Source organism: Telopea speciosissima, chromosome 9 (genome assembly GCF_018873765.1).
Source record: "Telopea speciosissima isolate NSW1024214 ecotype Mountain lineage chromosome 9, Tspe_v1, whole genome shotgun sequence".
In the NCBI taxonomy this organism is placed as follows: Eukaryota; Viridiplantae; Streptophyta; class Magnoliopsida; order Proteales; family Proteaceae; genus Telopea; species Telopea speciosissima.
This window is the reverse complement of record NC_057924.1, coordinates 26,913,081-26,985,169: the sequence shown is the minus strand read 5'-3', so window position 1 is coordinate 26,985,169 and position 72,089 is coordinate 26,913,081. Positions and strand designations below refer to the sequence as shown.

The following is a 72,089-nucleotide window of genomic DNA, read 5'->3' as shown; positions in this document are numbered from 1 at the left end:
AAAAAGCTAAAGGCAAGTACTTCTATTGCAAGAAGGAGGGTCACTGGAAAAGGAACTGTCGTGCATTCCTGGTTACTGTGAAAGACAAAAGCCAGATGATACTGAGGCTGTTAAAGAAGGTACATGTGATGTTTACATTCTTTATGAGTCTAATTTATCTTTTGAACCGACCAATTCTTGGTTGGTGGATAGCGGTTCCACTATTCATATTTGCAATGATTTGCAGGGGTTCAAGGAAATAAGAAATCTAGAAAGAAATGAGGTGCATCTTTGGATGGGCACTGGAGCTGAAACCATCGCAATGGCTTTGGGAACTTATATTTTAAATTTTAGTTCAGTTAATTTGGTTTTAAAGGATTGTTACTTTGTACCCTCTTTAGGAGGAAGATTATTTCAGTTTCAAAACTCGTTTTGGATGGGTATAGTTTTTCCTTTAATTCTAAAGTAATTATTGATTTTAATAATTCTTTTGTGGCATCTGGATATATGCAAAGTAGATTGTACTTCCTAGATTGTACTATTAGAATAAATGTTGTTTCGAATGTTGATTTGAAACGAAAAGCAGCTCTAGTGAACTCAACATATCTATGGCATCTAAGATTAGGTCACATTAATTTGGACCGAATCAGTAGATTGGTAAGGGATGGGCCCTTAGAGTGTCTGAGGGTGGAACCATTCCCTACCTGTGAGTCATGCTTTTAGGGCAAAATAACCAAGAAACCCTTTAGCAATAAAGGTACTAGAGCCACAGATCTGTTAGAGTTAATACATACTGATGTGTGTGGGCCCATAAATATACAAGCAAGGTATGGGTATGAGTATTTCATAACTTTCACCGATGATTACTCTAGATATGGTTACATATACTTGATGCGTAGAAAATCAGAAGCCTTTGATAAATTCAAAGAGTTCCAAGCCGAGGTTGAAAGATAGCTCGATAAACGTGTCAAGTCTTTACGATCAGATCGTGGAGGGAAGTATCTATCGGATGAATTTAAAGAATATCTTATATCGCAAGGGATAATTAGTCAACTAACTAATCCAGGAACACCACAAAAAAATGGTGTATCTGACGACGCAATCGGACTCTATTGGATATGGTCCGGATGATGCTCACTTATAGTGAGCTACCTCTCTCTTTCTGGGGGTACGCTTTAGAAACAGATATTTATATCTTGAATAGGGTTCCATCCAAGTTTGTAGCTAAGACACCCTATGAGTTATGGAAAGTACGTAAGCCCAGCATTCAACACCTTAGGGTATGGGGTTGCATAGCACATGTGCGAAAGCAATAACAGACAATTTGAAATCCAGGATTTCAATATGCTTTTTCTTAGGCTATCCCAAAGGCACGATAGGTTACTACTTTTATGACCCAGTTGACCAAAAGGTCATTGTAAGTAAACACGTCACATTTCTGGAGGAAGAAATGTTGACTAAGAGGTCCAAACCTATAGTCATTAAAGAGTTATTAGATAACTCAGGAACTTCACTTCCAGAAGTGAGACCAATTGACATACGCGCTGAAATACCAACACCTCAAGAACCTCGATGCAGTGGGAGGACCATTAGACCACCCACTAGACTTACTCTTCTAATCGAAGAGGAGCAAATAGTAGAAGAGTTCCACATGGTGCCGGTTGAATCGGATGATGATCCGATAACATACTCTAAGGCTCTTAAGGATGTTAATGCCACTAGGTGGCTGGAGGCAATGCGCTCTAAAATCGATTCGATGCATTCCAACAAGGTCTGGACTCTGGTCAATCCACCACTTGGCGTTAAGCAGATTGGATGTAAATGAATCTTCAAGAAGAAGATGGGCACGGATGAAAAGGTCAAAAGATTCAAAGTGAGATTGGTGGCAAAGGGCTATACCCAGAAAGAGGGGATAGACTATGAGGAAACCTTTTCACCAGCGGCGATGATGAAGTCCATTAGGATTTTATTGGCTATCGTTGCATACTTTGATTATGAGATCTAGCAAATGGATGTGCAAACTGCATTTCTGAATGGATTTCTTCAAGAAGAAATCTATATGCAATAGCCAGAGGGGTTCTCTTCCTTGGAGGAAGAAAGAAAAGTGTGCAAATTATAAAGGTCCATTTATGGACTGAAGCAGGCTTCCAGAAGCTGGAACATTAGGTTTAATCAATCAATCAAATCTTTTGGTTTTGGTCAAAACATGGATGAACCATACGTTTACAAGAAGATTAGTGGGAGTGCAGTATATTTTCTTATTTTATACACAGATGACATATTGCTGATGGGTAACGATGTAGGGTTTCTTTCATCAGTGAAAGTGGTTGTCGACAACGTTCTCGATGAAGGACCTTGGTGAAGTTAGCTATATCCTTGGGATCAAACTCATAAGAGATTGCCAAAAAAAGATGTTAGGCTTGTCACAGGCTACCTATATAGACAAAGTCCTGGCCAGATTTATCATGGAGAACTCCAAACGGAGAAGTGTCCCTTTTTGACATGGAGTCAGTCTTTCCAGATCTCAATGTCCTCAGCCTCAGACAGACATTGAAGAGATGAAGAGGATTCCCTATGCCTCTAGAATAGGGAGTCTTATGTACGCTATGTTGTGCAAGAGGCTGGACATTTGCTATGTAGTAGGTATCATAAGTCATTACCAGTCTATCCCTGGACGAGAGCATTGGAGTGCTATCAAGAATATCCTTAAGTTCCTGAGAAGGACTAAGGACTATTTCTTAGTTTTTGGATCTGATCAGTTGTCAGTTCTGGGTTACACAGACTTAGATTTCCAAACTGACAAGGATGAAAGAAATCCACATCTAGGATGGTGTATCTAATGGGTGGAGGTGTCATTGTGTGATGGAGTGCAAAACAGAAATCTGCAACAGATTCCACTACCGAAATAGAATACCTTGCAGCTTACGATGCAGTAAAAGAAGGTGTTTGGCTGAGGAAATTCCTATCAGATTTGGAGATTGTCCCTGACCTTGTCAAGGGCCCTATTCCCCTGTTATGTGACAACAGAGGGGCCATTGCACAAGCTAAGGAGCCTAGGGCTCATCAGAGGAACAAGCATGTGCAGCGGAAGTATCACCTCATCAAAGAGATTATCCAACAGGGTGACGTGAGTATCTCTAAAGTGGACACAAATGAAAATGTGTCAGATGCCATGACAAAGGGTTTATCTCCTGGAGTGTTTGAAAAAGACATGGACGGCATGGGTTTAAAATGTATGAGAAATTGGCTTTAATGTACAAGTGGGAGATTATTGGATTTATGTGTCCATCAAACCCGGTTTGGTCCGGTTCAATCCGATTTTACTTTGTATTGAACCTTTATACATTTTGGTTTAATATTATCACATGCGATATAAATTTTTTAGCATAATGTGTCTGTAAGTTTTACTTAAAAAGGTAGTCACGACTAGGGTTTGGGCTGGGCACCCTTATCATATGGTCATCGCATTGGGTATGCCTAGACATGTGATGTCACGGTACGAATGTGAGTACTCACTTGATCGATGTGTGTATTGGTGAATAATCTACTTTGTTGATTCCCTTGTGTATTGTTGCTAAATGTAGGAAGGGATAGACATGTGTCACCGACACCCTTTACCTGAGGGAACCCTGTCGCTGCAAAGTGTAATCGCATTCTTTGGTTCATCAATGACTGAGACTCAAGTGAGTTAAAGTCGGTGTTCTAGGAATGCGCGAACACTTTGTGAGTGAAGGAGTTACTCAACATGGTCACCACTGCCCGATTGGGGAACACCAAGATTGAGATTGTCTGTGTATGGTCGGATCAGAATCTGGATCCAGTGCCGTTTTAGAAATGGTTTTTGCAAAATCTATTTTACATAAAATAATAGATTATATATAATTATTTGAATAAAGTGTTTTATCGAGTTTTGCGGGACCTGATCAAATACACAGACACTCTTATATGGACATGTACTATGGAATGGGGTTTGGCAGTACGAGTGTACATCTCCTAGATTCCATAATGATGGTGCTGATTAGTGGGGGGTTGTACATGATAATTTATAGTCATGTAGGGAGTTATTTGGAATTTGCTAAAATAATTGGTTCTTTATTTAATTAATAGATATGGCGCTAATTTTAATTATCCATAAATTAAGTAAAGTAATTAATTATATCTTTCCCTATTAGATTTTGCTTCTTCACCAATTAGAAGCACTTTAAGTTTAAACAGAACTGCCAAACAAGGAGAGAGAGAGAGAGAGAGTATGACTCTCACTGGGATTTTATTTTTCCATCCAGGGTTTTAAAAAAACCTAGCAGTATATATACTACCAAAAACGCAGAGGGTGAGCCAAGTCTCCACGTTTTTTGGCTGCCCCCCTTCTTGGATGGTTTTTGGTCTCCCCTGTCTCTCTTGTGATGTCAAACCTGCACCTAACTGGCTGGAAATTTTGAATGAAGGATAGGGACCTCAGACCAATCACCCAAACACACTGTGGAGCATCACTCCAGTAGTTAAACCTCTGAGAATGACCTCCTACATACCTACCAGAAGGTGGATTGCAGCCCCATACAGTTGCACTGCACACAACATAATGTACTGCATAAACCCCAGGTATTCTCTCTCTTATCCATAAATGTGGGGCCCACACCTGGAAAGATGTGTATTAAACCCTGGGTGTGGTGTTGGTGCGAGGCCCAAGCCCTGGGCCAAGCACCTGAGCAAGCATAGAGCCTTTACAACTTTGCTGTATTCTCTGGGTGATGCGCTGGGCCATTGGTCCAATTACCCAGTGAATCGCCCAGAGTGGCTGAATTGCATATTTTGGACTCTAGACATGTGGGGACCACCCATACAGACCATGAACACCCTCTAGGGGTAGATGAGATTTTAAGAACCATTACCTACCCATGGTGCCATGTGGACCCCACCTGAGCTGCCAGAATGGCCCAGAATCAGTTTAAAAATGCATTCTGGAGGGGGGGCTGGTAGCCAAACTGTCCCCAGTAGGGGCCGACAATATAAATAGGAGGGGGGGCAGTACCAAAATTCGTTTACTGCCCCCAGCTGATAACAGTAAGAGGGAAAGGAAAGAGAGAAGGAGAAGAAGAGGAAGGGAAGGAGGAGGACACAATGTTGCTGCATCCAGCCTCTGTTCCAGCAGCCTAACCATCTCAGGTATTTTTACCTCCTTATGTTGTTGTTCTCTGTATTCTCTTGTGGATCCCAGCTCTGAGAAGGTGAAACTGGCTAAGGAATGCCCTGAACACCTGGGGGGCTACCTTGTGCTACCTCAGATCTGACATGCAAACTTGTTGCATGTAAGATCTGAGCTATTTAAACATGTTTCAAATACTATTTTACATCTAAGACTAAGATTAGTCTCTGTGCCAGACCACACTGCCCAGTTGCACCCAGAACAGGTAGTCTGGACATGGATCCTCACATGTGAGCTGCTCTTTGCCTAGCTCTGTGTCGGAACAGCTCCCTTCCATGATTATACACATAAAACCACCTTTGCATGCAGCCCAAGCCATAGCTCTAAGCTGGAACACAGTCTGGGCTATTATTCTCTGAGCTGTCTGGATAGCTCCTGGCTTCCAAATGGAGGCACCAAGCCATGATCCATGAGAACCATTGGATTCCACTCCCCATGAGGTCCCTAATCAACCTACATGCATTCCAGATCGACCTCATGGCTTCCATGCAGAAAAATACAAGAAACCAGGTCTGTTCATGCTTCAACCAGGCTTTGGGCGATGCACTGTGCGATTGCCCAATCACCCAGTGAATCGCCTAGAGAATTAAAATGGGTTGTACTGCTGTCTTACCTCTGTGGACCTTCACCAGTGGGCCATACATAGTGTGAGGAGGTGGTAAATGATCAAAATACCCCTCTTCACATCTATTTGCTAATATTCATACCTTAGGTACCCAAGTGGGCCCCACAGGGCCTGGTAACCATGCTAGGGATGGTCCAGCTGAGCTGCTGACCTGGGGACTGTTTTGTATGACTATCAAGACCATGTACGGCTGATTATACTTCCATATAACTAATCTAATCCTATTTCACATCTCCAGATGATGCACCGGGACATGGACCTGAAAGCCCGGTGTAAGACCCGGAGAATTTCAAGTGACACTAGACTAAACACCGAGTCAGACCAGTGAGCCTAGACCAACACTAGGTTATCCAAAATAGTTTTGAATGTTAATTAACATATTTTTTGATTTAATAAATTAGGATTTGATCCTGCGCTTGAGGTGCACAGCCAAACACCGACCAGAATTGAACCAACAACTAAACCAATAGGACCAAACCAAGGTGAGTGAAATGTCATCGTGTATGTAGGTGTGACATAACTAATATGCTAAAATGAATTATAACATAATGAAATTGTGCTGAATATTTATTTCATTTAATCTTACAACAATGTGTTGACTGCTGGAATCTATGGTTGAATATTGTATGTTATATGTGATTGTTAGACTAGATGTCGTAGCCAGCTAGGAAATGAGGCCTGTGGTAGGCCGTAGAATGGGATGCGGTTGACACCACCCGACTCATACGATGCCATATAGACATATTGGGCTAGAGTTTCATCACCCATGTTAGCCAACAGGGGTTAAGGTGTTGGATGCCTGTGAGAGTGACCATATGAATGAGAAAAGAAAAGAAAAAAAAAAAAAGGAAAGAAAAGAAAAGAAATGAAAGAAATGTTATTGCACCAAAAATGTGAATTATGGGCTATAAGCCAGAGAAAATAAAAGTGATAAAAAGGATGGCTGCCTCATAGGTTAATCACAGAGGGCTGGTCAGGCTGACCTTGGTGACTGATGCGGTAGCTGACTGGTCCTCTCCTATAACTCAATGGGTGTATCGTAGGAAAGGGTTAAAAGCCTACACTAGGGATACATGTGTTGGGGATTGTAGTAGCACTAACCTGCCTTAGTTGTGATGTTAGGTGGCTAATAAATAAAATGAAGTGCACCTCATGTAAGATTCATATGGTTGTGATTGCATGTGCATGTATGGTGATGTATTTCATTCACGGGCTCGGTGGAGCTCACACTCTGTTATACATGTTTTTCTATTAGATGATCTTGCAGGTGGATGTCACTGTGGTGGGGAGACTTATTAGCCAGAGGAGAGCCATAGTGGTTATGACATTAATGGTGTGGACCTAGACGGAGGTCATACTGATGGTGCGTGTGTTCTCGATGATAGCTGAGGATGACCCGTGAAGGGTGTTGCTGCTGATTTTTTATCTTGGGGACTCCTTTTTGTTTTGGCGGAGTTTTTCCCCATTTTACTTTTTAGCTTTCTTTCTTTTTGGGGCTTGGGTTACCTTGCCCTGTATATATTTTCTTTTGTTTAAAACCTATATATGGTAGGGATAGATATTTCTGTTTTCTTTGTGGGAGTGAGAGAGGGAATGAACAAGGACAGTATTGTATATATTATCATTTCCTGTACTGCTACACTTTTAAAATGTTTTAATGTAATTATAGATTTCTGCAGCACTCTGAGTATTACATGATGTACTATGGTGGATGTGTATGTCTGTGAATGGATTAACTGCTTCTTGATCCTTAGAATTTGGTGGATTGTTGTCATGCAATTCGGGTCACCTACCTAATCCTCCCAGGGCGTGGTTTGGGGTGTGACAAAGCTTGGTATCAGAGCGAGAAGCTCTTTCTACATTCACAGACAGCAGAATAGGAATAATAAATTGCAAGAAAATAAAACATATAATAATTAAAAGCTACAAGGGGGTAAATGTAAATAAAAAATAAAACACACACATTAATTTCCAATAAAAGTTAAACTGTGGCAGGAGCCACCACATGAAGGTCAACAGAAGTACTACTTCCCAATTACATCTGCAGGGAAATGAAATGAACAAAAAAAAACTACTTAATCCATGATAAAAAAAAAACTACATCAAGTTAGGCTGAAAGATTGGACGACTAAATCCCAAAAAGGTAAACTGGTAGTAGAAGGTTACTCCTGGGGAGGTATGTCGCTCGGCAGAGGCTGAGTCTGTCGGGAGTCAACTCGGTAATAGGAATCCCAGAAGTCTAGGCGTTGCTCCATAGAACCTACTCTCCCCTCTAGGGAAGTGAAGCCATGATCCATCCGGGTCGACATTTGTGTCAACTGGGTACGGAGACCCTGAAACTGTGCCATCATATCGGACCACCCATAGGATTCTGGCACCTAAGAGCTAGTAGCACCGGTCGGCTCATAGGTGGGCAGATCTGCAAACTGTGCCCCGATGACTTCTGGATCACCCTCCTGCTCACCCAAACCAACCCCCTCTGTGGCCTTCTGCTCCATCTCCATCTCCTCCCCAATCTCAGGATCGCTCTCAGGCTCCCCCTGCATCTTCATTTTCTGGATCAAGGTCTTGCTAATGGGTTTTGACCTGTCCCCATCCATATACTCTCCAGCCAATGTAACTCCAAAGTACTTAAATACAACGGTTAGGAACTTCCTATAGGGCAGATTCCCATCTGAGGGTTCTGAGCATGGTACAGCATCACCTGCATCAGCAAATATGGGAGGTTGATCACCGGACCCCCCTTACCAGCCCCAGTAGACAATAAGTGATATATACCCGGAGCATAGAAATACTACCCCAGTTTCTGCCCTTCGGCTAAATGTTATAAGAAATACATCTACTAATGATCCTAGGTGTAGGCTTGTAGTCAGCCTCAGACTTCAGAACCCCCTCTTTCCCAGTCAATGCTTTGAAGACCGTCCTCTTGGTCTCCAAAGAAAACATATCAGAAATGGCTACCCTAGGCTTGTAGTAACATCTGTCGCCTGTGTTGGGCAGCCATAAAATCTCTGTTAGAATGGCAGTGGTGAACTTTATGTCTACCCCTTTCACCCTGCTCTCCAGACCAAATCCTTGCACCCCAGAGGCTGGTACAAGGTTACAATAAAAGTACCGAACCAGGTTCGGGTAGCATGGCTGTGTGGGTGACAGCATCGATGTCCAACCTAGGGCATTAAACCTAGCATACAAGCCATACTGGTGGAAGTCATCCACTTACACCACCCTTCCATTCACTATCTTGGACTTGAACTTCGCCCAGTCCTGTGAATGCTCGAATCTAGAAAACCAAAAATGATTGAACTCCAGTTGCTCGGATGAGGAATCATCTCTTAACGATGTAGCAGGTACCAAAGATGGCGATGAAGGTGCAAGATCAGACCGCATCCGTTTACGGGTCACTGCCTTCCTCGCCGTACTATGTCTACCACTTGTGGACATGGTGATGCAAGCAAGAAGGGAAAATAAAAACAAATTAGGGCATAGAATCTGTAATTTCAAACAAAAAAAATTGTGGACAGCAGTCCAAAAAGGAAGAAAAGTGTAGAAAATTTACCCTAGATTCGCATGGATGCACGGAAGACTCGTGAAGACACGTGGATTTGGTGTAGAAATAGTCAAGGAAGCCTTTGGAGCTCTACCCTAGAGGTTTAGAACACTTGGGAGAGAAAATGAGTTGAAAATGACAACTCTCGGACTGTTATAGCCTGGGCCCCGATTCTCTGGGCAGTGCACTGGGTAATGGGGCCCAATGCCCAAAGAATAGAAATTTCAGCAGATTTGAGCTATACACTTATGGGCTTATAGATTCCACCCTAAAACAGTATAATTAACACAATTACAACAATCAAATGATTATGTGAATTAAAAAAAATATTAATATAATAATAATAAGTAATAAAGGAAAAATGAACATAAATGAATAAATAAAGTAATAATGAGAAAATTATATAAGTATAAACTAATGAGATGAGGGAGCAAGGAACTTGGGGGAAGATAAAATTCTTTTTATATATATTTTTGGCTTAATTTGAGTATAACTATTATATTTAATACTATATGTTTATATACATGTATGTATAAACCACTGTGTGAGTGATGTTGTGCAAACTTGAACATAGATACGTAGGGATATTGAGATGTGTGGTTGTAGAATCTTGGGAAACTTAGGCCATACTTAAAACCTTGTGCCTACAAGGATGCCATACTCTACCCATAACCTAGTCCGACTAAGCCCAATAGGTTATAGAGTAAAAATGAGGACTCTAAGCACTACCCTTATTCTTACCTATGAAGTGAGTGGACCCAATAGATCACAGTAACTTGTGTGCAACCTCGAGCTAACCTATTTAACTTCTTGTTTGTGATTGTTTTATTCACCCGTAGTGCTGCATTTGATTTTAAGTTAAGTAGCCATAGTGACCTGATATTTAGGAATTCTTCATGGCAGGATCTTATCGCGTTGTTTGGGCTTGGAGACCCCAACAACATGCTCTACATTAGACGACTGAGGAAGAGACTGGCTTGGATATGAGAGATATAGTCCTGGGCCGAGAACCAATTGATTGTATTCTTGGCACTTGCAGATATTAGTGGACCCGAGGGTCGTGCCATCTACCTTTCCCTAGCTGACGAGGTTAGGGGTGATATAGGATACCTTTACGTGTAGGCTCTTATCACCAAGACTAAGTTGGAGAGTCTTGCATGCTAGACACAGGTCTAAAATTAAGAAATTGTTGTTTAATATAAATCTTCAACATAACATCATGCATGACATATCACAGCATAAAACACTCCACGAACATAAAACACTTAACAAGACATTCAATAAATAACACACCATACAGGGATGCTAACACGATTTCACTGGAACTGTGGAATAGGTAATGTACATGTGATAGTTAGAAATTATATATTGACCTCGTTAAGAGTGTGGGAAATATTGAACGTGTAGCTTCTTCTAGAAAAGCAATCATGGTCAACACTAGATCCAACCGAGGTGGTCGTCGAGGAAGACGCCCTCGACTTGTCCCAGAAGTTGAGCTGCCGGATGGAACCAAAGCTCAGAATTTTGAAGTGTCGGTTACTTCACCGAGGGTACCAAGGGCTGCCCAAGCCACTGCAGCCGTACCTCAGCCAGGTATGGCAGCTAGAGAGGTGAACACTTTCATGACCACCATGATGCAGACCATACAGCAACAACAGGAGCTGCTGGGCCAAATGTCTACACAATTTGCGGTCATGATGCAGGAGCGAGCAATACCCCCACCACCACCCAATCAGCCAATACTTTTTCCACCATCTGTGCCTCAACACATAGCAGAAAACTCCATAGCTAAGGTGATGGAGAGATTCAAAAAACTCCAGCCGCCTGCATTTTCCAAGTTAAATTCTGAGGCAATGCAGCCGGAATGGTGGATTAGCGCCTTGGAAAAGGCATTTGATGTACTTGAATGCACGGATGCACAGAAGCTAATATGTGCAGGGTATTAGCTATAAAATGAAGCAGAAGCATGGTGGAAGGCCACCACGCCTAATCTTGAAGAAGCTCATCCAAATCCTACCTGGGAGCAATTCAAAGAAGTCTTCTTCAAGAACTACTTCCCTGAGAGCTTTAGGGATAGGAAGGAAGCTAAGTTCTTTGCACCCATGCAAGGAACCAAGTTTGTGCTGGACTACCAACAGCAGTTCGAAGATTTGTTCCACTTTGCTCCAGAATACCTAAAAGGGGAAGCTAGTAAGACAAAGAAATTTGAGAAAGGACTCAAACCAGAGATCGGGTCCATCTTGTCAATTATGGATATTCGGGATTACGCACAAATGGTCGACAAGGTGAAGACTATGGAAGACAGGTTGCAAGAGAAAGAGAAAGCTACAACGTCACCCAGCTTGGGCAAGAGGCTAAGTAGCTATCAGAATTTTGGTTGGCCGAACAAAGTCTTCTGAGGAGCTAGTTCGAGCCCCAATCCGACTCTGTATCGTAGACCAGATGTGGGCCAGAACCCTTTCCGCCCCACTTATAACCGTCCTACCCAACCAACTGTAAGTCAAGCGACAACAGCAGCTTCGCTAGCTCGACCTACAATGAGCCAAGTGAGCTAGGCCTCATCACCAGCCACGCTGTCCAACAGATGTTACATGTGCCACAAGGCAAGACATGTGGCTAGGGAATGTATACACCGCAGATACAACACTTACTTGCCAAACCAATCCCATGCTTGACCTTTTCAGCCATGGTTCAATCGGACTCGAGGAAAAGTATTCGCGCTGACTAATGAAGAAGCGGAGGTGAACCCCAAAGTAAACAGGTAAGTCCACTGAATACTACTAAATTGTAGAAAATAACCTGTAAATGCAAGGAACTTAAATTCTATACGAACCCTAGGTACCCTGATTGTCTCATCCGTCCCCGCACGAGTACTATTCGACTCAGGCGCATCCCACTCTTTTGTTTCCACCACCTTTGCAAGTAGGATGACTGTCCAACCAAGAGACATCGAGCACGATTTAGTAGTCAGTACACCGACTGGTAGTGTCGTGAGCCTGAAGAAAGTTTGTGACCCCTATCTGGTAGAAATTTGTGGGAAGAACTTGGCCGCATGTCTGATCAAGTTTGATATAAAGGACTTTGATGTGATACTAGGCATGGATTGGCCATCCGCCTATAGAGCGAACGTGATGTGTGTGGAGAAGAAGATCACATTCAAGTTAGATGATGGCTCGGTTTTCACCTATCAAAGTGAACCGATGAGGAAGTCCAAAAGAATAACCTTATCTGCCCTCCAGGCGCGAAAGTTGCTGGATGATAGATGTCAAGGCTATTTGGCCACGGTAATGGATACCGAGGCAAATATAAAGCCTTTGGAGGAGCTTGACGTCGTTAGTGAATTTCCTGATGTCTTTCCAAAAGATCTGACCCAGCTACCTCCTGTTCACAAGGTAGAATTTGTAATTGATCTGATTCCTGGTGCGGCATTGATTTCTAAGGCACCATACCGAATGGCACCTATTGAGTTGAAAGAATTATAGGTCTAGTTACAAGATCTATTAAAGAAAGGTTTCATTTGACCTAGCGTGTCTCCCTGGGGAGCACCTGTGCTGTTCGTAAAGAAGAAGGATGGTAGTATGCGTCCGTGCATCGACTATCGAGAACTGAATAAATTGACGATCAAGAATTGATACCCGTTGTCGCGCATCGATGGCCTATTTGATCAACTACAGGGAGCAAGAGTTTTCTCCAAAATCGATCTTAGGTCCGGATACCACCAACTGAAGATCAAGAGCGGTGATATCCACGAGATGGCATTTAGAACTCGGTACGGACATTATGAATTTTTAGTACTATCGTTCGGGTTAACTAACACCCCGACAGCATTCATGGACATGATGAATAGAGTGTTCCATGATGTGTTGGACAAGTTCATCATCGTATTTATCGACGACATTCTGGTGTACTCCAAGAGTGAAGAGGAGCATGCTCGACACCTTACCTTTGTGTTGCAGTAATTACGGGAGCACAGCTGTACGCCAAGTTCAGCAAGTACGAATTTTGGCTCCACCAAATTGGATTCTTGGGGCACATTGTCACCAAAGATGGCATCAAAGTAGACCCAGACAAGGTGAAGGTAGTTCTCGAGTGGGAGACTATGAAGAATGCCACTGAGAACCAAAGCTTTTTGGGATTAGCTGGATACTACTGCTGATTTATTAAGAATTTCTCGTGCATCTCGGCGCCCATGACAAAGCTGACAAAGAAAGGCGCAAAGTTTGAGTGGACCGATGCTTGTGAGAAAAGCTTCTAACAGTTGAGGAATTGATTGGTGACAATGCCAGTTTTGACTATTCCAGATGGCACCAGAGGAATGGTGGTATACACCAAGGCATCCTGAACAGGATTGGGCGGCGTGTTAACGCAGAGAGGTAAAGTAGTCATCTATGCCTCAAGGCAGCTAAAGGAACACGAAAAGAACTACCCCACTCATGACCTAGAGTTGGCTGCGGTGGTCTTCGCATTGAAGTTATGGCAATACTATCTCTATGGTGAAAAGAGTAAAATCTTCAGCGATCACAAGAGTCTGAAGTATTTCTTCACCCAGAAGGAACTGAATATGAGACAAAGATGGTGGTTAGAGTTGGTTAAGGACTAAGAGTGTGAAATCCAGTACCACCCTGGCAAGGCCAACGTAGTAGCTGATGCGTTAAGCAAGAAATCATAAACCACATCTCTCGCTTCCTTGGTTATAAGAGAGCAATTGATAGAAGAAGCTCGGAAGTTCAATCTAGAACTTATGATTAAAGGAACGGCTATGCAACTAGCAGCTATGGATATACAGCCGTCGATTCGGGAAGAGATAATTGAAAAGCAGCCCAATGACCCCGATCTAGCCAAGATAATCTGGGAAGTGCAGCATGGCGTCCACAAGGACCCAGACTTTTCACTGGCCCATGACGGGGCATTAAAATTCAGAGACAGATTGTGCCTGCCTGATGGTTATGAGGTGCAGGACTGAATCCTTAAGGAGGCACATAATTCACCCTATTCAATCCACCCTGGGAGCACAAAGATGTATAAGGATCTGAAGAGGTACTATTGGTAGATTGGGATGAAACAAACCATAGCTATATACATGTCTGAATGCCTCACCTACCATCAAATAAAAGCGAAAAGACACTGACCGTATGGATTGTTACAGCCACTTCCTATCCCTGAATGGAAATGGGAAAGAATTGCCATGGATTTTGTAACCAATCTACCCAACACCAGGAAAGGGATGAATGCAATCTGGGTGATTGTGGACGGACTGACGAAAGCGACTCACTTCATTCCCATCATAATAAACTATTCGATGGAAAAGCTCGCCCAACTATACATTGAGAATATAGTCCACTTACATGGTGTGCCTATCAGCATTGTATCTGATAGGGATCCCCGATTTACCTCAAGATTTTGGAAAAGTCTGCAGAAGGCACTGGAATCTCAACTAAATCTCAGGACGTCTTTCCATCCACAGATGGACGGACAGTCCAAAAGAACAATCCAGATTCTGGAGGATATGCTCAGAGCCTGTATATTGGAAATGAACGACAGTTGGGATGCCCACATACCCTTGATGGAATTTGCATACAATAACAGCTACCACTCCACCATTGGCATGGCACCATATGAAGCTCTTTATGGTCGAAAGTACCAGACCCCGTTATATTGGGACGAAGTCAAAGACTGGAAGTATCTTGGGCACGAAATGATTTAGGCAACCTGCAAGAAGGTGAATATAATTAGGGAAAAGATTAAAGCGGCCCAATCAAGACAGAAGAGTTATGCCGACCATCGGAGGAAGAATATAGAATTTGGCATCGGAGAGAAGGTATTCCTCCGAGTATCTCTAACGAAGGGATTGCTACGCTTTAACAAAAAAGGCAAACTAAGCCCAAGATTTATTGGTCCCTATGAAGTCCTCAACAGAGTAGGACCCGTAGCATATCGACTGACATTACCACCATCCTTGCAAGGTGTCCATGATGTTTTTCATGTGTTAATGCTAAGGAAGTACATCAATAACCCAGCACATGTGCTCTCTATTGAACCTGAACAACTGGATGCAGATATGACCTATGAAGAATAGCCTACGGAGATATTGGACAGAAAAGAACATAACCTCCGTAATCGCACGGTCGCATTCGTCAAGGTTCGATGGGGAAACTGTCCCATAGAAGAAGCATCGTGGGAACGCGAAGAGGAAATGCGGGAAAAGTATCCCCAACTATTTAAGCTACATGGTAAGCCAATTTCGAGGATGAAATTTTTGTAAGGTGGGGAGAAATGTCAAGCCTACTCCTAACTGGCTGGAAATTTTGAATGAAGGACAGGGACCTCAGACCAGTTACCCAAACACACTGTGGATCATCACTCTAGTAGTTGAACCTCTGAGAATGACCTCCTACATACCTGCCAAAAGGTGGATTGCAGCCCCATGCAGTTGCACTGCACACAGCATAATGTACTGCATAAACCCCAGGTATTCTCTCTCCTATCCATAAATATGGGGCCCACATCTGGAAAGATGTGTATTAAACCCTAGGTGTGGTGTTGGTGTAAGGCCCAAGCCCTGGGCCAAGCACCTGAGCAAGCACAGAGCATTTACAGCTTTGTTGTATTCTCTGGGTGATGCACTGGGCGATTGGTCCAATCACCCAGTGAATCGCCTGGAGTGGCTGAATTGCATATTTTGGACTCTAGACATGTGAGGACCACCCATACAGACCATGGACACCCTCTATGGGTAGATGGGAATTTTAAGAACCATTACCTACCCCTGGTGCCATGTGGACCCCACCTAAGCTGCCAGAATGGCCCAGAATCAGTTTAAAAATGCATTCTGGAGGGGGGCTGGTAGCCAAACTGACCCCAATAGGGGCCAGCATTATAAATAGGAGGGGGGCAGTACCAAAATTTGTTTACTGCCCCCAGCTGAAAATAGTAAGAGAGAAAGGAAAGAGAGAAGGAGAGGAAGAAAAGAGAGAGAAGGAGAAGAAGAGGAAGGGAAGGAGGAGGACACAGTGCTGCAGCATCCAGCCTCTGTTCCAGCAGCCTAACCATCTTAGGTAAATATTTTTACCTCCTTATGCTGTTGTTCTCTGTATTCTCTTGTGGATCCCAGCTCTGAGAAGGTTAAACTGGTTAAGGAATGCCCAGAACACCTGGGGGCTGCCTTGTGTTGCCTCAGATCTGACATGCAAACCTGTTGCATGTAAGATCTGAGCTATTTAAACATGTTTCAAATACTGTTTTACATCTGAGACTGAGATCAATCTCTGTGCCAGACTACACTGCCCAGTTGCACCCAGAACAGGCAGTCTAGACATGGATCCTTACATGTGAGCTACTCCTTACCTAGCTCTGTGTTGGAATAGCTCCCTACCATGATTATATACGTAAAACCACCTTTGCATGCAGCCCAAGCCATAGCTCTGAGCTGGAACACAGCCTGGGTTGTTGTTCTCTGAGCTGTCTGGACAGCTGCTGGCTTCCAAATGGAGGAACCAAGCCATGATCCATCAGAATCATTGGATTCCACTCCCCATGAGGTCCCTAATCAACCTACATGCATTCCAGATCGACCTCATGGCTGCCCATGCAGAAAAATCCAAGAAACCAGGCCTGTTCACACTTCAAACAGGCTCTGGGCGATTGCCCAATCACCCAGTGAATCGCCCAAAGAATTAAAATGTGTTGTACTGTTGTCTTACCTCTGTGGGCCTTCACCAATGGGCCATACACAATGTGAGGAGGTGATAAATGACCAAAATACCCCTCTTCACATCTGTTTGGTAATATTCACACCTTGGGTACCCAAGTGGGCCCCACAGGGCCTGGTAACCATGCTAGGGATGGTCCAACTGAGCTGCTGACCTGGGGAATGTTTTGTATGACTATCAAGACCATGTACGACTGATTATATGGCCATATACCTAATCTGATCCTATTTCACATCTCCGGATGATGTACCGAGACATGGACCCGAAAGCCTAGAACAAGACCCGGAGAATTCCAAGTGACACCAGACTGAACACCGAGTCAGACCAGTGAGCCTTGACCAACACTAGGTTATCCAAAATAGTTTTGAATGTTAATTAACACATTTTTTTATTTAATAAATTAGGATTTGATCCCACGCTCGAGGTGCACAGCTAGACACCAGTCGGAACTGAACCAGTAGGACCAAGCCAAGGTGAGTGAAATGTCATCGTGTATGTAGGTGTAATATAACTAATATGCTTAAATGAATTATAACATAATGAAATTGTGCTGAATATTTATTGCATTCAATCTTAAAATCTTGAAACAACAATGTGTTGACAGTTGGAATCTATGGTTGAATATTGTATGTTGTATGTGATTGTTAGACTAGATGCCGTAGTCGACTTGGAAATGAGGCCTGTGGTAGCCCGTAGAATGGGATGTGGTTGACACCACCCAACTCATATGATGCCATATAGACATATTGGGCTAGAGTTTCATAACTCATGCTACGCACCCTTGCCAACAGGGGTTAAGGTGTTGGATGCTTGTGGGAGTGACCATATGAATGAGAAAAAATGAAAGAAATGTTATTACATAGAAAAGGTGAATTATGGGCTATAAGCCAGAGAAAAGAAAAGTGATAAAAAGGATGGATGCCTCACAGGTTAATCACAGAGGGCTGGTCAGGCTGACCTTGGTGACTAATGCAGGAGCTGACTGGTCCTCTCCGATAACACAATGGGTGTATCGCGGGAAGGGGTTAAAAGCCCGCACTATGGATACATGTATTGGGGATTGTAGTAGCACTAACCTGCCTTAGTTGTGATGTTAGGTGGCTAATAAATAAAATGAATTGCACCTCATGTAGGATTCATATGGTTGTGATTGCATGTGCATGCATGGTGATGTATTTCATTCACGGGCTCGGTGGAACTCACACTCTGTTATAGATGTTTTTCTATTAGATGATCCTACAGGTGGATGTCACTATGGTGGGGAGACTTATTAGCCGAAGGAGAGCCATAGTGGTTATGACTATAATGGTGTGGACCCGGACGGAGGTCATACTGATGGTGCGTGTGTTCTCGGTGATAGCTGAGGATGACCCGTGAAGGGTGTTGTTGCTGATTTTTTTATCTTGGTGACTCCTTTTTGTTTTGGCTGAGTTTTTCCCCATTTTACTTTTTAGCTTTCTTTCTTTTTGGGGCTCGGGTTACCTTGCCCTGTATATATTTTTTTTTGTTTAAAACCTATATATGGTAGGGATAGATACTTCTATTTTCTTTGTGGGAGTGAGAGAGGGAATGAGCAAAGACAGTGTTGTATATATTATCATTTCCTATACTGCTACACTTTTAAAATGTTTTAATGTATTTATAGCTTCCCACAACACTCTGAGTATTACATGATGTACTATGGTGGATGTGTATGTCTGTGAATGAATTAACTGCTTCTTGATCTGTGGGATTTAGCGGATTGCTGTCATGCAATTCAGGTCACCTACCTAATCCTCCCAGGGGTGGTTTGGGGTGTGACATGTGATCTCTTCTTTTTCTTCTAGTTGCTCTCTACTTTGTTTGAGAGTTAGGGTTTTAGAAACCTAGATCTACGCTTGAAGAACTAAAGAGCATCTAGGATTGGCTTGAAGAACCTTAGCTGCACCATTGGAGGTTCATATCTGTTTGCTTGGAGTGCTCATAAGAGGAAGAACCATTGTCTCTTAGAGGAGCAACACTTAAGGCTCATCAGGTTAGCAATTCTATGTCAATTCCTCTTATTTTTTAATTATTGATTATTATTAATGGGATGCAAAAGAAACCCGAATCGATTTTGTTCCGTTGCGCATTCGGGTACGGGATGGATCCCTCTTTCCATGGGATGGAATAGAGATGGATCTTTCCATCTCTTTTGGGTTCCATAATTCCATGGGACACAAAAGAGAAGGACATGGCATTGGTTTATTAGACCAAACCCTAATTGGGATGCACTAGGGTTCCCATGGGCGACCATGGGAAACCCTAAAATTAAAATAGGGCGCCCTTAGGCAACCATGGGTTAACCCAGGAATTGGTTTATAATTGGTTTCCCTGGGAACCCATGACATGATCCCAGGACCGTAGTTTGACCTATAGAAGGCACCAACACACCTCCAGGAATTGGGGAGTAGCTGGTTAGGGGCAATCCCATAGTACGCAAGGAGACAAGAAACAAACTGAGGAAGGGGAAGGTGGAGACCGGCTTGGAAAGAATCCGTGATGAGGCTAATCTCATCGGGATACTCGGTATTCGCCCTATCCTCGGGTTCAGCAGCCCTGAGGTCAATAGATTTTGGAATCACATAGATCTCTCAGATCTCCACGACATCTGACACACTTATTACTGAGGGGATTTCATCTACACCCTTCCCTACCGTGGGGATCTTGCTGGGGTTGACAAATGTAATGGACCTTCCTGCTTGGGGAGGCAGATGACGCCCTTCAAGGGCTACTACGGGAAGTGTTGGTGGTTTCTTTGAAGGGTTGCTAGAAGAGGTACTGGCGGAAGCACCTAATCGGGTTCGACGGACTACCGCTGTCTCCCTAGACACCGGAGCATGGAATAACTCCAAAGACTCCTCGAGTAGGGATTCAACCTCCCTCGCATTCTTAGAAGAAGAAGCCTTCTTGGAACTTGACATTTTTTTGACCAAGGAAAAGAAATCAAATACAGTGGAGAGGAGAAGGAAACTTACTTAGGCAAAAAGAGGGTGGCTGAAGAAGAAAATGCAGAGCAAAAAAACTTCTGGATATGAAACACGGGTGCAGAGAAACGGGAACGTCTAGGCTTGAGCTTGAAAACAATGAAGAAGAAAGGCTCCTGGAAGTTTGAGCACTTTATACCAGGGAAAAACGATTCGACGCTTCGGATCAATCCCACAAGTTTTTATTCGTCGATCAAGATGTAATTGGCAATCCTAGAGAACATGGGGTACGTGTCCACCATAGGAGGGAGGCCTCCTCGACAAGTTAACACCGGGAGGCCAAGAGGCTCAAATTTGAACTTTATGATGTTTTCCCTCAAAAGGCGTGGAATCTGGAAGATATTTTGGACCCACGTGCTAGAAATGGCAAATGGCGGCGCACTTTTGGGAACTCACATCCAAGGGTAAAACCGTCAACGTAGGGATGCATTTTGCAAACGAAACAACTTCCTCATTCAGGCGATGATCGGTGGTACTGAACACCAACAAGGGTAAATAGTAACTGGCCATCAGTAAAGGACAACAACAAGCGAAAACCACAAATAATTGAGCATGATGATCGGTGCATTGATGCTCCGAGTATGAGGATCATTATAGTGATGCTCAGAAGAAATGTTATGTCCTCCCGATGTCTTATTCAAGACAAAGGGAGTAGAGGGAAAATGATACACCCTAATTTAATCACCCAATCTTGCAACAACACCTGGAAGCTTGAAGGCCAAGGAACATGTCTAGTCCAGAATTCTTTTATCATGTGGGTGGTAGTTAAACCGGTATGGACACTTCAGCTGAAGTTAGTTAAAGAAACTAAGACTGGTAACCGCAATCCATGTGCAAGAAGATTTCGGATCCCTAGAAACTAGGAGAGGATCGCTCTTTCAAAGAGTTTCCTGATCTGAGCACGACTCGACGGCCTTGCGAAGAGGGAAAGCCATCTGGTAGATCGGGCAAAAAACCTTTGGAGGAGGGTTGGGGAGAGAAACTTGTATAAATAGAGTCCCTTGTGCCCATGTAAAGTGGGATTTTAAGGATTCAATCAATAGAGAAATCAAGAAACCTTTAAGTGTGTCCTTCATTTTCCATTACTGTTTCTATTCTAATTCTAGTGTTGCAGTGTTGAGGAAAACCCTCAACACTTTTCTTTGTGCAACATGACCATTGAAACTATGGGTGAGATGGAATCCCAAAATGGACACATGGAAACAAGCCTTTCACATGGTTAAAAATGGTGAACCATCAGGTTCCTCTTTTTAAATGCCAATAACAGAACTCTACTTCATGGACTATATGAAAACTTCTCACCCTGTGGATTAGCTAATGGGTACATGTAAAATTTGGGGTCCCATATAAACCTTATGTCCAAATTTTATTGAATTTTTTCTCTTCTAATCTGATGCAGAAAATTCAGATGATGACAATTGATCTCATGAAATTTGAGCACCAATGGGTATGCCATGTGGCTAGAACATGGGCTATCATGAGAGGCTTCTTATGATGGATCATCCAGAATTTAAGGTTTCAAATTTTGGTAAAAAGGGAAAAATTAGACTACCAAATAGCACACAGGATTATAGAAAGAGGAATGTTAAGAGATCAAATCTACCAAGAATTAATCTAATTACACTACAAACTAGCACACATGAGAAATCTAGCAAAAAAAATAGTTTATTTCCTTTTTCCTGAGTTCTATAAACCTATCACACAAACCCTAGCACAAATCTAGCAAGAATCTAGATTTTTCATGAAATTTTATAGAGCATGACAAAGTAGTAATGGATTCAAGGGAGAAAAGTTACCTTCCAATGCCAAATGTCCTCGAAGATAGTCGGAGAGAAGATGGAGTTGCTCCTTCGCAGTTTGTCGGAGAGAACAGTGGAGCGGAGCTCCATTTGGAGATTTATAGCAGCAACAACAACAACTTAAATTTTCTCTCTTCAATATTGCCGGTGAGTAGAGATACAGTAGCAGCAGAGGGGAGCTCCCTAAATTTTATAATCTTAAATTTCTAATGCTTCACAAGAATTCATAAGTATTGTATTATAGAACCAAAGTTATTCCCGTGATAATAACAATGCATTTTCTCTCCCCTTCCAAAACAAGAGATTTTTTGTTTTGTAGAACACAAAAGAGCTCAAAGGATGACATTTATGAATTTTGCGAATCGTAACAGCAACAGAACAATCCACCCAAATAGGTAGCCATAATCTAGGACATGACAATGTTTTGCATGATCAGCTCTTTACCAAAAAAAGACAATGTTTTGCATTACGAAACCTAACCTATTTCTATAGTAGAAATATGACTTTGTTTTAGTTCCAGAACAAAATTTAGAACATGAATAGAGGCTTTCATCTAATTAGGTAGTTATAGTCATAGGTAGGGTAGTAACTGTTGATTTAAAGATATATATATATATATTTTGAACTATTATCTTAAATGGAAGGAAAATGGATTCTACACATCGAAGGTACAAATCCATTCCTACATGTTTTCTAATTTTTTTTTTCACATGGACAACCAAATGGACCATTCTGGCTGTTGGATAGTAAAATTGTGGTTTGCATTAACCATGTGCCACATTCAGAACCTATTTGAGTTAATTTGTGTTCCATGTTTGGCTGGCATCCGCATATGCTGTGCAAGCAACCCCCTTCTCCTTGGTCCCCACCTCGTAAGAGCGGCCCCCTTCTTGGGGTGGATATTGATTGAAACTTTAGCTTGGGCTCATGAGCACACACCTTTGGTTAATTTGATTCAATAAAGAGATAAACCAATGGCTCTCTCTAATAAGCAAGCAAGATTGGTTTGGTTAGCCATTTTTTTTGTAGGGTATATATATTCACTTAGCAGTTTTGATGAATTCTATTTCTATATCATTAAGGATAATAAAAACTGAACTATAAGGAAACATTTGATGTAAAAAGAGGCATAAATTGGAACAAAAATATTGTTTGATTTGTTGATTCAAAAAAAAAAAAAAAACAGAAATAAAACAAAATTACATCATTGAGTGACAAATGAGAAACTCGTACAGTGTCCAATTTGGCCAAAAAAAAAAAAAAGAGAAAAAGAACTCGGTCCCAGAGTGTGGCTACGCCCAAACATATGATGCGAAAATGATTACCCCCATAAAGGTAGTAATCTCACCCCTGTTTATGTTTTATGTTTTCTTGTGTACTCTCATTGGCCCTCGCAGTGGGCACGCTCCCGGCTAAAAAATGCATTTCAAAAAAAGATATATACACGTGGAAAGAACTCCCACCGACCACCAAAGATTTGTTTAAATGTGAGAATAGAATCTCCACATGAATTACCAATTACGACCTCCACTGTGGACCTAGGTGGGAGAAGTATTTGGTAATTTCATTTCCTTCCGTATGTATAAGACTGCCCACGAGCTCAGTATTGACAACTGAGTCAGCGGATCAGCGCAGAGACTCTGCAGAGCCCGAAAAGCGGTGGCCTTTTGAAGATCTTCAACTACCTTCTGCCATCTTCACCCCATTATATAGTCTTTCTCTGAGACTCTGACTCTCGCTTTCAATTCTTCTCCCTTTGTTGTTGGGTCTCTGTGTCTCTTCTGTGAACTGTAGACCTTGAACGTCCACCTGGTAGCTTTCCTTACGGTGCGAGTCCCAGGTACGTTAGCCGCGCTATCCCTCTTCTTCTTCTCTTTCTCTACACACGCAGTACTTAGAATCCTATTTTTCCGTTTAGGTTTTTCTTTTGTAATTCATAATCTTGCTATTCAGTGATTTTCTTCGAATTTGTCTCTGTTCATCAGAGATTTTCTTTTTTAGAAGTCGATCAACCGGTTTAGAAATCGAGAGAATATTTGCTTGTTTTGATATAAGGAAGCATCCTAATTTGGATTCCGGGATTTAATCCTCAAATGGAGGGTTTTTTGGAGCATATATATATTTATATATATATATTTAATACTGTCCTCTAACCCATGATGATTCTAGGGTTTGTTAAGCTTATGTTTCCCTGTCGAGCACTTCGTTATTCATTTTAATGGTTCAGATTGAACATAAAGTGCAGTTGAAAGTCACACTCTGATATTCTTAATTGAAATGTGACTGCATTTATGAAATTTGAAATGTGTCGTTAAAGATGTTAATTAAATCCATCCCTTCATTATCTTATTTTATTCAAATTTCTTCATGTATATTACTCGTTTTGATTTCTAGTTTTCACTTTTTATTGGAGCTTAAAATTTATTACAGTTTAACGGAGAACTTTAATTCTATTGTATTATTCTTTTGTGACTATAGGTACCATGCAGATCCATGAATACCAATTCATTTCGTGGAGTATGATCCAGATGTTTCCCAAATCTACCGTAAAATCGTTGCTCAGAAATAGGGATGATATTGAGTGGTTTTTTCTGTACTAGAAATCTCAGAAGGCATTTAGAAATTGGACTGATCAACAAGGTTCTTTGAAGTCAACTTGCGTTACATTACTGTTCTCTCAGAACAAGGTTCTTGGGTGAGTTGGCACTGAATACGCACTATGCCAGCTATACAGAAGCTGTATGAAGCTTGTAAATTATCCCTCTCTCCGAATGGACCAATTTCAGAGGAAGCTCTTGAAAAAGTTCGTGCTATGTTGGGTAGGAAGAACAGATTTGGTTTTCTTTCTCTTTATTTATAGTCTTTCCTCTTTTTCCCCCTTGAAATAATGTTTGGTATTCATGATTTTTGAATATGTTTGAGATTATGGAATATTATTCGTGTCAATGTTTTAGGTAATTAATATATTATATTTTTCCCTTCATCATCTTGCTTATGTTATAAATTTGTATTTTGCTATTTTCTTTTCTTGAGTGTTAGAATTTAAGTTCTATATGTGGAACTTGTGTCAGGAAAATTAATCTAAGAAATCACATATAAATTGTGTGGTCCAGTTTATCCTTATACTTGATCAGTGAAAGCCAAAATTCTTGCTTATCTTATTCTCATTGAGATACGGCAAGGAAGTTGATTTTTATCATATAAAGATGGAAGTTATTGTAAGCCATCTTCTGTTTATGATTAGGAATTAACTTTATTTAATTCATAAGGGAACAAAACGGGGGCTTTAGTCGTCATTATAGTTTGAGATCTCACCTATTTCAAGCTACCGAGCCGAAATCAGCCACGAAACAAGAAAAGAACATAACCTTGACCTAATTTTCGGTATCTCACTGAAATTTTGGTCCGAGATTTCATATCGGGTCGAAATGTTACAATCCACCTTATATCAATACCAAAACTTGACTTGTCTCGGTTGAAATTTTAACCAACTCTTAGTGGACTCGACTGGTTTCATCAGTTTTTGAAGAAAGCACCCCAATTCTCCTATTTGAAATCTGTAAGTTTTTTCCTCTTTCTTATGCTTCTTTTTTTCTTTTGGGTGATGGATTGGCATTGGAGGAGGGAGGATTTTGTATGTTGTAAATAGTTATTGCAAAACTTGATTTTTCTTTGGTTAAATTTTTCCTTCCAAATGTTTTGACTCTTCAAATTGATTCTTTTTGCTGAACAAATTGGTTGTGGATTGATATGAAGATGAACATAGGATTATGGAATATTATTCGTGTCAATGTTTTAGGTAAATTAATATTTTATATATTTTTCCTTCATCCTCTTGCTTATGTTATAAATTTGTGTTTTGCTATTTTCTTTTCTTGAGTGTTAGAATTTAAGCTCTATATGTGGAATGTGTGTCAGGAAAAGTAATCTTAGAAATCACGTATAATTTGTATGGTCCAGTTTCTAGATCGTCCTTGCACTTGATCAATGAGAACCAAAATTCTTGCTTATCTCATTCTCATTGAGATGCGGCAAGGAAGTTAATTTTTATCATATAAATGTGGAAGTTATTGTAAGCCATCTCCTGTTTGTGATTAAGAATTAACTTTATTTAATTCATAAGTGAACAAAATGGGGGCTTTCGTCGTCGTTATAGTTTGAGGTCTTGCCAAGATCTTGGTATTTCAAGCTATCGAGTCGAAATCAGCCACGAAACAAGAGAAGAAAATCTCGACCGAAATTTTGGTATCTCGCCGAAATTTTGGTCCGAGATTTCATATCGGGTCAAAATGTTTCAATCCACCTTATGTAAATACCAAAACTTGACTTGTCTCGGTTGAAATTTCGACCAACTCTCAGTGGACTCGACTGGTTTCATCAGTTTTTTAAGAAAGCACCCCAAATCTCCTATTTGCTCCAAATCTTACCCAAACAAGCTTGGAACAAGAGGATTTGTTGCTCAACAACAACATTTGGAGGAGATTTGCTGCCGAACAACCTTCCTTGGAGGAGATTTGAACTTGTAGGTAACACATTTGGAGGAGATTTGCTGCCCAACAACATTTGGAGGAGACTTGTGTGGAATATGCCATATGTATAATTCAGTATATATACAACAATCACTATCAACTTAGGCCCTACGTTAAACTACCATTTTGGATGTGATTTTTAAAAAAACTAAGGGTTCCGTTATGTTTATAGGGCCTAAAATAGATTGTCCTGCAAGTTTCATGACCTAATTAGGTCATATGGCCACTGAAACCAGGGACCAAAATTTCAAAAAAAAAAAAAAAGAAAAAAAAAAAATGAATCATCTTGGCTGAGATCTTGGTATCTTGCTGAGACAACTTGGTTTTGGGTTGGCTGAAACCATGCCTGAGACCAAAACTGAGACCTCGAACCTTGGTTGTAATTATTATTGTTTTTCAATGCATGTCTTGATCATAGTTTGAAATCTCGCGATATCTCGGTATCTCGGGCTGGTTGAGATATCCGAAATATCTGAAATATACCGAAATCTCGCGATATTATGGTATTTTTTTTGCCATATTTCGGCAGTCCATCTCGGTGGGTTTTTGGCCATATTAAGGCCTGATACTTTATGTACACCCTTATTTAATCTAAATAAACACATTTAAACCTTCATATTGCAAAAAAATTGAACTCAAAGTGGTGTTTTGGGTTTGCACCCTTGATTGACAGTATACGGTCAGACTCTGATGTATAAATTGTTAAATACACATTGTTTAAGTAATATACCGAAATTTCACAAAATTTCAACGAAATATCACGAAATATACTGAAATTTCACGAAATATACCGAAATTTCACGAAATATTCCGAAATTTGGACTTTTTTCATTTCGTATGGTCATCTCGTCTTAGCAGTGTCGAGATATCCGAAATATACCGAAATATTGGCGATATATCGCGAGATTTTGAACCATGGTCTTGATTAATCTGTCTTGCCTAGCTAAAACATGGTACAAGATCTCGCCAAAACGAGATGCATGGAAATATATAAAATATACCATATATTGACCAAAATCTCGCTATTTCTATGAGATTTCAGTGCTTGTTTTGATTTTGGTTCATCTTGGTCGAACCAGTCCTATTTTCTATTGTTATAAATACCCAATTTCGACTCAGAACTCAACAAAACTCGCCTAACTTGACATATCTTGCCTCTCTGTTTTGGAAAACTCCTCCAAACTTGTGCTTTTCACTATTTTAGTTGGAAATGTCACTATTTTTGCTAGGCAATGTCACATAACTCGACATATTTCGCCTCTCATGGCCAACATTTGTTATTCAATTAGAGCAAAGCTTGATTCGACAACAACAACATGGTTGTTTTGATGATCCGGCCCGACACTCGTTTCAATACTAGCTACTAGGATCCTAGGAATTGTTACACTTGTATTTGTTTTATCTCTGTCTCTTTCTAAGTTTCTAGCAATTATTAACAAACCATGTATGATTATGACTATGATGCCTAATGCATTAAATTGTTTATGGTTTGGTGTTTTTTAATTCCTAATGCTTAATTAAGGTATTTTACACTTCTATTTTAATTATATGTGTTCTAAATATTGTGTGGAATGGCTTAGGGTAGAGCTCACCTACGCCCCGTAGACTACTTACCTAGTGTCTGAAGTCAAAGTACCATTTGGGTTTGAATTTGTAAAACTAATTTTTCCATTATGTTTAGAAAGGCCTAAAATTGGCTGGATGTCAAGTTTCAGGGCCTATCTTGGCCATATGGCCACCGAAACCCACTACCGAGTCTTGATGGAAAAAATACACCAACCCACCGAACTCGGTTTCATGGCTGGTTGAAACCATGGGTGAAACCGAGTCCTAAAACCTTGGGCTAAAAGACATGGCATTACATCTGAAACTGCTTAACAAAAAAAAAAGAAAAAAAAGATTATGAACCTAAAACAGAAGGGAAAAAATGTAGGTATTTATGATCTGCACTTGAAACTGGATCTTCTGCTTACTTTTCTCTTCGTTAAAAGTGAAAGGTTTTCCTACACAATTAGTTTTTGTTTCATAATGTATGAACAGGTTAACAAATTCCGAATACCATAATTTGCCAGGAAACTACGGTTCTACAGTTGGTAGATTGGTGTCACTTTTTATAACTCATGCTTTAGAGCTGATTGGTGTCGAGGATCCATGTAGCCGACCCCATTTAGTTGGGATAAGGCTGAGTTGTTGTTGTATCATGGAGGAAAGTGCAATTATCTTCAGAAGGAGGCATCAATGTATAACTTCTGACAATGCCTCCCTTTATAAGACCTCTGACTCTTTCCACTCCCACCAGAAATAATAGTTGGAATCTAGTGTTCTTCCCTGGGCTCTGAAGACACACCTTGTTCCTCCTCCTGGGCTGCCACAATTTCCTGCAATTGGGAAGAGGCTTACAAAGCTCTTCAATCGCATAAGCAAAGTTGCAGCTAGTGATATGTCGGGGCAAGTCCCTGCACGAAACTTGTAGCATAGTTTAGTCTTGAGGTACATCTTTCCAATCATTTTGGATTAATCACGGTCTCTTCTTAACCTACTTCTAAAGTCGCGTACAAGGAGTATTCGTTGATCACAGACCCATTCTGTGACCCCATTGCATCCCACACAAAACCCCAGGCAGGAAGTATCCCATCAACACACAAAACCCCCAAATTTATAACAGAAATAGGAGACAAAGCATATACGTAGGAAGCAAGTGAGTGAGGGAGAGATGAAGAAAGAGAATGAGAAAGTGGGTTCAGAGAGACTGGAGGGAGTTCGGAGAGGAGGGAGAAACAGGATAAGATAAGGTTTGGGGGTGTCGAGTTTATCGTGTGTTTGGTTAATGCAAGAGTTGACCTCGAACCAGGGAAACCAGCGGCGATCAATTGCAGCCAGGATCAACATGATAAGGAACAAATTAAATAACTAAAACTCTTTTTTTTTTATTGCTGCTTATTCTATTACATATGAATGGAGAACATAAAGGATAAGAAGAAAGGAGAAGAAGATAAAGGGGGTAGGGGATGGGCTCTCTCTCCCTGGATCTCTCACCCACAGCTATCCCAGCTGTTGAACAGGGAATGATCTCCCATAATGATGATAAGCATGGCCTCAAAATTCTATTATTCAATTCTGATTCAAGTACAACTGATGGGGCCTATTTATAGCTTGGCCTAAGCTTCACAAAATAGAAAGTAATGAAAAAGGAAACTATTATAAGCCTCTTACAAGAGAATATTGAGACTTGACTAAGTAAGACTTAACTAAGTAAACTGAAATACAATTAGAAAGTAAACAAATATAGAAACTTAAGTAAATAATAACTAACTAAATCGGCAATAAAATCTGTTTTATCTTGCTATCTTCAGTGGGGCCCACAGAATCTCAAATATTTACTTGGATTTCCTTCTCTATACAAGGCTTATGGACCCACAACACTGTTCACGTGAACAGTAGTTAGAGTACTGTTCATGTGAACAGTAACCTTTTTTTGTTTTGTTTTTTGGAAGTCTGTTTTGTCTTGTTCTTCATGCTTCTCTCTGGGCTGGAGTTGCCTTAGGTGATGCTCCATCGAACCAACAAAAACTTGCCACATCATCAGATCAGGCTGCCTCTCACAGCAGTCGAATCCCACAACCTTGCTGGGCTGGTTTTGACTTTTGGGGCTTGTTCCTGCTGGTACATATGGACTTGTGATCTACATCACTGGTCCTCAACTTTTTGTTCCTTCCTTTCTGTTTAAGAAAAAAAACATTTAAATTTTTTTTATCAACTTTGTGTTCTTTTTGTCTGGTTCACTACAAAAGAACAGAAAAATGAACTGGTATTACCAAACACATTTCTGTTCTTTTTTGTTCCAAAAGATTAAAAGAATAGCAGAAATACTTAAAAGGAACATTGCCAAACCGACTCTTAGTGTCACTTTAGGAGCTGTCATGAAAACTTGTGATCATATTTTCCAGTTTATTTGAGAAACAGCTTGGTACACACTATCTTGATTACAATAAATGACTTGCTACTTCTAGCATCTCTGCTTCAAACTTAATTTGTCCCCCCCCCCCCCCCAAAAAAAAAAAAAAAAAAAAAAAAAAGGTCCCTAAGGTTTAGTACCTCATTGCTTACTGGTGGATTGTATGTCTAATGGTTTGATATACTGTGAAATGACTAAAGATGGTTTCAAGTTATGGTTTTATTTGTAGGGAAAGAATCATCAATGCTTGGGAGGTTGATGTTTACATCCATTCCAATCTCTTTAGATTAGTGGTGCTATATTTTTGAAATGATATAATCACTGTTTCACTCTTACATAATTGGGGTCTGGTCTCTCTCGGTCATAAAAGAGATAATTGAAAAGAGGAACGACTAAAAAATTAATGGCATTTTAATCTTGCTATTTGGCATCAGCTTCTTTATTCTTGGTTTTGGTAGTGAGAATGCACAGATGGGAGATATAACCTCTAGTTCATTAGTGTTAAAAGAGATGTAGAGAATGCTTGAATGAATAAATCAATCATTCAGGCCCTGTTTATATAAAGAACAGAATTACAACTGAAAATAGAAACTTAACTCAGTCTTAGTCCTAGTAGGAATTCCTAATACAACTAGGAATCCCAAACTAGGACTCGGCTGGGGAAAAACAATAAAAGGAATAAAAAATAAAGAAAAAGAAACATAAATAAAGTGGGACTAACCACCCTAACTCGACTAGGACTAATCCTAGTAAGCTAGGACAGGTAGGACCAATCCTAGTGGAACTAGGACTGCTTACCCCAATCGGGTAAGCAGTAAGCAGCCTATTTCAACACTCCCCCTCAAGTTGGAGCAAAGATGTCGATTATGCCCAACTTGACTAAATTGGGATGAAACAATTTTCCAGACAATCCCTTGGTGAAGATATCAGCAAGTTGATCATCAGATGTCACAAAAGGAATACAAATCAGCCCATCTTCTAGCTTCTCTTTGATGAAATACCTATCCACCTCAACATGCTTGGTACGATCATGCTGTACAGGATTGTGTGCTATGCTGATTGCAGCCTTGTTGTCACAGTATAACATCATAGGAAGACGAGTAGGAACACCAAGATCTTGTAACAACCCTTTAAGCCAGAGTAACTCACAAATACCCTGTGCCATAGCTCGAAACTCAGCTCTGGCACTAGAACGGGCAACAACATTTTGCTTCTTGCTACGCCACGTGACAAGATTTCCACCTACAAAGGAGCAATACTCAGAAATAGACTTGCGATCTGCAGAACCAGCCCAATCAGAATCAGTGTATGCTTCTATCCGTAGATGACCATGCGTAGACAAAAGAATTCCTTTTCCAGGAGCTGACTTCAAATAGTGTAAGATACGAAGAACAACCTCCATATGAGAAGAATAGGGATCATGCATAAACTGGCTTACAGTACTCACGGTGACAGCAATGTCAGGACGAGTGTGTGAGAGATAAATCAACTTCCCTACAAGTCTTTGGTACCGGCATTTATCAACAGGCTCCCCTTCTTTCTCCTTGAGTCGAACAGTAGGGTCCATAGGAGTATCTGAAGGATGGTAGCCTAGCAACCCGGTTTCAGCTGATAAGTCTAGGACATACTTCCTCTGGGAGAGAAAAATGCCTTTAGAAGATCTGGCCACTTCAATCCCAAGAAAGTATCGTAATTTCCCTAGATCTTTAATCTCAAATTCTTGTCCGAGGAAGGTCTTCAATCGTTTGATCTCATCACCATCATTACCAGTAATTACTATATCATCAACGTAGACTATAAGAACAACGAGTTTTTCACCAGTCCTCTTTATAAAGAGTGTGTGATTAGCATTACTTTGCTTATAGCCCACAGAAATCATAGCTTTGTGGAACCGGCCAAACCATGCTCGAGGTGACTGCTTCAGCCCATAAAGTGCACGCTTCAGTTATACACTTTTCCTTGGTTTCTGTCATAAGAGAACCTTGGTGGGACGTCCATATACACCTCCTCATCCAGTGCTCCATTTAGGAAGGCATTTTTTACGTCTAGCTGCTGCAAATCCCATCCAAGGTTGACTACACAAGATAATAACACACGAACAGTATTCAACTTTGCAACAGGTGCAAAAGTTTCCTGGTAATCAATGCCGTATGTCTGAGTAAACCCCTTGGCCACGAGCCGTGCCTTATACTTATCCACAATGCCATCAACCTTCTGTTTCACCACAAACACCCATTTGCATCCAACGGTTTTCTTCCCAGGTGGAAGAACCACAAGCTCCCATGTGTTATTTTTCTTCAAGGCCTCCATTTCTTCCATCATAGCTGCCTTCCACTTTCCGTCTGATAGAGCTTCCTGCCAATGGTTAGGAATACGAATAGAAGAAAGAGAGGAAACAAAAGCATGAAAGGATGGGGAAAGTGAGTTATAAGAAACAACATGAGATATGGGATGCTGAGTGCAAGTCCTGACACCTTTGCGAAGAGCAATAGGTAATTCAAGAGAAGAAATATTACCAGGTGGAGAGGTAGGTTATGGATCCGGGTTCGGCAATTGGATGGGTACTGGAGCAACAGTTGATTGAACCTGGTTATGTTTCCTTCCATAGGTCTTCACAGTACGGTCATCAATCCTCCTCTGAAATTCACTAATAGTCCTCTGGCTAGGAGTCTGGACCGGGGTAGGTTGCTCCTCTTGAATAGAGATAGTCTCCCCTTGTATAGGAACCTCTCCCCCTGAGTCGTGGGAAGTACTGGGACAGCCGAACGGTTCGACTTGTGGTAAACAGATCGGGTGGAGGCGGAGAGTTAATAGTCGCACATCTTCACTAACACTCTCCCCAAGAGGCGGGGACACATAATAAGAAACATGTTCATGAAAAACAACATCCATGCTAACAAAAGTCCGGCGGGAAGGAGGGTAATAACACCTGTACCCCTTCTGGGTAGCAGAGTAACCCAAGAAAATGCAGCGGAGACTACGTGGGTCAAGTTTACCAGGGGACCTTGTATCCCTGGCATAACAAATGTATCCAAACACCTTAGGTGGGACTATGAAGGAAGAAGAGCCAAGTAATAGCTCAATAGGGGCCTTGGAAAGAAGAACCCGACTGGGTAGCCTATTAATTAAATAGGCTGTAGTAAGAACTGCATCTCCCCAATAAAGGGAAGGGACATTGCGAGCAAACATAAGAGCTCTAGCCACCTCCAAGAGGTGGCGATTTTTCCTCTCAGCCACACCATTTTGGGCTGGAGTGTCAATACAGCTGGTTTGATGGAGGATTCCATGGGCAGCAAGGTATTTTTGGAACTGACCTTCCGTATACTCTTTCCCATTGTCACTCCTCAAAATTTTAAGAGTGGCAGTAAATTGGGTCTTAATTAATTGATGAAAGTGCTGAAAGCAAGAAAAAACTTTATTTTTTATGTGCATAAGGTTACCCAAGTGAACCTAGAATAGCAGTCAATGAAAGTGACATACCACCGATGGCCAGTCAGGGAAGCTTTCCTACTAGGCCCCCATACATCAGTATGAACAGTATGAAACAAGGAAGAGGATCTCTTATTAGAAATAGGATAAGTTGAACGTGTCTGTATAGCCATGACACAAGGTTCACAAAAAATCTTCCTTATTACAATCCTTAACTAATGCTGGAAATAAATTTGATAAAGTTCCTAAGGGGGATGGCCTAGTCTAGAGTGCCATTTATGTATTTCGAAGAGAAAGATGCCGAAGGTAAAGACTCGAGTAGGTGTAGGATCTCCATCAAGCGTGACAATCCACCATGCACTTTACCCGATCCAATCGTCTTCCCGAGTCCAGCTCCCGAAAAACACAAGAGTTGGGAAAAAAGTCACTTTACTATTTAGGGATTTAGTGATACTGCTAATGGAAAGAAGGTTAGTTGTAAATTTGGGAATATGCAACACAGATGGCAGGATAAGGGAAGGAGAATAACCAATGGATCCTTTCCCTGAGATGGAGGAGAGGGACCCATAAGCAATTTTGACTTTATCCTTACCAGAAACAGGAGAATATGTATAAAAAAGGCTAGAAGAACCTGTCATGTGATCAGTAGCACCGGAGTCTATGATCCATGGAGTGGATACTACTGATGCACAATGACCAGCAAAAGAAATACCTGTACGGGCAAAGAAGGAACCTGAATTGGCAGCAGACGTAGTAGAGGCAGCGGATGTGTTCAACATACGACGGAGAGCCTGGAGTTCTTCTTAGGAGAAACCGATGTCAGCAGTAGGAGTTGGGGCTACACTTTCAATGTGATTGGCTTTGCTTTTAGACTTAGCACGTCCTCGTTTGGCCTCAAAATCAGTAGGCTTGCCATGTAATTTCCAACACTGAGCCTTCGTGTGATATGGTTTGTGACAATGCTCACATTTCACAGGCTCTTTAGTAGTGGTAGCACCAACACTGTCAAAAGAAGTAACGGGAGTGGAGGCAACAGTCAGTAATGCTGATCTCTCAACTTTGGGAGTAATCATCATGGCAGCCCTTCTTGTCTCTTCCCTGTGAACATAAGAAAAAGTTTCCTCTAAAGTGGGGAAAGGAATTCGACCAAGGACTTGTACCCGGATAGGATCATAATCATCATTGAGGCCAGCCAGGAAATCATAGACCCAAAACTTATCAACATAGGAATGATCGGCATTGATGTCAGTAGTAGTAGTAGGTGAAAACCTAGCATAGTGATCCAATTGCTGCCATAAACACTTGAGGGCAGCATAGTATTTAGTGACAGACAGCTCCTGTTGAGTGGTATGTTGGAGTGTTTTCCTGATGTCATACACCTGAGCATCATTACCTAAACGGCCATAAGTTCCCTTGACAGCAGTCCAGATCTGGGTAGCAGTGTCAAGGAGTAGATATTGATTGGAGAGGTCAGTGGTCATAGAATTCGTAATAAAGGACATCACCATAGCATCATTGGCAGCCCATTTAGTACGGGCAGCACCTTCTTCAGTAGGCTGTGTGGTGGTGCCAGTAAGATGGCCAGTGAGTCCCCTACCAGCCACAGTCAAGGAGATAGATCTGGCCCAGATGAGGTAATTTGATCCCTCAAGTTTAATAGCTGCAGCATAAGGGAGAAATTCTGTCCGCAGCTGAGAATCAACTCCAGAGTTGGCCGTGGTTACATCTGAGTCCCCCATATTGCAGACAAAACAGTATAAAAACTGAAAGATGAGTCCCTTCTGTAGCAACAAGAACCAGCCCTAAATAAAAAATCAATAGGTAGGGTTTTGAGGAAACCCTAGAAGAGAAGTCGATTGAGATTCAGGGGTCTTCAAGTCGTAAAAAAAATTGCAGAATCTGTCTTCAAAGTTGATGCAGATCTGTGCAACAAAACTGCCCACGCAGAGAGGAGAAATAAACCAGATCGAGAAGCAGCAGGTCTTGAATATTTGTTCAAAAAAAAACCTGGAGAGTGATATGGATATATGCCTCAATGGTAGGAAGAGAAACAGAGACAGCAGCTGTCCAGAAAAACCTGCAGTGTTGGATCCCAAGAAAACCAGCCTGTAATTGTAAGAGAATCTGATCTTCAATAAGGGAGAACTCCAAAAAAAATTTGCAGAAGTGTGGGCAGCAGCTATCGATCAAAGAACTTCTTAAATCATCAATTGTTGAGGTGAAAAATTAGGGCGGCATCTACAAATCACCTCATTAGATCTGCCCTAAGTGGAGAAAAAACCAGAAAAAGTGAAGAGAGTTGAGTGGGGGGGGGGGGGAAGATGGAGATCGAGTGATAATGGAAGGAGGGTGGGGGGCTAGGAACCAGGCTAGATCTGAGAGACTAGCTCTGATGCCATGTTAAAAGAGAGATGTAGAGAATGCTTGAATGAATAAATCGATCATTCAGGCCCTGTTTATATAAAGAACAGAATTACAACTGAAAATGGAGACTTAACTCAGTCCTAGTCCTACTAGGAATTCCTAATACAACTAGGAATCCCAAACTAGGACTCGGCTGGGGAAAAACAATAAAAGGAATAAAAAATAAAGAAAAAGAAACATAAATAAAGTGGGACTAACCACCCTAACTCGACTAGGACTAATCCTAGTAAGCTAGGACAGGTAGGACCAATCCTAGTGGAACTAGGACTGCTTACCCCAATCGGGTAAGCAGTAAGCAGCCTATTTCAACAATTACTTCCTGATTCCTAGTGTCATTTTTTTTAACTTTATATTGCTAATGAAATGAAAGATGTGCTTTTCTCCCCTTAGTCACTGGTATCATTTTTCATTAACATGGATTACTAAAGTAAAATTGGAAGGTGCATTATGTCCTTCTTTGGCCTTCCAGCCAACAAATCAATGAAGAAAATTGATATCATAACATTTTATTGTCTGATTTCTCTGTTTGGCTACTAGTGTCATTTCACACCTAGAATTGTTGAGACAATAAAATTTAACTTTCATCATATGTACACCCAAGGAAGTAAGTATTGATATGTATCGGCTGTATAGCACTGATATGTATAAAAAAATCAGGGCACAGAGACAATACAAGCAGATACAGTATGTAAAAAATTACAAAAGGTGTCTCCGGTTGTATCGATGATATGACTGATATGGGTTGATATGACCAAAGACACCTGATATGTCTCCAGAGTTATTGCCAACAACAGCGGCCACTGCCACTATAGCAGCAGCAGCAGCATTCATTGCTGCTGCTGCCACTGGATGCAGCAACAGCGGCAGCAGCCATCGGCACAAAAAAGAAGAGGAGAAGGAGGTAGAGAAGAGAAAGAAGACTCACCGGGAAAAGGATGTGAAGCTCTTGATTTGCTCTGATTAAAAATTCTTTGCTGGTTGCTTGCATTGGAGATGTCAATCTCAATCCATACACCGATGTTGGGCACGCATGAATCACCAGATCATATGTACAACCAAAGCGGGGTGTCAAATGCCCCCATAAAGAGCGTACCCAGTGCACGAGGCTCCCGCCACTGCGGGGTATGGGGAGGGTCATAATGTATGCAGTCTTACTGTCTTACCCCTGTTTTCGCAGAGTGACTGTTTCCAGACTGTCAAATGCCCCCCATGTTTCTACTAATTTTGTCGGAGATGAGGGTTGTAGGGATCCATGGTGGCGGTTTGGCGGAGATGGTGATGGAACAAATAGGGTATAGGGAGGAGGATTTTGCGAGCATATGATCCTGAGAGCCCCGCAGTTTCTATCAACTTAACCGAAGACGGGGATTGCAGCGATCCACGATGGCGGTTTTGGCGGAGATGGTGATGGAAGGGATAGACGATAGGGAGAGGGAGAGATTCTACAAGCATTTGATCCTAAGAGAGACGAGAGGAGGGAGAGAAGGTGGTTTTGTTTAAGGGGCATTACTGGGCCTTTTTACAGTGGCTTTCCACCCATGAAAGCTTCTATACACTACCAGCTAATGTGCAAGATGGAAGGATGATTTGCAAATCCTACCATGGAATAGGAAGTGCATGGTCTAGATTCGTTGCTTGTTAATTTTTGTAGCAAAACTCAATCGTTTTGCTACCCATGTATTGGCATCTTTCCATTGCATTTTTAACCATCCAATTGTTTTATTGAAAATATATTGAATCTTCGAAGCTTTATATTGTCACATGGCCAATTTTGATTGAGTTCATTGAAAGTAATCAGGGTATCATGGAGCATACATGTGCACAAAATTGAGGCCCTAACTGATCTTCCACATGGTGGATATCGGGTCCGACCACATTACATATTATGGTTGGACCTGCGAGGTCAAGTTTTTGCCTGTAGAATCTAGAAGGATTATCATCATGTTAGTCTTTGTATTGTTTTTTTTTTACAATTACTAATATAGATTTTGTTACAAAGTTGCCAAAAAAAAAGGATTACTCTTGTTTCTGTTCCCAATGCATTGATCACAGCCCACCACACAAAAGAAGCATCTCGACTTCGGTCTCCCAACTCTAATTGTATAGGCAATATTATCTTCTCTTCCTCCTTAATAAACTAGGGTAACCACAATATCTGTTGGTCATCAAAAGAACACCTGTGTCAATCACCATCTTGTGCACCACGAGAAGTCTCTTGCATGAGTTTTGTTAAGAAATAAAGGTTTATGTACCATAAGGGTATTTTTGTAATTGTTTCTTATTATTTTGGTCGTGTGTGTAAGTACACATAAGCCGGGGACATTATTATAATCCCTTTTATTTTTAGTGTTTATAAGTACAATACATACTTACTGATTCGAAGTCTTGGTTCAAGGTTTTGGTTTCAGACCTGGTTTTGGCCAGGCAGAAAACTGAGTTGGGTGACATCTCGGTGAGTTAAAGCATTTTTTTTGGTTGAACTTATTGCTTGGTTTCGGTTGGTTTTTGACCTGGTTAGGTCATGAAACTTGGTATACAACCTATTTTGGGCCATTCAAATACGATGACACTATCAGATTTTGAAAAATCAAAGTCCAAATAGGAGTTTGACTTTGGACCCTAGGTTGGTAGGTTGCGACGTACATGATCTCTAATAGGCCCTATTCTACACATAATTTAGTAGTAGATGTAAATAGAAAAGAGAAATAGAAGAGAAAGAAGAAAGAAAGAAAGAAAGAAGAAGAAGAAGTGGGAGAAGCTGGTCTCTCTCACTATGTGGGAGAGGCCAGCAATCATCATTCATATAGAGAGAGCTTTACAAGGGTAAAATAGGGAATAAAAAAGAGACTAATAGACCTAGTGCCATATGGCTGACGCTAGTCCGGTAGCTAGGGATAGTTCCCTTTTTACCCTCCTAAGCCAAAGATTAACACTCCCCCTCAAGCTGGAGCATATATATCAATCATGCCCAGCTTGTTACAAATATAGTCAACCCTCCCGCTAGCTAGAGACTTAGTAAACATATCAGCAAGTTGTTCTCCAGTCTTGACATACTTTGTAGAGATTACGCCCTGTTGGAGTTTTTCTCTTATAAAGTGACAATCCACCTCAATGTGCTTAGGCTACGTTTGGTAAATGTCTGAACAACGTTCAGAATTGTTTTTTCCGTTCTTTGGGAACAAAAAAACGCCATTTTGTGTTTGGCTTACCGGTTCCTTTTTTTATTCTTTAAAGACCGAACCGGGCATTTTTGAAGTAAAAGAACGTTCTTTACAGACCGTCTTGGAGACGGTCTGCAAAGAACAAAGAACAAAATCGAGAAGGCTATCGAGCAAAACCCGTGACTTCACAATCGAAAGAAACGCAACTGCGAGAAGAGGAGGGGAAGGAAGAGAAGGAAACGCTCGAACCACCTGCAGGTACAATGGTTTCTCTCTCTCGCTCGCTCCTTCACGCTCTCTCTTCCTTTCTCTGTGTATCTTCCTCTCTCATCCTCTCTTTCTCTCTCTGTCTCGCTTGCTCTCTCCCTCTCTCACTCTCTATCTCGCTATCTCTGTCTCTCTTTGCTCGTTCTTTGCCTCACGCTCTCTCTGTCTCTCTCTCTCTGTCGATCGTTGTTAGATTGTGATTTTGACGAGGACTGAATTTTTTCCTCCCATTTGTGTCTCAGGAATCTCAGGTTTTGGATCTACAACCGTAAAATTAGAAGTACTTGCCGAAAGGTATGATTTTGGATTTGTTGAGATATTTGATTTTTAGGTCTGGATGGATGTTAGGGATTTTGGGGATTCTGGTTTGTGAAGGTAGTAGATCTGTAGTTCTCTGATCTGTCTTCGTAATGGTTGTTTTACTCGTTTTTTTTTTTTTTCTGGATGAACTCTCTCTGTCTTCGTAATGGGTTGTTTACTCCATTTTTCCCTTGGTGTGAATTGACCGAAACTTTTGGGATAGATGTGTTTTATCAATTTAAACTCGAATCTGGAAATTTTCTCAGTTTTATGTCCTGGATGAACTCTCTCAGTCTATCTGAATTCTGGATTTTTTTCGGTGACTTTTCCCTCAATTCTGGAAATTTTCTCTGTTTTATGTCCTGTTCTGTGGGTACTGATTTGCATATATCAGAACCACCTTCTATCATGTTGTTTTCTCCAAGTTATAGATAAAAGAGTGAGGGTCTAGCCCTCCATGATTTTGATAAACCCTTAGCTCTGTACTTGTAATTTTCTGTTAGATGTAGGTGCTTTATTGAGAAGCAACAGCAGCCTCTGGATGCCAAGATGGACTGGTGGCTAATCAAGTTCCAGTTAAGAGGCCTAGTCCATAACCTTTCCTGCTATCTTTCTTCTTCTTTTTCTGCTCCTTGTCGATCTCAGTTTTCTGTTGTTTACCCTTTCTTCACATACTAGTTTCTTATTTCTGTTTTGTTTATAAGTTGAAGAATAGCACTGTTCCACTCTGTATTACCAACCGGAAACTGAGATTGAGAAGGAGAAGAAAGATGTGCAGTTTGAACTAAATACCAAGAATAGCACTGTTCTTCTCTTTATTTTCTATTTCCAACCCCTCTGTTTGAACTGAACACCAAGAATAGTAGCGAATGCTACTTGAGGATTTGAAATATTCATATGGTAATTAGATGTGAAATATTCTATTTTTTTTCTTTTTATTTTGGGGGATGGGGAGGGGGGGTGGGTTGGAATGTCCCTTGTTCAGCTTGTTTTCTTTCATCTATGATCAATAGAATTTTGGTGTAACTCAATTGATTTATTAGATTATTTCTTATATGAAAAAAATAGGATTGGAAATATCATAGGATGTCCATTTTTTCTTTGGGTGAATCAATTGAAATGGTGTCCATGTGCACAAGGACAATGTAAAGCGAGGACGGCAAAAACAGAAAGAAATTGTGGTCGCTCATTTTGGTGCTGTCCAAATTCAACTGGGGTACGATCACCATGCAATCATTTTGTTTCATTTATTTTATAGTATTTACCATTTATTTACATAATTAGATGTGATACACATAACATATATGAATTCACAGATTGATAATCGAGGATGTGGGTATTTCAAATGGATAGAAGAAGACACGACCTCATCATCTAGTCAACAAACTAATGTCTCAAGGGTTTGTCCATCAGGGTCAACAGTTGTATCTGCTACGCCTTCATCGGAATTTCTGAAAGGTTATTGCAAGAGTGCAATTACATCGGCAGAGAATCAAACCAAGATGTTCAAAGACATCCTTGAAGGTCTTACCAAGCTAGACCTGAAGAAAGAAGAAGATTAATACGACTTTTAAGGTGTTAAAGTTGTAATAATTGTTTTAATTAACTATATAACATACTATATTTTAATTTATGGTAAGATTGGTTTAGGATTTTATATTTTAAATTATTTTAATATGTTTTTATAAGATATTTTTAATTTAGGTTTGTTATGTAAGACAAATTTTATTTTATTTCCTTGTGTGGATGGCATTATTGTAATTAATATAAAACACCGTTCAGAATAGGTTTTACCAAACACGATTTTCGTTCTGAATGGCGTTCTTGAGATCGTTGCCAAACAGTCATTTTTGGTCTTAGAAGGCCGTTCTAAACAAAGAACGCAAAAGAACGTTTAGAACAAAAAACGGGCGTTTTTTGTTCAGACATTTACCAAACGTAGCCTTAGTTCTCTCATGGAACACGGGGTTAGAGGCAATATGCATCGCTGCCTGGTTGTCACACCATAGTTGCATTGGTGTAGAGTTCTCAAACCCTAGTTCAGTCAACAACATCTTCAGCCAAACTAACTCACAAGTAGCATGTGCCATGGCTCGGTACTCTAATTCTACACTCGATCTAGCCACTACACTCTGTTTCTTGCTCTTCCATGAGACAAGATTCCCTCCAACAAATATACAGTAGCCGGTAGTTGATCTCCGATCAATTGTTGATCCGGTCCAATCTGCATAAAAAAATCCCTCAGCTCGGGTATGACCATGATCAGTGTACACTAACCCTCGTCCAGGAGCCTTCTTGAGATACTTCAATATCTGAATGATAGCATCCCAATAAGATGTCCTGGGAGATGACATGAATTGACTCACAACACTCACCGGGAATGAGATATCAGGTCGAGTGAAGGTAAAGTAATTCAGCTTTCCTACCAACCTTCTGTATCGTTCCGGATCATCAAGGGAATCTCCCTCATCTGCAACAAGTTTAATATTTGGATCCATTGGGTGATCCAGTGGTTTGCATCCTAGCATCCCAGCCTCTGTAAGCAAGTCAAGGGTATATTTTTGCTGTGAGATAGATATTCCCTTCCGAGATTGAGCCACTTCAATTCCTAAGAAATAATTCAACTTTCCCAAGTCTTTAGTTTGGAATCTCTGTTGTAGATGAGATTTCAAACTATCAATGCCTGTAGAGTGATCACCAGTAATCACACTGTCATCCACATATACTATCAGAAAGATTCTACCAATACTTGTGTGACGATAGAAAAGAGAATGGTCACTATTGCATCGTGATAGACCAAACTCAAGAACCACCTCTGTAAATCGACCAAACCAAGCCCTCGGAGACTGTTTTAAACCATGCAAAGACTTCTTCAATCTACAAACCAAGCCAGACTCCCCCTGAGCAACAAACCCTGAAGGTTGCTTCATATAGACCTCCTCATGAAGATCCCCATGAAGGAAAGCATTCTTGACATCGAGCTGGTGTAAATGCCAGTGATGCAAGGGAGATCAAGATACGAACAGAGGAGAGTTTAGCAACCGGAGAAAAGGTATCCAAGTAATCGACACCATACACCTATGCATAGCCCTTGGTCACCAATCTAGCTTTCAGGCGAGCAAGAGAGCCATCAGCATTAACTTTGACCGCATAAACCCAACGACAACCAATTGCAGACTTTCCAGGTGGTAGAGGAACAAGATCCCAAGTGCGGTTATGCTCCAAAGCCTGTAGTTCTTCTTCCATAGCTGTCCTCCAACCATAAATAGATAATGCCTCTGCAGTGGTCTTAGGAATAGGATAATGCAACGATGCAACCGTAGTAAGAAACATGAGAAGAGATTGAGTGTTTAAGAGCGTACCTTTTCGAGATGAGCAAATGGGTATATCCAAGTCGAAACTAAGGACTATAGGATCAAGGGGGGGGGGGGGGGGGGGGGGGGGGGGGGGGGGGGGGGGGGGGGGGGGGGGGGGGGGGGGGGGGGGGGGGGGGGGGGGGGGGGGGGGGGGGGGGGGGGGGGGGGGGGGGGGGGGGGGGGGGGGGGGGGGGGGGGGGGGGGGGGGGGGGGGGGGGGGGGGGGGGGGGGGGGGGGGGGGGGGGGGGGGGGGGGGGGGGGGGAAAAAGGGAGGTTGGGAATAGGGACAGGATCCGTACAAGCGGCGGGCGAAAGCAGCGCGGCAGGGACAGTGGTTCATGGTGATAAACATGAATAATTGGAGGCTTCGCAGGAGGTAGCGCAACAGGCATCTGCAAAGAAGATTGAATAACACAAAGAGGAAGGTCCTCATCCAAGGAAGGATCCATAACAGACTCATGCACATAGGATTGAGATCCAAAGAAAGAAACATTAGCGGTAACAAAATACTTTCGAAGAACAGGAGAATAACATCGATACCCCTTCTGAACACGAGAGTATCCCATAAAAATGCATTTGATGGCTCTGGGGTCTAACTTCGATAATCCTGGAGTATGGTCTCGAATGAAACAGACACACCCAAAAACACGGGGTGGCAAAGGGAATAAGGGCTCAAAAGGAAAGAGTAAAGCATGAGGGATGCCACCTCCAAGGTTAGAGGAGGGCATTCGATTGATCAGGTAACAGGTAGTCAACACTGCATCAGCCCAAAAAGATTTGTCCACCTTCATTTCAAAGAGAAGGGACCGAGTCACTTCCATCAAGTGTCAATTCTTCCGTTCCACCACACCATTTTGTTGGGGTGTGTCAGAACAAGAAGACTGATGAATGATTCCACAAGTGGTCATAAAATCAGAAAAAGGTGCAGAAAAGTACTCCCGTGCATTATCACTACGCAAATCTTTAATGTAAGATCCAAATTGATTCTTAATTTCAGCAACAAATGAAGAAAAGATAGAGAACAATTCAGAACGAATTTCATTAAGTACAACCAAGTAACACGAGAGTAGTCATCAACAAAAGTAACAAAGTAGGTAAAACCCAACTTTGATGACACACGACAAGGACCCCATACATCAGAGTGAACCAAAGAAAAGGGATGTAAGGCCCGTTTAGACACGAGGGGGATAACTCACACGGTGGAGTTTCCCAAATTGACACGACTCACAATTTAAAACTGAAAGAGAACGCAAACTAGGAAACAGTTTCTGCAAACTTTGTAAGGACAAATGACCAAGCCGACAGTGAAGATGATGAGGGGAAGCTGTGCTGGAACAAGCAACGGAAGATGAGTCCTCAAAAAGGTATAGTCTCCCAGATACCCTGCCTCTACCAATCCTCCTCTTCGTCTGCAAATCCTGAAGGACACAAGAATCAGGGTAAAATGTTATTGAGCAGTTGTAGGCATTGGTAAGTTGGCTAACAGACAAAAGGTTAAAAGGGAACTTAGGCAAAAACAATACAGATGATAGGGACAAGGAGGAAGTGGGCCAAATTGTACCAGTGCCTCTGACTGTAGCACAAGAACCATCAGCTAAAGCAACACTGGAATGAGAAGGTTGTAAAGAGGAAAAGATACCTGAGGTGCTAGACATATGGTCTGAGGCCCTTGAATCAATAATTCAGGGCCTAGAAGTGGAGAGACACGCAGTGGTATTACCTTTCTGGACAAAAGTAGCAGTGGAAGAAAGGTCCTGAGCAGCCTTGCTCTGGCTGTAGCGAGCATATTCCTCCTCTGTCATAGTCAAAGTCACACAGCGGTCCTCAACAGGTACAAGTCTGGGTGCGGTATCAACACTGGCAGTGTTAGCTACCTTGGACTGTGGAGGTTTGCCATGTAGCTTCCAACAGTAACGCTGAATATGACCAGATTTACCACAATGGTGGCAAGTCCTTGGAGGACCAGCTCTCTCAGATCTCTCAGATAAGTCAGGAGTACTAGCAGAAGGTGCAGCTGGGGGGAACTGCGTGCACTACTCACAAGAGCAGTGCTATCACCAGAAGAGACTCGAGTAGTGTCACGAGATACACGAAGAACTCGAGAAAAAGTATTTGCACGAGAAGGAACTGTAACACCTCCAAGAATTTGAGATCGTACGGAGTCAAAATCAGGGCCCAAACTGCCCAAGAAGCTCATAACTGCTAGTTGCTCATGCTGTTGCCGCATCTGGGTAACATCAAAGGTAATGGGCAACAAAGCATTCAACTCCTCATACATCCTCTTGAAATCAGCAAAGTGTTGGGTCAAGGGTCGACCCTTCCTATCATTCCGATAAAACTCCTGGGAGAGTTCATAAATCCTAGAGAGGTTATTGTGTCCAGAGCATAAAACAGCCAGATAATCCCATATATCCTTAACAGTGTCAATATGGGTCACAGGGTCTACAATATTACTATCCATGGAGTTTAATATCTGACCCAAGGTACGAGCATCGGCAACCTCCCAAGCATCATGTAGCAGGTTTCTTGCCAGTCAAGTGATGTTTCTCACCTCTTCCTGTGAGGACCAAGGTCACAATCTTGTGCCATTGCTGAAAATTCTGACTCCCTTCTAGCTTCTTAGAGGTCAGAAAATTTGGAGATGACGATACAACCTTGGGCACAGCCTTGGTATCCTTCGATGTCTCTCCCATAATGACCACCAAAGAGGAATACCAACCAAGAATAATAGTGCCCAACCAACACAGATCAAGTGTAGCAGGCCCTTAGACAACAAATAAGAGCAATCCAAACCACAATCAGCTTCAAACAGTAGCTAAACAATAACTCAGCAATCCATACATAAAAGCCCCTACAAAGAACACCAACAATAGCTCAGAAAACAGCAATAGAGTACCTCACCAGCTCACTAAAAACAGTCCAATATCATAACAATAGCTCAACAGGAAAAGAACAACCAACAAACAGTTCAAACAAGTGATTCAATAATTGATATCCATGCAAAAGATGGATTACAGCAATGGAAAAAATACCAGAAACAGACCAGAAATGCTATTCATTTAACTTAAAAGCCTTACAAAGAACACCAAATTTGATTCAGAAATGAATCGAAGCTTCTAAACCATTGCCGCAATCCATCAAACACCTTCAAGGCATCAGAAATGGGGTAGACTACCCCTACAGTAGAACAGACTCCTAAAGTATCTTCAAACCCTTATGGAATCAAGCCCACTTTCTTCTTTCGGTTACAGAGATAAGAAAGGGACTGAGAAAGGAAGTAGAAGCAGGTCCTTATGGATCAGAAATGCTCTGATACCATGTATAAATAGAAAAGAGAAATAGAAGAGAAAGAAGAAAGAAAGAAGAAAAAGTGAGAGAAGCTGGTCTCTCTCAATATGTGGGAGAGGCCAGCAATCATCATTCATATAGAGGGAGCCTTAAAAGGGTAAAATAGGGAATAAAAAAGAGATTAATAGACCTAGCGCCATATGGCTGACGCTAGTCACGATAGCTAGGGATAGTTCCCTTTTTACCCTCCTAAGCCAAGGATACTTCTAAGTCCCTTTCTGGATAGCAACTGGAGGTTTCTTGCTTCACGATTGCAGTTTCTGGATTTTTTGGTCATCTAGTTTGGCTGTGGATATTTTTCTGATATGGTTGTTCATCTACTGCTGCTGTCCTCCATCTGCAGTTGCTATCCTTGATCTGCTATTGGTATTAAACTGCTGCTGATATATTGTTTTCTCCTGCGGCTGATGATTCTTCTGTTGTTCATGCAATTTTTCATCTGCCGGTGCTGGTACATGATCTGTTGCCTGCTGAGTTGAAGGGATCATTGGAAAATTCTGTGTGTGTGAAGTTCTACCTTGTTTCTGGAGTTGTCCTGATTTGATATGACTTCTTTTTTTTCAGTGTTACTATTAATCTGGTCCTGCAGCTGGAATACATGATCAGATCTACTTTAGTCTGATATGATCAAATCTACTTTAATCTGAACCTGCGGGTGCTCTGTTTTTCCACTTTTATATTGTTTTTGACTTGTCTGATCTGCACCATGTAGCCATCAGAACTAAGTCGTATTTTGGGATATCAATCACTGCCATATGAGGAGTGTTTGACTGTAATTTAACCTGGATCTGACCTCTGGTTTGTTAGATCCAGAGGTTCCTAATTTTAAGGAACTCTAGTTGCTATTTTTGAAACTGTTTCTGCAGAATCACATCAGTTTGATGATTTCATCCATATTTTTTGGGGATTTGTTCTTTAATTCTAGCCCTACCTTCAATCAAAAGTGGAAGCCAATCAGATCTCCTTGTAGTATGATATCAAGGTCCTCTTTAATCTGGGTTTTTTTTCCTGCTTTGAGTTGTGGTTTATCCTTCTGTTTTATATGCTACTTATGGTTACTGTATTCATCATAGATAAATACTGCTACCTCATGATGAAAGTTAATTTGATTTATTCTACTACTTGGAGATCTGGTCTGGCCTATTGATTTGATATATTATTGAGTGTTCTTCTTTAAAGATACTATTTTATCCTGTGGGTTGCTGTTTGTTGGAGATATGCTATTCTAGTATGTCTTTGCTCTGCGATATGGGTTGCTGTTTGAACCTATTGTTTGCTGCCTTGTGATATGTGATAGGGTTGTTTCTTGTGTTTGCGTGGGTTATTGTGATATGTTCTCTGATGGAATCTAGAGGGTGGACCTCGGCGCAACGGTAAGGTTTTTCCATTGCGACCTAGTGGTCACAGGTTTGAGTCCAGAAACAGCATGTCCGTGAAGTGGGGGTAAGGCTATGTAAATTATGATCCTCCCCAGACCCTGCAGTGGTGGGAGCCTCATGCACTACGTACGCCCAGTTTTTGTTCTCTGATGGAATCTCTTACTGCTGTGATCTACATGAGTTGCTGTGATTAGTATATGGTAGTGAGCATGAAGATTTCATTCATTGGAACAGTAATCTGCTGTAGTGTCAAATCACAGAAGATATTGGTTCTTGATTGATTCAGATTGCTGATTCAAAAGTTACTAATTTTATACTGTCCTAATAAATAGAAAAACCTATTTACATTCCCAAGCTACTTTACTTTTTTTTTTTTGGTAAAAAGCTACTTTACTTTTACATTACTATTTTTCTTACATCATCGGTACCCGTACATCATGGCAAGACAAGCAAATACATGCAAAAAGGCAATAGTCTGCCAAAGAGGTCAGAATCCTCGCTAAGGGTACTTGGGTCTCGAGCTTGAAGCCTCTTCCAAAGAAGCTTGTTGTCTGCCGACAATTGTGCAACTTCACTCTCCCAAAAACCTGCTCGGGCACAGACATATTGGGATGAGGTTCTCCTCCTCTCCAACTCTTCCACGTGCCTCTTGATCTTGTATCTGCTTCAGATGCCTATCTAGAAGATTCCCGTCCAGACCCTGTCTCGGACCTGTCTTCAGTCAGCTTGCCTTAATTGGAGTCAGAGCCCGTGGGTGAACTTACCTCAGCAGTAGGAACAAAAACATTAATTGGGGGCTTTATTGAATCACCATGGTTCTAGTATGAATCTGAGGTTTTAATCGATTCATAGGGTCTTAACAAGAGAATTCCTATCAATTATACATTCTAATATTATAAATAAAATAGTAGTAAATTCGCATTACCCACAAATAAAGTAGGACAAGAGAAAATTCAAGAGGAACATTGGGCACTGGGTACGCCCTTTTTTAAGAGAAAATTCAAGAGGCTTGTAAGGATCAACATAAAGACGAATGTGCCAACTTGATATTTTGGCATTATCATCACAAACACAAAGAAGAACTTCTGGATTTTTGTTCCCTCGTAAGGGAAGATTGAATCATCAAGTTTCGTGCACTTTCAATAGTCAGTTAGTGAGACTTGGCTCTTAAATTCATTTACTGATTATAGTGTGTGTGAGTGAGTGAAAGCTTAGCAGTTCAGTCTGGCTCTCCTCCCCTCTTTTCTTGCCCCTATCGCTTTCTTAAGTAATAGCCTCAGGTTGTGGTCTCTGTTCAGGGTGGTCAATGATCTCCATCCGCACACAACTAGAAGAGTTCCGGGGCTAGTTCTATCCTATCTGAATCAGCAGCCTCTTTCTTATTTCATTGTCGCAACAGTTGGGACATGTTCCGCCCTTTCTTTTGTGTCATCCGACTTTGCCCTGGAACAAGCTATATCTTTGGCCCGGTCATGTGAAATTGCGTAATTAGATGATCTGATCTTAAAGTTGATAGTTTTACAAAATTCTTTCTTTAGTCTTCCAGAGAATAATGGAAAACCGAGGAAGCGAATAGGCAAGGATCCCTGAGTCATATCCAGCAAGGAGCAGATTTTCTGACAGTTCGAGGTAGGAGCTGAAAAATAAGACTTGACTTTTTGAAAAGTGTGGTTGTGCGGAGCCCAGCAACCTTACTAATAAAGGGGCTCGTTAGAGCCGGAGTTTGCTTGCAGCTAACCTTAAGTGCAAATCAGCTTGCTGTCTGCGATATTTGTGAAGATATTTTTTTATTATCAGAATGATGTCTGTGATATTTGTGATCAGATCTGAGATTACTATCTCCTTGCAATAGTTACTGATATCAGATCTAATTGTGATTTGGTATTCTTTATGAATGGTCTTGCGACTATTGTGCAGTTAATATGATTGGTGCTTATTTTCTTTCTAAGATTTGTCTGGAATATTAATTGCTGTTTCTGCTCCTTCGATATGATATGGTTTATTTATGTTGATCCTCGTTATTGCTGCGATGTGATCGTCTTTGTTCTCCTCCCCTGCATTATTTGTCCATGTGTAGTGCTACACATGAGGGGGAGAGTTATTGAAGATTTCTCCCCAATTGGAGTTCTTCTTGTGGAATATTTTTCTGGATTTTCTGGCCTGCAGTGATGAGTTTTTCATCTTCTAGTGCTGCTATTTTCTGGCCTGCAGCGATGAGTTCTTTATCTTCGCCTGGTGTTATCTTCTTGCCTGTGGATGGTATTTTCTGCCGCTTATATTAGTTTTTGCTATGTCGATTTCTTCGTATCAAAGATTTCTCTCTTTGTTGCTACTAATACGGTTCTTTTGTTTGCCACATGTCTGGATGTGGTTGCTGGCCAGTGGCCTCTGGCCTTAGTCTGTTTCTGCTGGTTATTTATGTTCTGGTTATTTCATATACTCCAGTTCGAGGGGGAGTGTTGAGAAATAAAGGTTTATGTTATACCACTAGGGTATTTTTGTACTGATCTCTTATTATTTTGGTTTTGTGTAATTCATACTTACCGATTGGAAGTATGCTCTCTACTCTTCCAATCGGTTGTTGTTCTTTCCCCTGTTCTTCTCCTCTGTGCTGGTTATCTGTATGTTGCTTTGTCACAAGTTTTACATGTAATCTCACTGCTATGGTCCTGCTTGGCTTCCATTTTATAAACTAAATGCACAGTTAACCATGTGGAGTATTTAGGGTAAGAGTTTAATCGAAATTGATCAACATGTTCTAACCAGCTTGGTCATGTTTCTGACTCATTGAACTGAGTTAAAGGTTGCAAGAATATCAAGACTACTTCTTGAAGAAACATTTTGTGAGCTTAAAATTATCAAGATAAGTGTTGCTAATATTTTGAATGCTGTATAATTTCATTTTAGGAGGTTATAATGCAACATTCAAAATCTTTAGGGAATGTACTTATGAATGAGTTCTGAGTTTCCTCTAGACCATCTGTTCATCTGTTATGATTTTCTTTTTGGTAGAATTGTGGCCTTGTAGTGTGCATTCATTTCTCCTTCACTGTCCTAACTTTTTCGAATGTTGTTTCAGATAAAATCAGACCTTCTGATGTAGGTCTTGAACAGGAGGCGCAGTTGGTACGTGGGTGGAATGGTTCTTCACATGGTACTAATGGGAAGAAAGGACGTAATGGGAGCCACCAGTACCTGCCTCCAATCAAATATCTGCATTTACATGAGTGCGCTAGCTTCTCTGTGAGCTCTTGAAAATTACTGAATAGTACTTTGTTGATAAGTTGAATTGGATACACTCGTTAACTATATAGTCGATTTACTGAAAGTTGTATTGGTAATATATATTAACGTGCTTAATTATTTGTGATTTATTTAGTTATTTATATTTCTATTCTTATTGCTATTTGTTGCAGATAGGAATATTCTGCATGCCACCATCATCTATCATACCCCTTCACAATCATCCTAGGATGACTGTGTTGAGCAAGCTTCTATACGGTTCATTGCATGTAAAATCGTATGACTGGGTTGATTTACCTGGGCCTGCTGATCCATCGCAAGGTGCGCTATTGAATCTAGAGTTGTTCTTATGGAGCTCCATAAGGTGCCCAGAAATGGCTTTTGGAACTGATCATAGTTGTGTTTTTTTTTCAAAGATCATTTTATTTGGAAAAGGCTATGAAGTGATGCTGTTTTTTTAACTTTCAACGTATTGGACTCCTCCCCTCCCCCCTCCAACTACCCTGTCAAAATAAAATGCAACAACGTCCCTAACATGCTTTCTCAGCTTCCTTAAAAGCTTCATATCAACCTCTTTACTTAAGTTCTTATTGACATGTTTTTCCTCCTTAATGTAAACAATCTCATAGTAAGAGAAATGATAGTTTTAGATGAATTCATGCTTCAAGCATCAAGGTCACCAAGGCTCTTGGAACCATAGTTCGAGAACTCGGATCTCGGTACCAACTCGGTACTTGGAAAAACCGAGTCAAGTCGAGATCTCGCTGAGTTGGTGCATTTTTTTTTTTCCGACTCGAAGCCTCAACTCGATGGGTTTTAGACCTAGTTTGGGTTTGAAACTTGGTATTTAGCCTATTTTAGGCCATTTAAACACAATGACACTATCAGATTTTGCAAAAACAAAGTACAAGTATGAGTTTCACTTTGGACCATAGGTTGGTAGGCGATGACGTACTAAAATACCCTACTCTACACATAGTTTAGTAATAAAAAGCAATCAAAACATTCAATTAATGTACAACAACTTAAATAAGCATTAGAAATGTTAGTGTACAATACATCAATCTTTAAACAAATGTTACATAAAATGTGATATGTTAATGTATTCAATCCCAACCATATCCACATAGAATTCCCATGTCATAGTGTTGCTGTAGTTTTGCACATAGTTTGCCACAACCCTCATATAAGTGTTGTCATCAACATATTCCAACTCCCCTATCCTAGGGTATAGAAGAGGCAGAGGCGGAGGCGGTTGGTTTGAGGCGTGAGATCCACTGTTACTGTCATATTGAGGCATGTATGGGTATGGCTGGTTTGGGACTGGGAATATGGGCCCAAAACCAGATCCAATGCTTTGATAGTCAAACTCATGTGTTGATTGCCCAAACTGACCATGGCCACTATATTTGAAACCAGTGCTCTCCTGGCCATAATTATAGTCGTGATGAGGCTAAGATGAATGCCACGACCGTTGCTCACTAGTAGTATCTTTACTCATGCTTCCGAAACTTGCATGCATGGTGTTCATACTCATGTCATCATCCTGAGCCTGTGATTGTTTACGACTTTTCTTTCTCTTGTACGTAGCGTGGCCACCATGGTCTCGATCCTATGTGGCATGTGTAAACTGAGACTCATATGTGTAACGCACAGGGTCCGCCTGCGTTCCCACATCATGCTGGTATTGCTCGCGCATCCCCTAATGACGATCATCATAATAACCACCACTTTGCATGCCACCATCACTAGCAGTTTCATCACCATCACCATCACCATCACCATCACCATCACCATCACCATCACCATCATCACCACCATCATCATCATCATCAGCAGCAACACTTCATATTGCAGCCCCAAAAGGTCTCAGTGACTCTGAATGTGCACGCCCCTCTTGTGACATATAGTCCTCAACATCTGTACCGGTTACGGATGCAATGGTGGGGTCTGACCTACCCCCAGGTTGATCCATATCTGGTGTACCACGATCCCTCACCCACTGGAATAAGGGATCCTCATCAGCATCAGAGTCCTTCTGGAAAATGTTGGCTAGTTCGATGAGTTCTTTATCATTGGTGTCAGTTCCTTCACGTATGTGCCTCATCCTTAGTCTCATATTGTAATGCACATACACCAACTGCTCCAGTCGTTTGCTATCCAATCTGTTCCGCCTCTTTGAGTGGATCAATGAAAATGTATTCCAATTGCGCTCACATCCGGAGGATGAACAAGTTTGTGAGAGCACTTTCACTGCTATCTTCCTCAGGTTGGGTGGACTTGTACCATAAAACACCCACCAGTCGGCTGCATTACAAATATAGAATATTAAGAATATGTACATTCTAAAGGGATAAAATTATAATTCATAAATGTAATGTCATGCCACCTATCAGGGTCAGACTTTTGTCTATTCTCCTCCGCAACTTTTCAATTGAAACTTGCTGAGGCCTCTTTGAAGTTTTGGATCTGTTTTCATTTCAAGTTTCAAACATTATTAGAGGCATTAGTATTTACTATTTAGTGAGTACATTCCTTTACTTACTATCAAAGTACCAAGTCCCATACTCTCACCTCATCATTGCACTCAGCCTGTGTCTTGGCATTGGGCTCCAACTTCTCAATAACATTTTGAATTACCATTAACAAATCTGTGTCTAGCCCAAGATTATGCGAGTACTGATACTTTGGATTCAGATAGTATGCTAGTGAAGTGGAAACCAAGAATATAACTTGTTAGTGACTTAATGTTATAAAGTGTAAAGTATGTTGAAGTGGTGAACTCACCAGCTTTATGCAATGGATGACTCAAGTGCTTCTCCCACTGCGCATCAATGATGTTAGTGTATGTATGACCTTGTACTCTGGGGTATCGCAACTCTGATCATTTCCTTCATCTTTTGAAGGGCAGCATAAATGTGGGGCAAAGTAGGCTTCTTCTCTGTATCATCCATCCTTAGTACTGCCGCCAATGGCTCTAATATGGCAACAACTTTATGTAGGTTCTTCCAGAATTGGTCACTTGTAATGGTATGTTGTGCTACCCTCCCTTCTTCTGAATTAGACCCATGCCAGCCAAACCATTGTTCACTTGCAAACATAGACCTCAGACCTATCACCTTCGTCTGAAACCTCTTCAATGCAATGTAATTGGTGACAAATCGAGTGATACTAGGCCTTACTAAATTGCCATTGCATTTTTCTCTCAACATGGCTAAAGCATAACCATGGTTATATACAAAAGTGGTCACTTGTCTTGTCCTATTAACTACACTTGCCACCAAAGTTTTCTTCCCCATGTCTTTCAACATTAAATCAATGGAATGTGCTGGACATGGAGTCCAAAAGAGGCGGATCCTCTTACTCTTCTTGTTCATCAACTTCTCTCCAGCCTTTTAAAAGTTAGAACCGTTATCCATCACAATTTGGATAACGTTCTTTGATCCTATCTCATCAACCAGTAGCTTCAGTTCCTTATACAAGTATGATGCATTCTTTATATGCTTCAATGCATCGACAGACTTCAAGAATACTATCTTCCCATTGTAGCTCACCATGAAATTAATAATGGACTGTCTAGTAGGTCCAATCCAACCATCAGCCATAAGGGTAACCCTATACATCTCCCACCTTGGCTTCAGACCCTCAATGTACTCTTTTAGCTCCTCTACCTCCTGAGGCAAATATACATTATATAAGTCATGTGGTGAAGGCCCCTTCCAAGCCCTCCTTGCAGCATCAAGGAATGCATGATAGTATGTTCCTTGTGCTACATTAGCTGGAATGTCATTGTATAACATGAACTTGTTTAAGGCTTTTCCGTGCTTCCTCTTGTTTATCACCAAATACTTGCGGGATGGTTGGCTGGTAGGCATCTTGTTGCCTAAAAATAGATAGATCCTGCTCAAAAATAGGATCTGGAGAATGTGCTCGTGGTCGGGTTGGGGGGCGTGGGATCTGTCTTGTGTCAGTACTTCTCCTCCTCTCATCTTGTTGCATTGGTACAGCTGAGTCAGATCCACTAGCTCCTCTTGCCTGCTCATATCTTCTCATATTCTCATAATGCAAATTTTGTCTACTCTTTGCCAAAGTCTGCTGGTAAATTCTCTACTCAGCCTTTGATACAAACTCACCAGGCGTAGACCTATATTCAATATCATCTCTTCCATGGATCTCTACACCAGGCCTCTCCAACACTGCCTCATCAAACTCTGTTTGTTGTCTTTCCCTCTCAGCTTTCTTTGCTCGTCCTCCACTCAAGTGTTGGGTCATAGCCACTTTCACTTGGCTTGGAACATTTCTGCACGAGGCAACGTCCTTACCTGTACCAGCCAAATGTTGTTTTAACCTAGTGGCTCCTCCAGATAGCAACTTTCCACGATAGTTACACTTGGACTTCTTTTTATCCTCGGACATCGGGACTCCATGTTGCCATGCTATATCCCCTATTGTGTACGAAATGTCTAACTTTTTATACTGTTACATAAAAAAGAATGTATTAGTAACTAGTAAAGACTTAAAGTAATGTATTAAAGACTTAAAGTATTGTTTTCGTAACTATTAAACATAATGTTAAGCTACTAGAACAATCAAATAGCTATCTCTTATTTATCCCCTAATCCTAGTATTTATTTCTTAATTAAAAATAAAATTTAGAATTTTTATAAAAATATTTATACCTTAAAGTATAACATATTATAATGCCATGATGTATTTGACACCATTTGAAGTTGGACATTATGTACATATGTTGTGCATAATTTTTCAACAAAAACAGGTATTTTCCTTAATATTATATATATTTTTTACAATTTTAATAATATATTTATTAATTCTGAAAAATAAAATAATTTTTTTAATGGGTGAAAAAATAAAATGACTCCATGAGGCTGTAGAGCATCCAAAGTTGTCCAACAAAGATGAAAATCACTTCCAAACAATTACTATTCATCCTATTTTTTCAATTTCTTTTTTCAAAAAAATCAATTTTTTTGCAGAAAATATAATATAAAAAAAAAATTCAGACTCCATCAAATGATAGATCGTCCAAAGTTGTGTAACATATCTTAAAATGACATGAATCTACTAAGGGTTGAACAATTCTTTTTTTGAAAAAAAATAGATTTGGGGAAAAATAGTTGACCTTTGAAAAATCCTTCAAATTTGTGATGAATCTTGAAATGTGTAATTGAATCTTCAAATGTGCAGCTGAAACACAGTTCAAGGCTTGAAATCCATCCAAAAAATGAAGTAACATAGTTTTGGGGAGAAGAGATCTCGGTTTTGGGAAGAAGAGAGAATTTTGGGGGTTTTGGACAGAACTCGCCGAGAGATCGGCGAGATTTTGCACTTTTGAGACTCGCCTCTAGTCTCATCTCGGGTCTTCAAAAAACCGAGATCTCGCGAGTTCTCGAACTATGCTTGGAACCTAAACCCAATGAACTCATGCTTCAAACATCCAAGGTCACCAAGGCTCTTGGAACCTAACCCATGTTAATTGATTCACCCATTTTCTTGTCGGCTTGTCCCATCACTTTCCTTCTTCCTCATCTTCTCATTCTCTCCCTTAGGCCTCTCACCCTCTCATGGCCTATGTATCTCACCCCTCAATTGTATCCCAGAGCCATCGTTGGTTTCTCAAAACCCAAACTCAGTTTTTCTCAAATCGTTGGCTACTGAAATCCAGCAGCTATCCCTTATTTTTAATAATTAATCGATTACAGAAATTGGATCCTTCCTTGTCTGGAAAGGAACCCCCCTATTGGACATTACCCTAATTGGGAACTAATTACATATCAATCCAATCTATCTAGTTAACTGAGATAGTAAGAGTCCTAGGTATAAAAAAGTAAAAAACTACTAATTACATAAAGCAGCCCATAAAATAGAAACTAATTTTAGCCAATGAAATCCCACATGCAAGGAACAAAACTTCCCTAAAATATTGCACTAATACAAACTGTCAATTCTTCTAAACTCTTCTCCACATATTGGCTATGGGTCCACTTGAATATTATGGAAATTAATCCCCTTCAACCATTGGCCGATAGCGAATATATTTCCCAAATAAGCTGGGTCGATGGGTGGATGCACTTGGACAGGTTGCTCTTATCTTCTCTCAATTACCATTGATCTAAATCAGTTAACTTCATTAATTGGTATCAGAACTTATGTCTGGCAGTGATCCCTAACCCTCTAACCAAACTAATGTCCAAGAATCCTCTAATCAATTTACCAATATGATTAGTCAACTCACCCACCGAGTGGCTATCATAGAGTAATGGAGTTGCTAGCCAATGGCTGAATTCACCGCAACCCCAAGAGCCAATGATAAGACCCTAGTCTATTCGACCACCAATAATGGTCAAAGATTTATGGGGGGAGGACCTCAAAGAACTTGTAGTATAGTTGTCAAGGCGTTGCCTAGGTGTCCAGGCCCATTTTTTTGGATAGACGCCTTCTTATTGTTGCCTTCGTTTTTTCGACTGCATTGGTTCACCTAGACTGCGTGACAACTATGGCCACCACTCGATTCCTTTGAGGACAATGTTCTTGTCTACTTTGATGCGGGACCGCCTTGCTGTTGTATCGATGACTCAAATAAAGTATAATTAGAGTTAAAAGAGTACAGCAGAAAGCATGACCCACCATAGTTGTCAAGGTGGCAAGGCGACCCAAAGCGGTGGCGGGGTGACTAAGCGCTTAGGCGACAAGGCACCCAAGTGTTATTTTTTATTTGCCCTCTTTTCTAACATTATTTAGGATGCTATAATATGTACATTATATCATAAAATCAACATCAAGCCATATCAAGTCATCAAGAAATCAACATTAAGTCACATCAAATCATCAAAAATCAACATTAAGTCACATCATAAAAAATTAATATTGAGCTACATCAAGTCATAAAAAATCAACATAGAAATAGAAGACAACAGAACTGAAGAAGCAAGCTATTGGAATCTGAAACAATCAAAACATACATTTGGTTTATATGTTCTTGGAATTGGTCATTTTCAGGTATATCTAGTCTCACATTTGGTTTATACTATTTTTAGAAAATATGATCTTATCAACAAGTAATTAACCTACTCTCGATTTACAGAAATGTTCTTGAAATTTGAATGATCGAATACTTTTATTTTTACATGAGACTTTTTGTATTAGGTAGAGCACAAAACCAACTTTCCAACAAATTCAAGATTGCTTAAATCTGGTTTATATTGAAGGAGTTATGTTATGGTCAAACATTATTTGGTGTGCACGAATGCTGTCAAATTCGCTTTGAATGAAAATATTTTTTTAAATATCAAAACAAATTAATACTTTATCACAGTTTTGATTTTTAACAATGTTTTACCACATTAAGATTTTGAAATGGGGGGGGGGTTGACTTTTTATCCTTTTGGAATTTATTTTTTAATTATTTTTATTAGATTCAAATAAGGGGGTATTTGCTTATTTATGAAAATATCTGAAGTAAAAAAAAACATTTACTTAAATGATATTTGGCATAAATAAGTGCTAGAACCTGGTTCGATACCAATTAAACTAGTACAAGGCGCCCTACAATAAGGTGGCAACCGCCTAGGCACCTATAAATCTGCCTGGACGCCTAGGCGACGTCTTGACAACTATGCGACCCACTGGTACTCTACAATTGGCTTTCGTGTTTAGATGACTACTTTGATCGGTATGATTTGACAGAGCCAAAGTAGATGAAGCTTGCACAGACCGTCCGAAGAATGGTAGAACCATTAGAAAAGAAGATTACAACAATGAGGGATAGCCCCTAACTCTTGGCTTGAGATGAAAGAGGAATTGAAAAGCAAGTTTCTTCCATCCACCGTCAAGGCGCAACTGCCTGATTAACTCAACTCTTTATGTCATTGAGCCTTATCATTAGCAGACTACATGCAACAGTTTGATGCACTTGTCTCACGTACCGGTGTTGGTGAGGATGACGACCAGTTGTCCCATTTCAAATTGGGATCGAGACTGGAGATTTGGTAGGAGATGTGTGTGATAGACATCAACGACCTTTAGGACTGCTTCTGGAAGGCCCTACAAGCGGAGGAGCTACTGAGGACTTCCATGAGACAAATTTTCCCTCAATCTAGGGAGAACAGGAGCACCACAGTTACTAGGCCCATAGGTCGACCATCCCCCACCCTTACACCATCTCACGCTGATAACAAGGGCAAGGCCCCCATGGTTAGTGGTAGTAAGACTCAATTTTTCATTGTCAGGAGTATGGACACCTAGCCAAGTTCTGTCCTTTTAGACAAAAGCTTCATGCTATAATCGAGGGTATTGATGATGATAAGGGAGAGGTGATGGTTCCTATTCCACTAAATGATGGTGACATAGCAATTGGTTTTGATGTTGTGGAGGATGAGGACACATATGATACATGTGGTTAGCCACATTCTGTTAACGGAAACCTAGGGGGAGGATTGGCGTTAGCATTGCATCTTCTATACCTGCTTGCAAATTGGAGACTCACCCACACAGATAATTGTTGACAGTTGCAGTAGTGTAAACGTGGTTTCAAAAGCCTTTACTGACAAGGCCAACCTACACCCTAACAAGAACCTACAACTGTATAGAGTCTCTTTGCTGAATGGTAATACAGTGGAGGCAAATCAGCAGTGTCGAGTACCTTCGAACAGTGGCCTTTATGATGAGACACTCTAGTGTGATGTTATTCACACAAAGTTGACTGATGTACTTTTGGGATGGCCTTGGATGCATGACAATGATGTGCTGGTAGGTAGTAAGAAGAGCCAATGCATTTTCAAATTCAATGGTAAGCTTATCATAATGGATCTTCATAATATACCAGCTGAACAAGCCAAGCGACGAGCTCTCAGGACCAATTAGGAGCCCACTTTAAAGGTGAAAGTATTGGCACTCCCTCCCAAGTTTGTGAGGACTAAGTCATGACACAGCACTAATTTGGCACTCGCTACTCGAGAAGTGGACCTCCACAATAGGTAAAGGTTTCCACACCGATTCAGGACCTGTTATCAGACTTCTCTGATCTAGTGCTCGAGGAGCTACTCGATGTATTACCACCAATGCACGATATTCAGCATGCCATCGAGTTGGTACTTGGGTCTGTACTTCCAAATCTACCAGCATACTGGATGAGCCCTACAGAGCATACGGAGTTGAAATGGCAAGTGGCTGACCTGCTGAAAAGGGGTTTACACAGAAGAGTAAAGTCCATGTGCAGTACCAGCCCTTCTCACACCAAAGAAGTATAGGATTTGGCATATGTGCATTGTCAAGTTCTGGTTCCGTATCCCCAGACTTGATGATATGCTAGACATATTGGTCGGTGCAAAGATCTTTTCCAAAATAGATCTCAAGAGAGGATATCATCAGCCTAGGCAAGGAATGGAAAACTGCCTTCAAAATAAAAGATGGTTTGTATGAATGGAAAGTTATGCCTTTTGGTCACACCACCGCACCCAACACATCATGGATATGATCTCAGGTATGGCTCCCCTTCAGTGGTAAATTTTTAGTTGTTTACTTTGACGACATTTTTATATACGACCAAAGGAAGGAGGACCAACATACTTTGAGCATTGAAGCTTTATATTAACTTGATGAAAAAGTGCTCCTTTATGCTGCCCAAGGTTATATTCCTTGGATTCATTATGTCATCAAGTGTTATCGATGTGGGTCAGTGGATATCAAAACCATCATAGAGTGGTCAACACCTAAAACTCTCACCGAGGCTATATGTTTCTATGGTTTGGCATCATTCTTCCATAGGTTCATAAGAGATTTCAGTGCTATTATGGCCCCTATTACAGAATGTATGAAAACCAGAAAGAGTGGTATATTTGAGTGGACGACTGCAGGCACTAAGGCCTTTTAGCATATCAAGAAGAAGATGGTGGAGGCCCCTATTCTACAACTACCCGACTTTGATAGAATGTTCGAGGTGGCCACTTATGCATCCCATGTTGGAATAGGTGGCGTTCTTATGCAAGGAGAACATCCTTTCGCCTTTTATAGTGAGAAATTGAATGATGCCAAGACAATTTCTCACAATAATATGCACAACAGCATATAGTTCACCTTCACCTTGAGATACAAAGTGGGTAAGGAGAACACAATAGCAAATGCTTTGAGTCTGAAGGTGTTGACTTTGCATATTTCCTTGGCACATGCTATAAATATTGACCACATCAATGGTGAGTACATGGCAGACAAAGACTTCTCTTCCATCTACCATTCGTTGCAACAAGGTGGGGCAGATTCTAAGTACTCTATCCATGATGAGATTCTTTTTATGGCTCTCGTCTCTGCATCTGATACGTCTCTTCGGCATCATGTTATATGGTAGCTACATGGTAGCGGACTAAGAAGACATTTCGGGAAAGACATGACCCTTTTGCAGGTTGTCGATGGATACTATTAGCCTCAGATATAGAAGGATGCGGAGTATGTGATACAGAGATGCCAAGTGTGTCAGTTGGCAAATGAGATTAAGCAAAGTACGGGTCTATACTCTCCAATATCTGTTCTCCACACGCCGTGGAAAGATATTAGTATGGATTATGTACTCGGGTTGCCAATACTCGAGAGTGACATGACTCGATCCTAGTGGGCACACTTTATTTTGTGCCGGAAGACCTTCGATGTGAGTCACATAGCCTCTATCTTCTTTAAAGAGGTTGTGCAATTACGTGGACTACCCAACTTTATCGTGTCCGAAAGGGACGTCAAATTTATGGGCTATTTTTGGAAGACATGGATGGAACTAAAACTGAGTTGCTGTTTTCTACCGCCCATCATCCCAGATTGATGGATAGATAGAGGTAGTCAATATGAGCTTGGGTATCTTGCTACAGTGCCTTGTTCAATACTATGAGAAGTATTGGCCTTCTATTCTAGACATAATAGAATTTGCCTACAATTCTGTGAACCGAACAATTGGCCGCACACAGTTCGAGGTTGTTCTTAGAATCCAACCCAAGTGGCCGGTGGCCCATTGATCTAGTGTGACTTCCATCACATGCATGCATCTGTGTTAAGACAGACAAGTTCCTACGACATATCACGGAGGTACATGCAGATGTGCATAACAGATAGTCATTAACAATGATGTTTATAAAGTGGTAGTCAATCGTTATCGACAATATGTTGAGTTTGAACTGGGTGATATGGTGATAGTACGCATTGCTTTGGAGAGGTTTTCCCCGGATGCAAATACAAAGCTTACCTGCGACATATAGTTCCTTACAAAACCTTCAAACAGATTGGACCTAATGCTTATGTGCTAAGTTACTTGAAGGCATGGCCATAAGTAATTTGTTCAATGTGGCTGACCTGACTATTTATTTAGGACTTCACTCGGATGAGGGAGATTCTGAGCACATGTTGAAGTTGCCCCAAATGATTCCACCAGTTTTGGACATGATTGAAGAGGTGCTGGACTATAGCTACACTATGACATGACATAGTGGTGGCTACCATTTGTTCATAATCAAAGATCGTTCAAGGACTGATCCTACGTGGATTCATGCAGATGATTTTCAATGGCTCGACCTTAACTTGTATAAGCACTATATATCTTTTATTCATTCACCGGAGATGAATATTTCCAAGCTGGGGAGAGTTGATGTAAAGCTCCAACAATTCCAATGTAGGAGGAAGAAAGACCAGCCCAATCAGGCCCCTATTTAGGCCCAATGACTTAAATTATAATCAGCCGACATAGGCCATCAACTTAAGTTATAGTCAGGCCCATACTTGGGCCATATGTAAGTAATACAAACCCATTTTCAATCCCATCTCCTGCCCATATGTAGCCACTGACCACCAGATTTGGAGGAGATATTGTGGCAGATTCTGTTGGCTCATGTTGCTGCCATAATATCTACCTACTTATTATTTTGTCATGGTTTCTATTTTTTGTACTAGTTTTGTTGCTAAGCCATTAGCAACATAGGAGTTTATATTTTGATGTTATTACTTATCCTTTTTTGTTTTTAGCAAAATGATCTTCTAGGGACTTTCTATTTTATTAAGTTGTAAGCTACTTAGTAACAATAAATTTCTATTTTTGTAACCCATACTTCATATTTTATAATTTATAGATACATGAGGAGGGCATGTATCTAACCAAGAGCATTCAAGACGATGTATGGAGAATGCTCTTTGCTGATGATACCATTTTGGTGGATGAGACAAAAGAAGGGATTAATGCTAAGTTAGAACTATAGAGATCTACCTTGGAAACAAGAGGCTTTTAAGATTATTAGATTGAAGACGAAGTATATGATGTGTAATTTTAGTTACACTACGATGGATACTGACATGGTGCATATTGAGGAAAGAGAAATACCAATTAAAGTGGGATGGTTGAAGTGGAGAGGTGCATCCAAAGTACTGTGTGACCGACGTATTCCCTTAAAGTTTAAAGGGAAGTTCTATAGGACTGTTGTATGACCGACAATGGTGTATGGGGCTGAATGTCGGGTAGTTAAGAAGTGTCATATTAAGAAGCTATGTGTAGTAGAGATTAAGATGTTAAGATGGCTGTGTGGAAAAACTAGGAAAGATAAAGTATGGAATGATCGTATTAGAGCTGACTTGGGAGTTGCCCCGATCAATGACAAGTTCCGAGAGAGTCGTTTGAGATGGTACGGTCATGTCCAACGGAGGCTTAGGGATGCCCCAATAAGGAGGAGTGATATATTTCCGATTGAAGGAGGTAAAAGAACCATAGTTGTTAAGGCGTCGCCTAGGTGTCCAAGCACCTTGGTCGACTTGGGCGCCTTGGTTGCCTAGTTAGTGTCGCCTTGATTTTGGACCCTCTTCAACGTCTTGGGTCGCCTAGATGCCGTGGTAACTATGAAAAGAACTAGGGGCGGGCCTAAAATGACCATAGGAGAAGTTGTGAGGAAGGAGATGCATTGTTTGAGTCCTGTACCAAGTATGACCTCGGATAGAGCCTGTTGGAGGGCTAGGATCTATGTTGCAGTCCCCATTGAGATGAGATTCTCCTAAGTTGCTGGGCTGTGCTTCATTCCTCTTACTTTCATCTACTTTCATCTTTCATTTTGCTGTTATTTTCCATCCTCCATCTGTCATTTCCCGTTTTTAATCTCCATCCCTCTTTTCCCATGTCTTCATCCCCCTATTTCTGTTTAGACCTTAGTTTTCCCTATTGTGTTTTGTTGGATCCATGTAGCTGACCCCATTAGGTTGGGATAAGGGTGAGTTTGTTGTTGTTGTAGGTACATGAGGAGGGCTACTACAACCCACGATTTTGGTGATTGAACTATTGCTCTTTTGTGAGATTATGCTGCAGTGATGAATCAGTTGCAGACCCTAAGTGGTGAAACCTTGGCTGGTTGGTGGTGAAGCTGGCCCTAGGCTTTGCAGTGATACCAAGTCATATCCCCCTTACTTCCTAATTTTTTTCCCTGTTCTGCTTCTCTTCACCATTCAGTCTATTCCACCAAGCACCTTTATTCTGTTGTGGCCTATGAATGGGTGATTTCTAAACCTTCTTTGTGCCTTGTTCATCTTTTATTTCTGCTGCTATTACTCACTTTTCTGCAGGTTTTTCTTCCGTTTTCTTAGCCTATGGTTCCTGTTTTACCCCATTCTAGTTGCAGGAACTTCGTGCCTTCAGTCCTACCAATCCAGCCATTGGATGGCTTCCCTTTTTGATATTGTCTTCTCTCTCACCCATACTACCTTAGACCAGACTTGGAGAGACATCTGATTAACAGATTGTGAGGGATCGTTTTTCCTTTGAGTTATTAAATTCTGGTTTCTTAAGTTTATATTTTTCCGACTGCACTTGTTTCTTCCAATCTATCCATCTGTTTGCATTGATATTCTAGACATATAATCCACTTATTAGGACCTTCCTTCGAGCCCCACTGGTTTAGTAGACTGTGAGATATCACTCGCACCATTTTCTGCCTAAAGTTTCTGAGTTTTGGTTCACTGTGGTTCTGGTTTTCTAGTCTTTGTTTATTCAGCCTAGTTAGCCTCATCACATTTCCCCTTTTTCTTGTCTCATTTTCTTCCTTGTTATTTCATACCCAGTCTTTTATTTGCAAGGATGATTACTCTGAGAGAGGAAAATGGAAAGATATTGGTAAAGGATGGTGGTTCACATGGATGGAAGACTTATAAAGAAAGGGTCTTCTTCATTTGTAAAATTGTAAGTGAAGAGGTTAGAAAATATATAAAATTGGGTATATTTCCCTCAAAACCGTTGTCTCCTGGGTCCTGATTGCTGTCATCCGTGTGCCGTTCTCTTGAATTGTTATCAATTCTGTCTAGTTTTCCCTATCTACCCCCTATTTTCCCTGACTTATACATCTCATCTGGTTCCCTATTGCTCCTGTTCTAGATGTTGAGTGTTTGTGAGCTATGATGCTAAAAACATCAAAGCCCACAACTCCAGCACTCTATATATTAACTCCTTGGTCATTACTATGGTAGTGTAGGTTTTTGTTTGTTTGATCATGATATATTGTCTTAATTCTCACGTTGGGTGACTTCCTGTTTCAGTAATAGGTTAATTTTAATTGTTATTCCCCTTTTAATGAGAGTGTTTCTATTGTAGTTCTTCTCGTCTTTCATACATATTGCTGCACCTTTCCTTTTCTTTGTCAGTGTTATCCTGGATTTTTTAGCATCTTGGGAGTTGAATAATTCTGATACAATCTACCCCTAGTACGTGTTGTGAAGGATGGATTTGGCTTTCAGTTGCACAAATCAAACTTCATCTTCTTGGATTACATGTAGTTTGGTTGATTCGTTTTTTTATTGAAATCTGCATGGAATCAGTTGGGCAGATCTCAGGTCCTTTCTTTTGAATTTGGTTTCATAAAAGGGCTTGATATGAGGAGAAACATCTTGCTTTGAAGCTTAAACCCCTGGTCTGCTCCTATCCTCCAGAAGAGCCATTACTATATTCTCTGGGAACTGGGACCATTTACCAGAGGTCGAGCCTCTGCACTCCTCGTGTAACTCTCTCTCAATCTTGCATGGTTTGGCTACACTGGATGGTTTGTCATTACATGCATTGGTAATGAGATCTTGAGATCCTGGTTGTGTCTGTTGAACTATTTTTTTGACATATCTGTAAGGGGCCAATCAATGGGTAGATTCCTTGCCAACTGCATGTGTATGTAAGTTTCTTCAACTAAGAATTTTTTCCCTCCACCCCACTCGTCAGGATGGAATTAGATATTGATGTACAAATACAATTGAGTTGATTTTACTCGTGAGTTATAGGGTAAGTCCTTAGCCTAACTGGTATCTAATCTAATTTCTTAGAGAGTTGAGATGCCCCCTTTCCACCTGCAACATGCATACTGAGGAAGTTCGGAATTGATGTCAAAGATTGTGACTAAATCTGCAGTTTTATTACTGATTTACTGTGATTTTGGTATTGAACTTTTAACATGGTTATGGTTTCAGGTAACTAAGGGTGTCTTTGGCCTGGCTAATATGGGTTTTGAGCTCTAAATTGAAGGTTTGGTATCCTTCTGGACCCATTTGTCTCTTCCTGGGAATGGGATTCTAAGAATGGTCTTTAAGCTCATCCTGGAATTTCTGAGAAATAGTTTCTCACGATTTGGCGCTCAATGTTTAATGAGCACTTGCACTTGCACTTGGGGTCAATAAGTAGGGTTAACTGTAAAAACCACATTTTTATAACATCCAAGAAACTTTCCTTTCATCTTCTCTCCACAAGAACTGAACTTTCGATCTCTGCAGATAAGAGGGATTTCTCTCTCTCTATCTCTGCGACCCTTGCAACCATCTCCAGCAATTCCATCTGCGAACATCTCTGCAGAATAAGCTCCACTGTTCTCTCTCTCTCTCTCTCTCTCTCTCTCTCTCTCGCTCTCTCTCTCCACCATCTCTGCAACCCCGACTGAAACAATGGTGATCCCATCTGCGAACATCTCTGCAGATCACCATTACCACCGCCACATCTCCATTTCTCTGTCTCTCTCTCCAATCTCTGCAGAATGGTATGCTCTGTCTCTTCCCCCCCCCCCCCCACCCCCAACCATCTCCGTGGCATTCCCTGCAGAAAACTGTCACCTCCACCCGGGCTCCACTGCTCTCTCTTTGATCTCTGAGGTTGGGGATAATCTCCGATTTCACTCTCTGCCCTTTCAGCAATAGATAAGAATGTCCTCAGGTAAACAGAAAATATTGAATTGGAATCTCCTAATATTTTTATTTCTTTTTTGTCAGTTCTCTTTTTTGACTCAAAAAGTTTGCATATTCTGTGGCCAAACCATTTCTCTTTCTAAACCAGAAAAACATTCTAAGATTCCTTTATGAGAAAGAGCAAGAATGATTTTTTGAGAGTCCATACCAAAGAGTGTTTAAACAGGAAATTCACAAAGCTTTGCTGGTTGTATATGCATACAATTACTGTTCTGAAGGGTGCACATGTTTCACATGCCTGTGACATCATAGTCTCTTCTTGATATCAGTCTTTTAATCTTTTGGCATGTTTAGATGTTCTTTGTACTACTGTTTTCCAAGTTCTCAATTTTTTGTGACCCATATAGCATGGATACAACTTGTATTGGTATTTGGAGTTTAGTTTTCAGAAACAATGTCATTCAATTTTCATCTTCCATTTTTTCCTTTCAATTCTAGACCAAAACTTGCACCTCTGGGTGACTGTTATTTCTCTCTTTCAAAGACTGCATATAGTTATTTATTTATTTATTTTTTATTATTTTTTTGTTGGGGGGGGGGTTGGGGGGGAGAGAGAGAGGGGCCTTCATCCTAGATGAAGTTAGTTTATGTAATTCCTTCTTCACATGTTATTATTGGTGCCGTGTCATATATGGGTCTTTGTTAATTGAATCTGAGCTTCTTCTAGCAAGGATATCTTTTCCTCTTTAGTTTATTCGACGTCTTTATTGATGCTGTGTCATATGTGGTTCCTCGTTAATTGAATCTGAGCTTCTTCTAGCAAGGATATCTTTTCCTCTTTAGTTTATTCAACTTCTTTATTCGTGGCTATTTAAAGAGTTTGATTGGTGATAATGTGCAGTAAGGCCTGCAAAGCTTGTTAAGGATTGTGAAATGACTGCTCCATGTGGGACAACAGTCCTGTACCCAACAAGTGGTGGCAACGTGCATTCTTTCAGAGCCATAACACCCTGTGCTCTTTTTGACATTCTGTCACCTCCTTACTCTTCTGAAGATGGACGACACTGCTCTTATTTCCGAAAGTCCCCAAGAATGGATCTATCCGGTGACTTTCCAATACCTTTTACCATGTTTTTCCTCTTTAACATTCCAAAACTCATCATCGTTGCTTTAATTTATGTTTTTAAGGTATCGACGAGTCAAGTGGAATAAATGCCTCAGAAGTGGCATGGTTGGAAGAGATTCAATCCCCTGACAACATTGTTGTTCGGAGAGGGGTGTACAAGGGACCGATTATCAGAACTTGAGGGATTTTGGGTTGTGGATGTACTATACTATTAATGAGATGGGCTTCGATTATTATAGGAAACAATGAGGTAAATTCTATAGTATATGGGTTGTTGATAGGTGGTAATAATTACTGTAATTGGCAATGTAAGTTGGTCATTTGGGTTTGTATATATATAATATATAGATATATACTGGTGAAATTCATCCATTTAATGATTACACCTTTAGTTAGTGGAACATTGAGATCAGCTTGTGCCTTTTAGTTGGGGGGCAACAGTGACATTTTTGATGAACAATGCCTAGGGGATGAGTTGCTGGTGCTCCTAAATCTCGTTTCAAGCTTATCTGTTAGTGTTTGTTTCTTTCTTGGTCTCAAGCCTGACCTTACCTGTTGCTGTTTCATCTCCTCTCTCATGGTTAAGCGAAGTATCATTTAATTGCAAGCACAGTACTGATTACTTGTGAAGCGCTCATGTTATTTCAAGCAAATGTTCTTCGTTTCTTGATGTAATGATGTATTTCTTGCAAAGCCAAAGTAACTTTGTGCTTTTGGTGCCCCTGATTTTATTGTCAAAGGAATATGTGGTTAAGGATCATTCTACAACCATTTCAGGCCGTCGAAAATGTTGCACTTAGGTAACCCTAGCCTTTTAGGGAGTATTGTGACTGCTTGAGGTGAAGTCTTTAATTTGTACTCTTTTTCTTTTCTGTTTTTTGGCTATAAATAAAGCTTTCATTGGATTGCTTGATTACAAAAAAAAGAAAAAAGTTTCCATTGAAGCAGAGGACTGTCTTTGGGTCGAACGTTGAGGCAGAGAACTGACTGAATAAAGGCAACAAAGTCACCTTCCAAAGGGAGGAAAACAGAATTGTTATTCTTGGGATGATTTTAGTTTTTGCCCCTTTTATTATTGAATAATTCTAGTTTGAGGATGCTGGTTTTCAACAGTCAAGAAAAGGTTTTAATTGATATGGCTGTTGGGAGAGTCAGGAATTGTAGGGGGAACTGCACTTATCTTGTTGGGTATGGGGAAGTACCATCAAATAGGGGAAAGCAATCTTCCCTGCTGATCTTCATTCTCCACTGTAGGAGTAGCATGGACATCAAGTGCTCAGTTCTTCCGCATTAATGTGATGGAAGTATCATTTAGGCATCGGTGTTGTCTTTATCCTGTTCTTTGGGCAATAAAAGCTTTAAAATTCCAAATATGCTTTGGTTTTGTATTCTTCAAGCATCTTGGAGAAGGGATATAGTCATTCAATCCATTGGAATGTATTGATGCAATATAAATTCATCGCAAATTTGATCAGCTTTAGAAGAATTCTGAATAAAAAGGATACCCAATGCACGAGGCTATTGTCACTACGGGGTCTGAGGAGGGTCATAATATATGTAACTTTATCTCTGCTTTTGCTTGTAAAGAGGCTATTTTTAGATTCGAACTCGTAATCACTTTGATCACAATAGAGCAACCTTTTCCATTGCACCAAAGCCTGCCCGCAAATCTGAATGAAACCTCAAAATACAGAATTTTAGTATGCGAATGCAAATCGATGTAAAGATAAATTACAATGATTTTTTTTTTTTAAGAAAAAAAACCCCAATATTATAGGACCCGGATCCTCTCCAGCGCAATCGATGGATGGTTGGGTGCATCTGTCATGTATCCCAGCATGCTGCCCAGTCGTCGGAATGTCGGATACGCTCTGGTGCGTTGGAGACTTGGAGTGGATCTGGCTTTCTTTATTTGTTTAAAGCCTTTAAATTTGGGTAATAAATATGAATGTGGTGGACCTACTGGTGGTCAATGTAAACGGCAACTTATATTTAACTTCATTAATAAAACAAAATCACTACTTCATTGGATTTTTTCCGTTACCCACTGTGAAGATGAAGAGAGAATCTCATGCGACCTTTTGGAATGATAAAATACTGATAAGATCACAGTAGTGGATGAAGAGAAACTTAAGAACACTACTGCCTTGTTGCACAGCTTCCATGCCTAGACGTAGGACAGTAGGAGTGTGTGAAATTACCACCCCCTATGATGTTGTTTACACCTTATTTTTACAAATTTTACACCCTATTTTCGGTCCCTGACCAAAACACCATGCATTCTTTAAGATCGTGCATTGCACATGCCATGAAAGGGGGTTTCTCTTTTAATTTGAACAACAAAGTGAGAAGGTGGTGCTGGAGATTGTGGACAGTTATGTAACGATAAAAAAATGGTTAAATTCAAATTCAAAATGAGAAGTCGAAGTTGTTGGGAAAACAGTTCCCTCTTTCCATGATTGTTTTGATGATAACAAACACATTGATACAAGCAAATATTAGAACATCTTAAGTTGACAGGATTGCTAAAAGAATAAAGAAGATCGAACTAAGATTTGAAGAACAAAACTAGAAAGACATCTCAAGCAAAGAATAGAGAAGTTCAAGACGGAGCTTGAAGGAACAAGTCTTGAAGACATACCGTTAAACTCAAAGATCCATGAAGCAAAGACAACTTGAAGATCTCCAAGAAGATGCTCGTGTGCACATAGATACATATTGCATAGTTGTACTTGCATATAAATATATGAAAAATCATGTGTGTTGCGTGTGAAAACCTTCGCTACCCAGTTCGCCCACGGATGAGCCTGCAAAAATCAAGTTAGCACAAGAGAGCCGGCGTGGCTCCGGCAAAGGACTCTCCGATGCTTAAGTCAGGTCCCCAAAGCAACAGCAATTCAACTTAGTGAAAAGTGAGATGAGCGTTTGAGATCCATACCTGAGTATTTATAGGGTGAGAATAGGGCGACGGAGAGGAGTCCTCGTTTGGCAAGAGTTTTATTTTTGGTAGGAGTCTGTCTGGCGGAGTCATATTTGGACGTGGACTCTTTACTTGGTAAGAGTCCTTATCCAAACGTGATACGGTTCCATTTTGGATGGTGATCACATGCCCCCCAGTCATCAAGGCTCGGCTCGGCCTTGGTGAGTATGCTTCTACTCCAGTTGAGTTTCCTTTTTACTGGCCGAGTCCGAGGCCTCCTGACGTTACATTAAATGTTGTCAGTGCCACGTTTGGAGGCCCCTCATTTCTCGTTTGACACGTTGCTTGGCATCATCATTACGCTCAGATTCCATTGATCTGGGCCGTCGGATCCTAATGTTTCGGCTACTCCTCAGCCATTATAAATAGAGGGGTACTGTTTCTCATTTGTTCTTGTTTGCATTTTCAGAGCACTCGGCTAACTTAGAGTTCTCGATCTTCCAAGCACTTCAGCTCTTCTTGCACTCGGCCTTGTCAAGTTTTATTGTCTTCTCCTTTCGGTGTCGGAGCACGTCCATGCTCGGTTTCTTCTACATCCCTCACCGACAT

General features: G+C 40.9%; 1 protein-coding gene across 1 annotated transcript; it reads left to right on the top strand.

Annotated features, from left to right (window-relative positions):
• The first annotated feature begins 24,361 nt into the window (after positions 1–24,361).
• On the top strand, positions 24,362–68,955 carry LOC122640958 (plant cysteine oxidase 5-like). Its single transcript, XM_043834256.1, has 5 exons — positions 24,362–24,686; positions 51,095–51,258; positions 51,432–51,579; positions 68,336–68,539; positions 68,623–68,955. Exons 1-5 carry the CDS (start codon positions 24,587–24,589, stop codon positions 68,739–68,741), a joined length of 735 nt encoding a protein of 244 aa, XP_043690191.1. The 5' UTR covers positions 24,362–24,586; the 3' UTR covers positions 68,742–68,955.
• Positions 68,956–72,089: the final 3,134 nt, after the last annotated feature.

What these genes read in the sequence shown, in the direction of transcription:
- LOC122640958 (XM_043834256.1), top strand. Translation starts at nt 24,587, where the DNA reads ATGCCAGCTATACAGAAGCTGTATGAAGCTTGTAAATTATCCCTCTCT. An exon ending in ATGAGTGCGCTAGCTTCTCT is followed by an intron (nt 51,259 to 51,431) that starts GTGAGCTCTTGA and finishes TATTTGTTGCAG; the next exon opens with ATAGGAATATTCTGCATGCC. An exon ending in GCCTGCTGATCCATCGCAAG is followed by an intron (nt 51,580 to 68,335) that starts GTGCGCTATTGA and finishes GATAATGTGCAG; the next exon opens with TAAGGCCTGCAAAGCTTGTT.